At 41.2% G+C, this 53189-nt stretch overlaps 1 protein-coding gene across 3 annotated transcripts; it reads right to left on the bottom strand.

Moving 5' to 3' along the window:
- Positions 1-10904: 10904 nt before the first annotated feature.
- Cmtr2 (cap methyltransferase 2) lies at positions 10905-18033 on the bottom strand. Of its 3 annotated transcripts, none has more exons than XM_013012995.1 (3): positions 17800-18033; positions 14279-14358; positions 10905-14092 (listed from the first exon to the last, which is right to left on the bottom strand). In XM_013012995.1, exon 3 carries the CDS (start codon positions 14071-14073, stop codon positions 11770-11772), a length of 2304 nt encoding a protein of 767 aa, XP_012868449.1. In that variant the 5' UTR covers positions 14074-14092; positions 14279-14358; positions 17800-18033; the 3' UTR covers positions 10905-11769. The 3 variants fall into 3 exon arrangements, with proteins under 3 accessions (XP_012868449.1, XP_012868450.1, XP_012868451.1); XM_013012996.1 differs by having other exon boundaries at positions 17842-18033; XM_013012997.1 differs by lacking the exon at positions 17800-18033 and adding an exon at positions 17722-17753.
- Positions 18034-53189: the final 35156 nt, after the last annotated feature.

Genomic DNA, 53189 nt, shown 5'->3' with positions numbered 1-53189 from the left:
CCTTCCTTCCTTCCTTCCTTCCTTCCTTCCTTCCTTCCTTCCCTCCTTCCTTCCTCCCTCCCTCCCTCCCTTCCTTTCTTCCTGCCTGCCTTCCTTCCTTCCTTCCCTCCCACAGCAAAAGGTTATAGATTCACTGTCTCAAATCTGGGATAAATTTTGGGGTCTTGAAATATATAGAGAAGTGATTCCCTTCCAAGTTCTCTTCCAAATTCATTTATTTTGGAAAAACAAAATTCAGAAACCCTGTTTTCTCAACACCCTTGTTGAAGTTCATCCCTTCTCCCCTAGCTATGAATGCCTAAGAATGGCAAAACAAAAAAGAGCATACCTGGAAATCACACTGTTGGCATCTACTTCTCTGTGGGACGATACCGCAGCTAAGGTGGGGTGATCCTTTTATCAATTCCCGGAAACCAGGAATGATAGGAAATAATTGAATTTCATTTTCAATTTTTCTCATTCCAGGCACTGTGAGGCAGATCTCAGCTGAGGTGAGCTCCTTGTTTCATTTCCTTAGTGGAAACATTTACAAATAGTAAACAGGCCAATTTCCAGAATCTTCTTGTTTTAAAACTAGAGTTGGCCAATGTTGTATTGTTCATTCCAGCCTCCCAATGTTCAAGTATGATCTTCATTCTTTTGATGTGAGAATGGTTAATTAAAAAAAAAAAGAAAACATTCACTGCTGTTAAGGAAGAATTTATACATTGACTCATTTTGTCTTCTTATGGAGTACCTTCCATGGGGCCATATACTGTTCTTGGTATTAAAAACATAGCGATGAACTTAACAAGAGAAGCTCTTACTTTTGTGGTATTTACTTTGGGGAGAATTGATCATAGTAAGGCAAATAAATTGTAAAATGCAAGGAAAGGAAAAGTGTGGGGGGGGGGAATATACAGAGGAAAATAAAATTTTAAATAAAGGATTTCATGGTGGACCCACTGAGATGATGATGTTTGGGCTAATACTTGGAAAGACAGGGGTGAATGAGCCATGTGATTTTTGCCAGGGTGTAGCGTAGGTTTCTGACAGAGGAAATTATTTATTTGAATATCTTGATTACAAATGTGCTTTGAATGTTTGTGAAATCATAAAGAGGAAAGGGCCACAAGGGATGGAAGAAGGGCAGCTTCTGGAGCTGGTAAAGGCAAGGACATATTTAATGCCAGCATCATCAATTTATCGAAGACCTTTAAACTCAGAAAAATGCTTTGCAATTTGATAAAGAAGAGGTCTGAAGAATGAGTGTTTGGATATTTGAATACAAAGTCTGGGAAATGTGGAAGGCCCAGTAGAGACTATTGAAAAGCAGGATACACAATGTAGGTGCAAAACAGGAGAAAGTGGTATATTGGAAGATAAGTGAAGAATCTATGGCACGTACTGCTACAAGACCAGGTTCAGATCCTGAAACAAGACAGACAGACGAGGGGAGGTCACATGGGGTCAGGCTAGCTGACAGAGTGAACCCTGGCCCTTACTATTCAAGCTTTGTAAATATTTAGGTACTAAAGGATACCAGTGCAAAATGCTGGCTTTTTCTTTTCTTTTGTTTTTGTTGGTCATGGGGCTTGAACTCTGGTCCTGAGCACTGTCCTTCAGCTCTTCAGCTCAAGGTGAGCACTGTACCACTTGAGCTACAGTGCCACTTCTGGTTTTCTGGTGGTTTTTATTGGAGATAAGAGTTTCCCAGACTTTCCTGCCTGGGCTGGCTTTGAACCAAGATCCTCAGATCTCAGCCTCCTGAGTAGCTAGGATTACAGGCATGAGCCACCAGTGCCTGGTAATGCTGGCTTTTGCATACACAGGGATTCTGATCACCAGCAAACTTGGCCCAGCTAGTACTCTAGAATGCTTCTGATCAGACTGTGTGTTTCCCATGTGAAAGTCAAGAAGAAAGGCTAAAGGAAAAAGAACAGAAAGAGCTTTCAACTTTCTCTTACAGACCTACTGTCTTTTCTTTTGCCATCCAATATAGTCTTCGCCCTCCAAGGCCCTCACTTGTAAAATTATATGTAGCTAAGCCCAAGAGAGTTAATCTAATTTCTCAAGATCAGAAAATTCTCTTTCCTCAGAGAAGATATAATCTCATCAAAATTAAAATACATCACCTTCCACAACATGGCATTTCATATCAGTTAAAGTTTAACAACCTTTTTCTTCCTTCACCTCAAAACATGTGTTAGGTGATCATCTATAAACGATATATGAACTTGCGTGCCAGTAGCTCATACCTGTAATCCTAGTAACTCAGGAGGTTGAGATCTCAGGATCGTGGTTCAAAGCCAGCCTGGGCAAACAAAATCTAAGAAATGCTGATCTCCAAAAATCTGGAAATGGATCTGTGGTTCAAGTGGTAGAGCACCAGCCTTGAGCAAAATATCTGATAGTCCCCAGTCCCTGAGTTCAAGTCCCAGAACCAACACACAAATACACACACATGTATGCATGTGAGAAGGATTCTTGTGGCCTGAGCCAAATATAGCCCTTGCCACACAGCCTCCCATTGACTTACAGTTACTGATTTACCTGTCCATCTTCTCCACTAGATTTTTAAGTCCCCAAGAAGTGAGACTACCCTTTCATTTCTGAATTATAAGAACAATAATTCATGAATTTCCTATTCATTCAACTTCTCCTACACGTCAGGCACAGTACTGATTGCTTTCAGGCATTTAATCTTTATAGAACCCTACAAAATAGATAGGATTTGTTTTGTTTTGAAGATAAGAAGATTGAGGTTCAAAAGGTTAAGACATTTTATTCACTAGCCATGTAGAAAGCTGGTCCATTGCCCAGAACTGTGCTGAATTAGAGGCCAAATGACCACAACCTTGTCCCCAGAACCTGTGAATAAAACCTGGAAAATGGAAAATGGTCTCAGAAGATTTGGTGAAGAATTTTAAGGTAAGAAGATTATATTGGATTATCTAATGGGGAGGGTCAATGTGATCACCAGGATCCTTAAAAGAGGGAGTAGTCAGGAGATCACTTTGGGTTAGAGGAGATGTGACAGAAACAGCAAGAATGGAAATGACAGGGAGAGAGGCCCCAGCTAAGATTTGCATATGGTTTTTAAAGTCTAGAAAAGACAAGGAGACAGATGCTTCCTTCCAGGTTTCCAGAAACCAATACAGACAGCTTTACAAACCCCTTGGTCTTAGATCTCTGGCCTTCAGGATGTAAGACAACCCATTTGTGTGGCTTTGAGCTGAGCCATGGAGCCTGTGGGAATCTGGGGTAGCCATGACAGTGCTCTTTGCCTCTCTCCTTCTATGGTCTTTACATCTTACGCTCTTAAGGCAGTGATTTGACACAGAGCATTCAGGACATATTTGCTAAGTGAATTGCTAGAGGAGGAGATTTTCCTTTGAGGGTTTTCCTTCTTGCACCACTGAAAATTCTGGCCAAGAGAACATAGCCTTGCTCAGGAAATAGTTGGGCAGAAGCACCCCAGTATACTTGAAGCAAAAGTTAATTCCTTATTGCCACGTTAGGTGGATGAACTAGTTATTATCTGAAGTTTATTCTGGACTTCTGATTGTACCCCTAGAAAACACGCACACACACACACACACACACACACACACACACACACACACACACACACACACACACACTACAACCCTAACTTCTATCTGTGATTTAGAGCCTCAGGAACTTAAAGGAAGGAGAAAGAGAGAAACTGGCTTTTATGTCAACTTAGAATCTTTTTTCCATTCTTTACAGCAGTGCATTAAGCATTGCAAATGATCTCATTGAAATTACAAGCAACATTAGTTGAGATGAGCAGAGATCATATTTTACAATCTCATTCCTTTATTAAATGATTTCATGACCAATTGGAATAACAAATACACATATACAAAGTACAAATGCAGTTTCACATACCTTTCTTCTGAAACCACAATGGCCCATTCTTTAAATAAAGAAGATGACATTTTCTATATCAGTGTGTCAATAAAGAAAAACCTTTCCAAGTTAATAGAGTCAATACTTCATAGCTTAGCTGCTTAAAAAATGAAGTTTCACAATGGTTCATCATGCTTCAAGGATTGTTTCCCCTTTTAGTGTCCCAGTTTCTCTGGCCAGTTAAAATCCTTCCCTTAGAAATCAGAAGTCTCTAAAACAGCTTCCAATTTTTGTGTGTGTGTATGTGTGACAGTCCTGGGGCTTGAACTCAGAGCCTGGGCACCGTCCCTGAGATATTTTGCTCAAGGCTAGTGTTCTATCACCTGAGCTACAGCTCCACTTTTGTCTTTGTGTGATAACTTGGAGATAAAGGCTCTCACACAGACTTTTCTGCCCAGACTTGTTTTGAACCATACTCCTTAGATTTCAACCTCTTAAGTAGCTAGGATTACAGGCATAAGCCACCAGCACCTGACAAATTCTGATCTTTTATAACAAGTAGTACACAAGCAGAAAGATGGTCAAAACTCAATTGCAAACAGTTATTTAGAACTCAATCTCAAATTCATGCTTGTGGTGGTCATCTATTTGTAGTTGATCAAAAATAAATTACTGGTAGATCAAGACTAAGATCAGTCATCGTCCTCAGTCTAGACTTTCTGATTAGATTGACAAATCCTGGCCTTCTCAGTTTGCCTGGTTTGGCAGCCAAGGTTCACAGTGGTCGTGGTGGTTTTAGAATCTGAATAAATCACACATCCCAGACGTCTATTGAGACCACCAGAAACTCAATTTATTTGTGACCTGAGACAGGATTTTATTGCTTCCCAGATTAACAGTTTAAAATGTTTTGCTTTTTCTGCCTCCAGGGTATTAGTTTGATGTATGATGCAGAGAGATTATTAAATCTTCGCTGCCTCCCAAAGATGTAAATTAAACTACGGCACCTCCTTAGCCACCTTCCTGGTACAAGCTGGGGATTTATTATTAACCTGTCACTCTTGCATGGTCATCAAAACAAGTAGCACCATGATTAATTATGCCTGTCTACTTAAGGGTACTTGTCATCCCAACTTTGGGAAGACAGAATATTATAAAGTCTCTCAATTTCTTTGCAAAGTCCTATGAGGACTTTTAGAGGACCAATCATTTATATGTCTGCATTGGAAAGAAAGGTGGCATACATGTAATTCTACATTATTCTATCAACTTTGAATGAAGCTACATTTCCTTTGCCAGGTCACGGATATTACACTGGCTGATTCATTTGGACATCTTCCAAATGATCACACGTACTAAAATTCTTATCAGTTCTGTTATAGTTCAATGCAACAAAGACAGCGTTTGTTAGGTTCTTCCTACGTAGCAAGCAGGAAATATGAGTGCATTTATTTCTTCATGCAATATTTATTTAATGTCTTCTGTGGGCCAGTACTGGGTCTATTGTTCATGATCAAAACAGTAAACAATCCTTGCCCTCATTGGTTTTATAGTCTTGTTACTTCCAGAGCATTTCTCTCTCCATATTATGAACAAGGAGGAATGAAGAGACAATAAGAACCTGAATGCAAAATGGGCAGCGGTGTCTCCCTTTGAAGGAAAGTTTACTCAAAATAGACTCTTACTAAGCTAATTCAAGTTTAATGGGGAAGGGCTCCTTTCCTTATCCTGACCCAATATGGATTTACAGACAGCATTGCATTAAAGCCATGGCATTTCACTTTTTTTCCTGTTTACCTATCATATTCCAGGTCATCTTGTTTGTGGCATAATCACGGATGCAGGAAACTTTGAAATGAACTTTGTAGACATGGCTGCCCAGCCTCTGATCTGCCAAAGAAAATGTCACCTTACAGGATAATCATTTTTTAATCTATATATAGATTCCTTGTCATATTCTTATCTTTTAAAAAGTTTTCATTACAGAAATTGTCAAACCTACAAAAAAAGATGAAAAATGGAAAAAATAAAACCCCACATAATGATTCCCTTGCTTCAAGAATTGTGAGTACTTTGTTATTTTTTTAATCTATCATCTATCTCTTTAATCCTTTTTGTTTTAAAAATAACTCCTGCCACACCATTCACCTCTAAATAAATCAGAATGTATCTTTACTATAGATAACTATAGATATTACTGAATATCTATATATGTATGACTACAGTGTAATTACAGTACCTAAAGTAACAATAATTCTTTATCTTAAATTCTTTATCTTAAATGTTTCTACCAAATATATGGTCTAAAAATATTTCAGATTGAAAAAGAATTCAAAGTCTACACATTATATAGTTTGATGCGTCTTTCATTGACATCTTTTCTGCTTATGTCCTTTAATATCTCACCAAAATAATCACCAATATTTTTTATCTACAATAACTATCTGTCAAAACCTGACTTATAGTCCTGGTAAAAGTTCACTATGCAATATTTTCAAGATAAATGACCAATAGATAGATAGCAGAGAAGTCCTTGCGTGAAGTGGGTGCTCAATACTTGGGAACCAGGAAAATACTTACTGTATTGGTTGAAGATATTAAGGGTAAAAAGGATGAACCGTTTTCTGGATTCCACTTGAGAGGTATCATGCAGGAGAGAATGGCCTCTTACCTTTTCCACTGAAAAAACTTGAATCACAAGCCAACAAATTTTCTTGGATGCAGCAAAGAATTGAGGTTTGGAAAAAAAAATTAAAATTTGAAGATAAAGAGTACATGCAGGAAGATAGGAAATGAAAGCTCTTCTTTACTTGACGAAGTCGAACAACAACAGTAAAGACTCACCTAGAATTTAAAAAAATTAAAAATCGGTCAAGTGAATTCTGGATAGTGACATCACAAATATAGACTCTAAATACAGAGACTCACACCACCCTGACTTCTTTCTACAGACCCAATGGAACTCATTGCTTGAAGTGAGCAATATGGTTCCCATAAGATGATTTGCTCTTGCTCCAGGTTGCAGCCTTGTAATTATAAGCAAGTGTCTTCATTTAGGGTGGAGGTAGGTCCTATCCTGCTCTGTTTTTCATGGATGTATTGATATTTCCTTTTTTGGCAGGAGTGGGGGTGGGGGGTAGTGCAAGGGGTTGGGGGTGGGGGAAGAAGGGTACTGTATCTAAATATTTGGTATTTAGTTTGGATTCTGTCGGCCTTATTGCTACTCAATGGTCTGATCTGTCCCCTTTTAGTAGTGGTAGAGATCAAGGCCTCAAGAGGAGTCTGCTTACTTAGAAGACTCTAGTATAAAACCAGAAGATATCCATTCCAACAGATACATAAACACAAGAAATATGAAACAGCCATGCAATATGACTCCTCCACCAGGTTTTAACTCTTCATTTAAAAAAAACCCCAAATACCAGTGACTGAAATGCTGAAAAAAGGACTCAAGAAGTCTAATTTTAAACTGACCAATGACCTCAAGGGAGATACCAATAAACAGATGAATGAAGTAATGAGGTAAAGACAGATTATGAAAAAGAAATGGAAATCTTGGAAATAAAAAGCACACACATATACCATGCGTATACTCTCTCTCTCTCTCTCTCACACACACACACACACACAGTAGAATAGACTAAAGCAGAAGAAAGAATGGGAGTGAACATTATACTTAGATAGCAACAAGGGAAGAAGACAATCATGACCACAATTTTCAACAAGCACTAACCTTAAGCAAAAAAAAAAAAAAAAAACTAAACTAAAGGACAATGCCCAGGCCCTGAGATCAAATCCCCAAACCTGGAAAGAGACAAACAACAACACAGTGAAAGAGTAAAACTAAAAACTAAAAAATTGTTGGTGTAGACAAGGAGTTGAGATCAGACTAACAGTATATAAAATCTAACCAGTGAAATTATTGCAGAAATTTCCCCAAATCTAGGAAATTATATGGCTAGCAAAGTACAGGAGGAATTTAGAAACCCAAGTAGTGACAACCAGAAAAGAGTTCCATGTCATATTATAGTTAAAATGCCAATAGTACAGAAGAAAGAATGGAAGGTTGCAAGAGGAATTTGCCAAGTTATTTACAAAAGCACACCCACTAGAGTAACAGCAGACATCTCTATAGAGTCCCTAAGATACAGGAGATCATGGACTGATACATCCTAAATTCTCAAAGTAAATAATGGCCCAGTTAGACTACCATAGTCTAGTAGTTAGACTACTATAGTTATCCTTTAAAACTGATGGGGAATAGAGACTTTCCAAAATAAGCAAAGTAAATCAATGCATGACTACTAAAACAGTTCTGGAGAGGATGCTTAAAGGAATCCTACACAGAGAAGAGCAAGACAGAAACTCACAGCCACAAGAGTTCATGAAAGAATAAATCCCACTAAAATGACAGATCCTTTTTTATTTTTTTAATTTTTTAAAATTATTTTATTTTTTTGTGAACATACTGAACAGATCCTTTTTTAAAATGAGAATTAAGATCAAACATTATTAACTCAATAATCCAGCAAAATTCAAAGATAAATAGAGGAGAATGAAAAGAATGGAGTAAACAAATCAATCAGGGGATGAGAATAGGAATTAGCTTTGTGCTAATTTAAAATGAATCCTAAATGTAAATGGTCTTCACTCTCCAATTAACAGATGCAGACTGGCTAGTTGGATCCAATTGCTTGTTGTCTACAAGAAATTTGTCTCAACTGGTAAAGACATAGACTAAAAGGACAGAAAATAATATTCCAAGTAAAAAGAATCTCAAAGCAAGCTAGAATAGTTACACTCATCTGATAAAGCAAAATTAATCAGAAGAGATAAGGAAAAATTACTACATACTAATAAATGGAACAACTCTTTAAGAATTACTATAAATATGTCCTTGATGGAGTACTAAAATAATTTTTATGGCGTGTGTGTGTGTGTTGCTGAGAATCCCAGGGCTTTGTACATGAGGCCACTTTTCCTGAGCTCTGAGTAGGTGAAGGAATTGAGCAAGACTACATAAAATTCTGGCTTCATGCTGATATAGAAGGGTTGTCTCCAAGAGAAGCCTTTGTGTGATTGAGCTGAAAACTCAGGTTGTGCATTTTTTATAGAACATCTTTTTTACTTAAAAAAAACACCTGGCAGCAGATGCCAGTGGCCCACACCTGTAATCCTAACTACTCAGGAAGCTAAGATCTAAGGATGACAGTTTGAAGCCAGCCCAGGCAGGAAGGTTCATGAGGCTCCTCTCTCCAATTAGCCACCAAAAAGCCAGAAATGGAGCTGTGACTCAAGTGGCATAGCACTAACCTTTAGCAAAAAAAAAAAAAAAAGCTCAAGAATAGGGCCAAGGCTCTGAGTTTGAAGCCTCAGGACAGGCACAAAGAAAGAAATACACCACAAATGCTTTTCTTTGAAAAGTATCACAATTACAAATCTCAAGACCTATGGAAAAAATTAAAAATGGTAACTATCTTGATAAGAAATGCAAAACAGCTGGGCACTGGTGGCTCATGCCTTTAATCCTGGCTACTCAGGAGGTTAATATCTGAGGATCACAGTTCAAAGCCAGCCTGGGCAGGAAAGTCCATGAGACTCTTATCTCCAATTAACCACCAGGAAACTGGAAGTGGTGCTGTGGCTCAAGTGGTAGAGTGTTTGCCTTGAGCTTAATTGCTCAGGGACAGAGCTCAGGCCCAGAGTTCAAGCCCTATGACCGAAAAAAATAAAAGAAAAAAGAAAAAAAAAGAAATGCAAAACATACATCTCTCATAGTACCAGGAAATGAACCCAGTGCTAGGCAAGTATCTATCATTTGAGCCACCCTACCAGTCCTTCTGTTTTTGATTTTGAGATAAGCTACTTTTTGCCTGAGCTAGCCTCAAATTTTGATCCTTCTGATATGGCCTCTCCCAAGTAGATAGAATAATAGGTGTGTACCACATGTCCATGTTTTGTGTTTTTATAGCATTTAGCTTCTTTGGCAAGAGAAATTGCTTTAAATATTCGTACTTATCATCTCATCATCTCAGTTCAGTTTGAACCTTTCTCAAGTCCTACCTAAAGTAGTATGAATCCAAAATCCCAGATGGGACAGCAATTGATTCTAAAATATTTTGAAGTATATCCTATTATATTCCAGTGATACAGATTCTAACAGTGTCATGTTAAAACTACTAATCATTCAGTACTTCTTGAGGGGCTTAAAACAGTCCATAACAGCATTTGGATCCAGGCTTTCAAATTCAGCCGAATTAAATGGTTAAAATAAATCAAAGAAATTGACTTATTACCAATAAAGCATGAAGTCCATCCCATGCAAAACTGGTTTTTTTAATCAGTCTTCCACATAATACTAGTTTTGCTCCCAAAAAGTCCCTAGTAGAACATGAGCTTTTTTCCTCCACACTCCACTCTACTTCTTGTGAAGCTCTTCCATAAATATTATCACATTATGGAATAAATTTTAATTAATACAACCCAAAGGAAATGAAGGAACATTAACTCCCATTCAAACCTTCCTTAAGAGTGAGTTTCCAAGTTAGATTTTTAACCCCCATATGTTCCTTTTTAGAAGATGAGATGTGCCTGTTGAATTTATTTTTTGGGGGGGGGCCTGGTCGTGGGGCCTCAACTCTGGGCCTGGGCGCTATCCCTCAGCTCTTCAGCTCAAGGCTAGAGCTCTACCACTTGAGCCACAGCACCACTTCCAGCTTTTTCTGTTTATGTGGTGCTGAGGAATCAAACCCAGGGCCTCATTAATGCAAGGCAAGCACTCCACCACCTTCTCAGCCACATTCTCAGCCCCCTGCTGAAGATTTTATTCATGAATCTATAATGGAATTCAGAAATAGCAAAATATAAAAAAATTGATTATCAGCCAAATACATCAAAGATTTAGTGTATTTTTTATATAGCTATAAAAATACCTAAAATGCATTCTTTGCTTTGTGGAACTTGCCATTAAAGCTTCCTTGTATTATTAAATACATATGCAAAAGAAATCAAATGTGACTAATAAAAAATCTCACAGCTAACATTTTGGTAAAGTGCTTTATTTATACTGATAAAAAATTAAAGATTACAAAATTAACTGCTGAACCATCATTTTGAAAATATCAAATTTTTCAGTATTCACTATGTACATCAATCACATTTGTAATTGCCCCATATGAGATTATAAATTATATCTTAAAATCTAATAAAAATATTTTCATTCAGTAGTTGTTTTCTGGAAGTTAAAAATCACAACATTGCTAAATGAAGCTTTTCATGATACAGAAGTGTTACCAGATATAAATTTTCATTGTTTTAAACATGATCTTTGGTTTGAAATTGTCCTGTTATTAGTTGGATGGTTATAATTAGGAAAACCTTCACAAAAGAGCATACTAGTTTTATCTGAACCATACAAGTAAACTGGTCCAATGGTCTAAAGTAACAAATGGCACATCTTATCAAGAAACCTGGTACAAAGAGTTCCCTGAAAGCAATATGTGACATGCTGCATGCTCAAGTAAATTTCACTGCTAAGGAGTAACTCGCTTCCTTTTCATAAATGACCTCTTCCACTTAATTAACAGCATTAGTCAATGAGAGGAAATTTGTCAGGAAAAAACCCTAAGAGAAGGCACAAGGTGCAAATCTTAAACAGATAAATTCAACCAAAGAACATATGCAAGCATGGACCCACGCAAGCACACGGAGCCCTCATGTTTAAGGGCTGAATAGAGTCTGTCCCAGGAAGAACTTTTATGCCTATGAATGAGTGTATGCACCCTAGAGATCAGAATTAATGAAAAGCTGCAAAAGTCATCCTTTTTCCAGAATGAAAGGTATGAAACAAACAGAAAAGGTAACACTGAAAACTATTAAGTCATAAAACTGGTCTTAGAAAGGATATGTTCAATTTCATAACTGTACGTTGCTGATGAGTTCTCTCTCTACTTGGATAATCAAATGCAAATGTCTTTTAGCAATGGCAGCATTCAAATCCCACAAAAAATCAAGCAGTGCCCCCTTAAGTAGCACCTCCATTGGCACAAACTGTAGAACCTGTTGGGGCGCATTAGAGTTAAGCAAGGTGCTCAACAACTCATTCACATTCTGCAGATACTGAAAAACTGGATTTGGAAGATTCTGATAACCAACACATAGCAGAACAGCACAGGTCCTCAGGGGCCCAGAGTGTGTAGGACAAGAAAATGTGACAAATCTAAAACAACTGTGGAGTATAAAGATCAAGCCAGCCATAAATCTTGTTAAACAAGAAAGTATAGGCAAGATCAGACTATCCCCTGTATGAAGCTGCTGTAATGAATGCAGAAGGCAGTCTAAAAACAAATGCTGGTAGGATGGGTCTCCATCATGAAGCAACGAACAGCTGTAAGTCATGAGTTCAGCTGATTCCAAGAGCTGAACATCCAAAGGTACGTGCATTTTGACATCACAGAGAGTTGGTAAACCCACAAGCAGGCACTTTATTTGGTCACTGGGTTCTATAATCTGCTCTTCCTGAAGGCACTTGGTAAGGCTAAGCAACTCAGAAAATATCAGTTCTTCAGAAAAAATGTGACAGGAACAACAATACTGCTGTTTCGGCTTAAACTTGGAATTCACACTCAAAGCTTCTCCTAAGGACTTTTCAATTGCTTCATTAAGAGTCTTTAAAATTTCACCATCACAGAAAGGCGAACACATGACCTTTGGCAGTTTCTTTCCTTCTAAAATATGCCATAAGTGGCACTCAAGGTTAGACACTGTCCCTTCTAAAAGAGAGTTTTGCCCAGGAAGGTACACAGCATGTTCTTCAGCCCAACTATTAAAGTATCCTTTGGCTATTTTATCTTTCCATGAAAGCGTTTCCAGCATCTTCCTTTCATTATAGGTTTTAAAGTATTTGTTCCTTTGCCCAAACCATTTTGTATTTGTACTACAACCAATGTTAGATTTCTTTACTAACCAGTTATTTCTGCAAAGAGGCTTCAGTTGGAATTTTTGCATAAAGTATTGTACAGCACAATTTCTTAAGTTATTCAGTTTTGCTTGTTCCTCTTTGCCCATGCATTCAAATAGACGGATATTCTCAGAAATAGTCTCTAGCTGGTATTTATGAAAAAATGCACAACATTCTTCATGACTTTTAAGAAAAGATTCAGGAATCGCATGATGGGGAAAGAGAGCTTTTCTGGTCATTTCAGTTCCAAAATTCAGCACCATTCTAGATAAGAGAGGATGAATGGCTTCTCTCCCCTTGTAACAGAGACACACGACATAGACTTCTGAGTTTCCTGCCTTGCTAGTAGCAGGTTTGAAAACATGGACTTGTTCAAAGGAACAGTTTAGCAGGTACATCAGGTTTATGGAACAATGTTCAAACAAAGTAAACATCTTTAGGACAAAAGAACCGCCGTTTCCAAGAGTGGTCAGAGCAGTGACAACTTCACAGTAATGCAAAGAAGAAACTAAAGTTTCTTGTTCACCTGGATTTCCTTGGCAATCAAAACTCCCATCTGCGGTGATCAAGTGAATGGTGGCCATGTTGCTTAGGAAATCCTGAAGTCCAGTCAGGTATTTCAGGGTCATGATATCACCAGTGTTATCTGGACCAAAGTACCACCAGTGTAAGGTATTTGCAATAAGCCGGTCATCCATAATCATTATCAGATTGTCATTTGCTTCATGGTATGGATTCAGAGTGTTAGCTACCCAACTCCAATCACAAGGGAAATGATGTGACTTTAAATAGTGATTGAGACTAGCTATAAAAGCTCCAGGAGCCTCACAAAGATGTAGAGAATTCAGTTTTCCGGTATGAAAAGCTTCCTGTGGAATAAGTGGGAAGCTACACAAAATCTCATGGAATTTACACCATGCTTGAGTACAAAGTTCAGCATTCACAGACTTTCGTACATGAGAAATAATTTTTCCTGCTTTGTTAGTGAAAGCAGTGTGCTCGTGCCACTCATCTAGTTTCTTATCACTCAGGAGGTTTTTTACTTCATTTAGGGAATTCTTCAAATCAAGAAATGCATTAAATTCTGTGTGGTCACAGGTGAAAATCTCACTGGGGTCTGGTAACTGCCACTCATTATTAAGTGGCTTGCAGTAAGAAAAGTTCTTGGCAAAAAGTTCAAAAATGTCAGCAACAACATCTGGGCTAAAGGTTTCAGAACTTGATAACTGTTGAACTGGAGGCTTCTTGCACTTACTCATTTTCAAATCGATTGAAAACCTAGGGAAAGAAAATACAAAATAAAATGAGTCAACTTTATTGTAAGTAAATTATCATGCATAAATCTGATCATACTTATAACATCAAATAAAATGGGAAGCTAAGAGCACATTTCTATTATAAAATAAGGCAATATGTACTACAGAATGAATAAAGGCGGGTTTAAATTCCAGCTCTATTACTTACAGTTTAATAAATGGCCTGGGAAAATTACTTTATAGCCTAGGATTCTGTTCTTCTTATCAAATACACTGACATATTGCTTTCTGGAAGAAGAAAGAAAACATAAATAGCATATAAAAATCATATACAAAAGAGTATCAGTAAATGACAGCTCTTAACTTGTCACTGTAACTCAGAACTCAAAAGTTTTCTATCATATGGCCACACACACACACACACACACACACACACACACACACACACACGTGCGCGCGCGCACGCGCGTGCAAATCCCTGGACATGACCCTTAATCAAGCTATAACAAGTGAATCTGAGATGGTTTTAGTTCCCTTCAGGAGAGCATGCTCCACCTGAACAGGTTACTGCCCCTCCTTTGAAGCCTCTTTGCCATCAGCCCCTTATATTACTAGGACTGCTAAACATATCTTCTATCCAGATTTCACTGAGATGTGTATTTTGGTGGTACCAATCAGGTAAACAGGCCATCAAAGTACCATTCATTGCTACAGTTGGGTCTGAAATGTCCCAAAAGGCCTATGTGATAAAGATTTGGTCCCTGGATGGTACTGGCTATTGAGAGGGAGTGGAACCTTTAAGAAGTGGGAACTGTTAGAAAGAAGTTAAGTTACTGGTAGTATGACCTTGAAAGGGATACTGACAACCTGGCCATTTCCTTTCTGCTTCCTGGTGGCCATCAGGTGAACAATTCTCCTCCATATGCACTGTCTCACCACAGGACCATAGGCAATGGCCCAACTGGCCAGAAACTGAAATTATTTTTGTTCTTTCTTCTAACTAGTACGTATTTCCTAATTAATTTCCATGCATGTGCACAATATATTCCAATCAAGCTACTGTCCTCTATCATTCTTTTGTATCCTCTCAATGAACTGTGAGCCAATATAAAGTTTTCCTTCTTTTAAGTTGCATAACTTATACATTTTGTCACAGCAATGGGAAGCTAATACACTCATCAAAAACTGTAGCCTCCTCCTTCTTGATGCTGAAAAATTACCAATAGCTCCTTGTGGCATGTTTCTAAACTAGACTCCCGCCTCTCATGAGAGTTGTCAGACAACTCCATGCTTTTACTATAAAATCTTATTATTTCTTCTTGCCACTAAAACATACTTGAGCTCTAAATGGAAAAAATAACCTTACTGAATACAGCAACTGTCACTCTATGTTTTGTATTATAACACTGCCTAAGAAATAAATAATAGGCCAGGTGCCAGTGGCTCACACGTGTAACCCTAGCTACTCAGGAGACTGAGATCTGAGGATCACGGCTCAAAGCCAGCTTGGGAAGGAAAGTCTGTGAGACTCTTATCTCCAATAAACCACTAGAAAACCGGAAGTGGCACTATGGCTCAAATGGTAGAGTGCTCACCTTGAGCTGCAGAGTGCAGGGACAGCACCCAAGACCAGAGTTCAAGTCTCACAACCAACAAAAAAAAAAAAAAGAAAAGAAAGAAATAAAAAATATTTGTCTCCAGGAGAGGAAAAAGGCTGTAAGAGAAAGAAGCATGGTTTAATGGCATAGTATTGGAAAAGTTCTAAGTTCCAACACATATTCAATGCATTCTATATATTTTTTTAAAAATCTGAATTTGATAAATGTGAAAAAAAACTGACAATAGCCATCCCACAAAAAGCAAATTATAGGATTAAAATGGGGGAAAATGGTGTGCTACCACCATAATAAATACAATAATATCAAATGACTTCATCAGTAATTTAATATTATTCTTCTAGCACAATTTTTTCAACTTTTTTATGTTACATTTACAAGTTCACCTATTCTATCAGTCTATAATCTCCCTGAAGTTAACAGCTATCTTCTTATGTTCACTTCTGACTGCCAAAACATATTTACAAACTGCATGTAGATAGGTTAACAGTCAAAATTGTTTAAAAAAAATACCCATTAAAACACCCATTTCTAACCTTACTGGTAGAAAGTATATTTAGAAAATTTTCTGAAACTGGGGCTGGGGAAGGTGGCTCAGTGGTAGAGCGCTTGCCTTGCATGCCTGAGGCCATGAGTTCGATTCCTCAGCACCACATAAGCAAAAAGAAAAAAGCCAGAAGTGGCGCTGTGGCTCAAGTGGTAGAGCGCTGCCTTGAGCTGAAGAGCTGAGGGACAGTGCCCAGGCCCAGAGTTCAGGCCCCATGACCGGACCCAAAAAAAAAAAAAAAGAAAATTTTCTGAAACTTTTAGAAAATTTTATGCATTCACTGCACCCTAAATAAGGGAAAAGAAAAGCTTATTTTAACAATTTAAACTGTCTTGACTCAGTGCTTGCTGTAAACTATAATCATGTTTATGTCTCAAAATGTCTTCTATTTGGGAAAAGGTCTGGGTTTTAATCATTAAGTTCACATACTAGTTAATGGCTGTAGTTAACCTTACCTGAACTAAATAGGTAATTACCTTCATATGAGGACAATCGAAGGGATTCAAAACTACACTTTGGCTGTGTTGCCACCTAATTTTTATTATTACTCACCCTTACTCATTACCCACCAATCACACAAGCCTTCCTGTGGTTCACTGAAAACATCAGGCACATTCTAAGCCAAAATCCTTTACAGTGGGTGATCCTTCTATCTGAAATGATCTTCCCCAGGTATCTGCATAGCCAGTTCCCTCATCTTCTTCCAATAACTTACTCTGTGAAGCCTACCAGGATATACTTATTTACAATTGCACCTTATACTCCTTTCTTGTGCTTTCTTCTTTCTCAGCACCCATTTCCTTCTAAACTTATCCCTAACTTATTCATACTTCCTGTTTATTGTCCTCCAAACTAGAATATAAGCTCCATAGGGCAGGACTCTAGTTTTATTTACTTACCTATCACCTCCAAGAGGTTTGAGCAGTGCCTACTACACAATAAAGCACTTACTGAATAAATGGCTGGATACCACACTTAGCACAAGAATCAATTATCTGATCATGTTCTGAATAGGTCATAATTATGCCTTTCAACTTCAACACACTTCAAAGCAGGACTTAAAAAAAAAATAAAACAGCTTGTGGCTTACTGGTTGAATGGACCGACTGTTGACAGTCGGTCCCTTTTATTAAGCACTCCACGGAGTGTGGTATCATAATTCTGCTGGGTGGCCCGGTACCTAGTTAGTAGGTACTTTCCTGTCCAAAGCCACAGAGAGGGCATACTCTTGAACAAATCAGTGAGTTTCATACAAAATCCACAAGATCGCAACAAGTCGTTGCCTGTCCAGTTACCATACAGGAGTTTGGTGGTTTCTGCCAACTCCTTCTCCGAGGAACTGGGAAAACGAACGGTGTGAGTGCAGAGCTTACGGTGGCTGGGGGGGGGGGGGGGGCACTTCTCCTAGGGGTGCTAAGGCCCAAGCCCCCCACCCGCCCAGCCCTGGCTCCCAGCCCCCGCCTCTGCCCCGGGCCCTTCGCCCATCACCTCCTCTGAGGCCCAGGACCCCGGCCCGTCGCCCAACCCCTCCTCTGAGGCCCAGGCACCCGGCCAGTCTCCGATTACCTCCGGCCAGGGATACTCAACTCCGGGCAGGCCTCACTTCACCTGCTCCACTCCCACCTTCGCTGCGGGCAGCAGCTTCTTGGGGTGCTCACTCTTTCGGGTTCGCGATGGCCGCCAGCCGCAAAGGGCAAAGGAAGCACACTGAGAAGGGGGAGCCGGACGAGCCGGACCGTCCTCGCGGCGCTGGGACTCTCCTCTCCCCTCCAAGCCGCGCCCCGCAGAACGCCAGCTGACGGCGGCCATAGGACCCAGACACAGCGCGCACGCGCAGTCTAAGCTAGGCTGACGTCAGTACGTCAACGGTACGTACGACCGCTACTTTCCTCACCTTTACTCCGCGAGCTACTGGAACCGGGAAACGCCGACACCTCACCGCATCGCGGTCGCCATGGTAATAGAAGCTGCGCGCGCAGAGGCAGCTTCTTTTAGCCGCGCCTTGGAGAGCTGGAGTGGTTGTGGTGGGCGGAGCCTGCCCGTCTCTAACGCGCTGGCTCCGCCCACTTCGTCCTTGGAGTCAAGTGTTTTTCTAATGCAGCTGGACAGATGGTAGTTCCTATTGGAATAAGACCGGAGCTTCAAAGAGAACGTGAGTTTAAAAGCCAAACTAGGGAGATTGAGAAAACATTGTGAATGCATCTGTCAAGACAAACTTAGAAGACAAAACTTAGAAGAATAAAGATTCCACCAGGCAGTCAAAAACAAAACAAAACAAAAACAAAAAAAGGAAAAAGAATCAAATAGCCAATATCAAAATAAGCAAGAATCAGGTAGCCAATTATTTAGCCTCTTATTAAAACAAAAACAAAAACAGCTGGGGTTAGGGCATGGTGGCACAACCTGTAATCCATCATAGCACTCAGGAGACTGATGGAGGAGGTTTCCAAGTTCAAGGCCAGCCTGGGCTGCATATGGAGACCCTGTCTAAAAAGCAAAAAACAAAAAGGGAACCCAAAAGCCAGGCACCAGTGGCTCATGCCTGTAATCTTAGCTACTCAGGAGGCTGAGATCTGAGGATCGTGGTTGGCAGCCTGGAGGAAATGCTGGAAGCGGTGCAGTGGCTCAAGTGGTAGAGTACGCGCTTTGAGCAAAAGCATTTCAGGGATCACACACAGGCCCAGGGATCACACCCAGGCCCAGAGTTCAAACCCCAGGAACTAAAAGAAAATAGAGGATCTGAAGTGAAAACAAAGTTTTCCTTTTACCTAATTTAGAAGATATTAAAAAGACTGATTATGTCCATTGCTGGTGGGAATTCAGATAAAGACATTCATATGTAGAACAATTACTTTCCAGAAGGTAAAATACTCATGTACTTTCATCCAGCACTGTCAACTCCTGGCAATTTATCCTTAGGAAATCAACAACTGGCACTTGCTTTAGACAGATATTCATCTCCGCACTTTATTTATTTATTTATTTTGGCAGTGCTGATGTTTCAGGTCAGAGCCTCCATGCTTGCTAGGCAGATACTTTTGCCCCTTGAGTTTCTCTGCCAGCCCTCATTTCATCACTTTAGTAGCAATGATAAAAATGTCATTGTATTTCTGTTACTTTGAGTACAGTGAGATATCCAGATTACAAGTATTCAACCACTGTTTTTGGTGGTGCCCTGGCTTGGAATTCAAGACTTCAAGCACTCTTCAATTTGAACCACATCACCAGCCCTTTGTGCTTCAGGTATCTTTCAGATACTGTTGTACTTTTTCACCAGGAACAGGAAGCTTCTCTCTTCTATCCTCCTTCCTTTGCCTCCTGAATAGCTGGAATTGCAGGTGCATCCACTATACCCACCATGTTTGTTAAGATGCAGATCTCATCAACATTTCTCCCATATTAGCCTTGAATCTCCATACTTCCAATATGCCTTCTGGGTAGCAAGAAGTATAGGCATGCACTACCATGCCTGGCTATTCAACCACTTTTGACAGATTTTTCTTGAATATCCTAGAGAAGCTCTCTCCAGTGTTCCCAGACTCCTATCCTCAAGAACCAACCACAGATCTATTTTCCATCACCATTGTTTAGTTCTGTCTATTCTAAAACTTCACATAAAGTTAATCATTAGAGTTTATTCCTGTTGGGTTCTAGCCATTTTCCATTCAGTGTCACTTTTTGAATATTAATCTATGTTGTCTTATATATGTGTACATTCCTTTTTATTATGAAGTGATATATCATTATAAGGATGTGCATGCTTTTGTTAATGTAACCAGTGTGAGTCAAGGTGTGTTTTATGAGTTATGGATATCATTATAATCATGTTTTAAACAACCTTAAAATTAAATTTACACTATAGTTGATATTGTGCTAACCTCATATATATTTTAATCAAAATTTTTGTTATAGACTGAATTGTTTCCTTCCTGCTGCATATACATGTTAAAGCATTATCAGTGTGAGTATATTTGAAAATAGAGCCTTTATGGCAACAATTAAAGTAATCAAAGTAGGGCTCTAATCTGGCAGGACTGGTTTTCTTTTTCTTTTCTGGTTGTGGGGCTTGAACTCAGTGCCTGAGTGCTGTCCCGCAGCTCTTCAGCGCAAGGCTAGCGTTCTACCACTTGGGCTACACTGCCAATTCCAGGACTGGTTTTCTTATAAGAAGAATAGATACCAGAAATCTCTGTCTGCAAACAGAGAGGAACGTTCATCTGAGAACACAGTGAGATGCCAGGAGGAGGGGACTCATCAGAATCTAAGCCTGCCAATCTTGGACTTACTTCTATCCTCTAGAACTGTGAAATAAGGTTCTGCTGTTTAAGTGATTTCTCTTTGTTATTCTCTTCCATATAGAAAGGGACCAAATAGCTTAAAAACATTGTAAGGATTTAAAGGAGAAAGTAGAGTACTATAGTTGGCTCAGAACTTTATGGGGGGGGGGCAACAGGTCCTGTGGTTGACACCTATAATCCCGTCTACTTGATCTGAGTATCCTGGTACAAAGCCAGCCTAGGCAGGAAAGTCCAAAGATTCTTATCTCCAGTTCACTACCAAAATTCCAGAAGTGGAGGAGTTGTGGCTCCAGTAATAGAGTGTCAACCTTGAGTAAAGGGACAGTGCTCAGGCTCAGGTTCAAGCCCCAGTGCTAGTACACATAATGTGCACACATGTGCTTATGCATGCACACACACATACACAATGTTAGAAAAACCAATGTGTAGAATAAAGTACAAGGTATGGCCCATCCTTTGAAAATTAATCACATTATTGTCTATACAAGACATTTTAAAACAAACGACACTGTACAACTAAGTTCTATATTGTGTTATAGGAGTCCAAAGAAGATCCAATTGGTAGGAAAGATATGAGGAAGGATTATGGAAACTGATATTTTAACTTTTATCTTAAAGAGTACTAGCCTAGCACAAGAAAATAACAGGTGTGAAAAAAAACAGACAAGAGGAAGTCTAATATAGATTATACTCAAGGGACAAAAAAAAAACCCCAGTAAGATTAGAAATGCTGTGTAAGTAGTGTCTTAGGCTCCTATAACAAAACCCTCTGAAACATTTCATAAACAACAGAAACTTATTTTCTCACACTTTCAGGGGTGGGTAAGTGCAATATCAGAGCTCTCTTCCTGAGTTTTAGATGGCCATCCTTTTGATTGTTTTCAAGTGACAGAGAGAAAGCAAGCTCTCTGGTCTCTCCTTAGAAAGCCACTAACCCCAGTGTGAGGGCACCACTTTTTTTTTTTTTTTTGGTCCTGGGGCCTGAACTCTGGGCCTGGGCGCTGTCCCTCAGCTCTTCAGCTCAAGGCTAGCGCTCTACCACTTGAGCCACAGCATGACTTCTGGCTTTTTCTGCTTATGTGATGCTGAGGAATCGAACCCAGGGCCTCATGCATGCAAGGCAAGCGCTCTACCACGGAGCCACCTTCCCAGCCCAGGGCCCCACTTTTCTGAAGTCATCTAAGCCTAACTACCTTTCAAAGGCCTCATTTCTATATATCACATTGAAGGTGAGATCTTTGACATGTGGGTTTGATGATGGGGAGACAAAGTTCCACCCACAGCAGGGAGTAAGGAGCCAGGCTCTGGCCCCAAATCCAATGTAACAGGAAATGGTGAAGAGGGAAAGAAATGATTTTTAGTTTAGCTCTTAACAAACTTAGGGAGAGCAGTGAAATAGCCAAATGGAAATTTCCAGAAGGAGGGAATAAAAAAATCAAAGGTGACTAAAGCTCTAGCAGGAAGCACAGTAGCACTCAACCCTGTGAATTTTCAAGGAATTACATCATTATGATTTTCCCTAGGAACCATTATGGTACTTCATTTTGAATTGAAATCAATACTCAAGTTGTTAAAGCCTTAGCCCTGGGGGATACTCACTATTAAGAGCTCACTTGACCTTGTGGCCATAGGGATCGATATGGCTTCGCTTTATCAATGGTGAAGTGCACCCAGATTCTGGCACATGAACTTCACACCTTCTGTCTAGGTGACCTTGGGCAGAGAAAACCTCTTCAAGGTCATATTGCAGATTACTAGGAATGAATGAGTTTGGCACAAGGTCCTACATGTAGCTGATATATGATCAATGTTACTGGCTCCTGAAAATGTCTAATTTTTTTTTCTAGAAGCTAGGGTGCTGAATTCAACTTTTCATGCCGAGTTTTCTTTCTGCTGCTGTTTCTTTTTATAGCCAAGATCCTTAATAGAGCAGAAGAGGAAAAGAGAGAGGAAGGCAAAGAAGACAGAGGGAAAGAAAGACGATGACAGGGGCCAAATGATTTCATATCTGCAGCTGCAAAGATGACAGATGTATCTGTTCCCTGTTGTCCACAATTTGGGTTGGTTTCAAGAGTAGAAATGAGACAGGCTGCGAAATGAAAGAAAGCATGACCAGAACAGTGTAGAATGATAAAGGCAAGTTACAGGACAGTTTTATTTTGCCTTATGTGATGTTTGAAATATAACAAACAATTTTGCATAATGTGCATTGGTACAGGCAGAAAAAAAGTATAAACACATGGGTGAAAAAGATGGTTTCCTGTGGGAAGGCCCAGGGAACTAGGGGAAGGCACAAAGGACCCTATAATGTTTTTATCCTTTCTATGAAGTCCTAAAGCAACAGAAAAGTGTTGATACTTTTTAAATCTAGGTAGGGGGTGCATGAGTGTTACATTTGAATACTTGAAATACCTCCTAAAGTTTTTAAACATATAAAGGAGACTTACATGTTCTCTACCTAATTGTCAAACTGCCATACAGTTTAGAAATCCCTTATTTGCTCAGCTAAATCACATACATGAATGTTTTTCATGAATAAGCATGTACCCCAGATCCCATTTGAAAAGAGCAACATGAATTTATTAAAAATAGATCATGTTGAGATAGGCACAGTGGTTCATGCCTATAATCCTAGCTGCTCAGGAGGCTGAGATCTGTGAGACACTGATCTCCAATTAAGCACCTCCCCCAACCAAAAAAAAGTTGAAGTAGAGCTGTAGCTCAAGTGGTAAAGTGCTAGCCTTGAGCAAAAAAGCTCAGGGACAGTGCCCAGGCCCTTGGTTCAAGCCCTAGGCCAGGTATACACACACACACACACACACACACACACAAAAAAACTCATGGCCAATGGCTCATGCCTAACTACTCAAGAGGCTAAAAATCTAAGGATTGAGGTTCAAAGCCAGCCAGGGCAGAGAAATCCTTGAGACTCCTATCTGCAATTAACCAGAAAAAGCTAGATGTGGAGATGTGTCTCAAGTGGTAGAGCACTAGCCTTGAGCAAAGAAGCTCAGGAACAGCATGCTGGCCCTTAGTTCAAGCTCCAGTACCAGCACACATACATACAAGAATAGGTCATGTTTTTGTGTTTTATTCAACAAAATATAGTTAACAAACTGCTGGTATATATGTTAAGAAAGGGGATAACCAAGAGGTTTCATTTTGAGGCCCAACTGATAGATGGTAACTGCCCAGAGAACACTGGTAAGAGGGACTGTGAAATCATGTCTGGATACCAAAGGAGGGCAATGATTGACAACGGAGAGAGAGAGAGGGAAGGGTGTGAAGGGTAGGATGGTGGAGAGGCATCCTAATTGTCCTGGGGATATTCCCAACACTTTGCCTCTCTCATTGCTCCTTCCCCATCTCCCTTCACTCATTTCTTCTAACTTGGCACTTTCTAGAATGTTCCCTGCTTCATTCTCTTTGGTCTCATACCACAACATGGATTTTATAGCAACCCCGTGTACTGGTGAGTCCAGCCAGGTGTGACCCTAAATTGAAGCACATTTACATAAAATTTATCTCTAAATATTCTATTTGTTTCTCAATTTGTCCCTGCTAGTAAACTGTCAGCTTTGGAAGAACAGGGGAAATCATAGTGCTCTCTGTACCTCCAGGTGCCAGCACATAATAAGCCAGCCATAAAAGTTCAATGAAAGAATGAGTTAATGAATGGTGTCCTTCTTTCCCAGAAAAGGGAGCAAACTCAGAAGCTGGTATTTTTCTTAAGATTACCCTTCCTCCAAAATCATCCCATTTTCTTTCAAAACAGGGACAGACAAACATAACATTGATCCACTACCCCAGACAGCTCTACCCCACTTGGAAACTTTGTTCGTTCTTGCTCTTGGAATTCCTCTCCAGTTGTCTCTCAGAAAGTCCCTCCAGTCAAACCTTCAACTGTACAATTCTGCTGTCACCCAGGACTTCTGCAGTGGCCAGTCCTCAGGACTCATCTTACTTCCATCTTTCAGCCATGTTGCATATACCTGCTCTCTCGTCCTAGATATGGAATCCAGTGCGTGTCTTGGATTCCCAGATTCCAACTTTTCCTGGTTTTCCTACTCCCTCCTCACCATCTCTCTGTCTCAGTCTCTTTGGCTTGCTTCCTTTTCTCCTTGAGTTTTAATATTGAAGTGAACAAGGGCTCATTCATCTCTATATTACTCTGTAAGTGATCTTATCCAACTTCAAGCCTTAAGAAGTATGATCTATACATTTATAACCCCAAATATCTATCTTCAGCCCAGCTCCATCTTTCAACCTGTAGTCTCCTTTAGTATCCAATTTTCTACTCAACATCCCCAGTTGGATAACATCACAATCTATTCTGTGTTGACATAAGGGAATACCTTAAGACTGGGTCTCAGGCCAGGCCAGGCCAGGCATTGGCACCTGTTGGGCTTCTGGTGAGGAACTTGGGCTGATGGTGGTGGAAGCAAAGGGCAAAGTGGGAGCAAGGGGAAGACAGAGGGGAGTGACAAGCTCGCTTTGTTACAACCTGTTCTTACAATAACTCACATAGTCTCAAAAGAGCAAGAAGTAACTTTTGTTAGAAATGCATTGATCCATATGAGAGTTCCACCTCCATCACCCAAATACCACACACACACACACACACACACACACACACACACACACACACACACACACGCACGGTTCCACTTTCCAACACTGCTGTGTAGAGGAATCAAGGATCAATGTAAATTTTGGCCCTAGCAGCTGCCCCACAGTTATCTCAAACTGAGCTGAAATCAGATTCCAGTTGCACATACTTTCTTCAGCAGCCTCCCACTTGTCCACTACTTGGAACAGAAATGAGATGGCCATTCATTCTCCCAGCTGTGTCAGAGCAAACGTCGTTATCTCTAAGTAATCAGTTGATTCATTTGAGTCCCATTACTATGGTTCCCCCTTTGTGCTTGAAGATTTTGTTTCAAAAGGGCTCACAGCTACTTGAAAGGGAAAGGTAAGAGTAGCATAATCCAGGAACAGTCTGAGTAAAAGCTTAAGGGAAAAAAAGAACCAAGGCACGTGGCTCAAGTGGTAGAACACTTGCTTGCAAGCATGAGGTCCTGAATTCAAGCCTAAGTGCAGTCAATAATAATAATAATAGACAGAGGGGAGGGGGCACGGGATGTGGGGAGGAAGGGTAAGCAAATGTAGTCATTATATTCTATGTACATTAAGTATAAAATGAACTGTGTAAGCCAGGCACCAGTGGCTCACACCTGTAATCCTAGTTACTCAGGAGGCTGAGATCTGAGGATCACAATTCAAAACCAGCTGGGCAGGAAAATTTGTGAAACTCTTATCTCCAATTAGCCACCCGAAAACTGGAAGTGGTGCTCTGGCTCAAGTAGTAGAGTGCTTGCCTAGAGTTCAAACCCCACAACTGACCAAAAAAAAAATGAACTATGTAACTTTAGGGTAGAAACAGGAAGGGGAGAACACAGGAAAAAAGAGGTGACATTGACCAAAAACAACCATACCCATAATGTGACTTACAGAATTATAATTCCTTTGTACAACTACTTAATAAAGGAAATTACATGCCTATATAGTAAACATTAAAAACAATAATAAAACAAAAATAAATCCAAACAAACTTGGCTCATAGATGCCAAGTTTAAGCAAATGTAAAATATATTAATTTTTATGTTAAATATAATGACTATATTCCTCTACCCTTCCACTCTCCATTTATCTGTTCCCCCTCTCTCTGATCCTCCCCCCATCCTATTGACCTTTATTCTCAAGGTCTACTCTCTTCCCTTCATAAGTTTTGTTCCAGGATGACCTGGAATGAGTGTAGCTTTAGTCCTTAACCTCTTCATTCCCCCTTTGATTTGTTGAATTTCATCTCTGACATATTTTGGTTTTGCTTTGGTTTGGTTTTCATTTTGTCTCATTGAATTCAGGTGATTAGTAATTTTATCTGCTTGAAGCAATTGTAGGGCTTCTTCCCAGGTTTCCTGGGCTACTGCAATCTTTCATCTCTTTTATGTCGGTCATGCTCAATTAAGCCTTATCTTCCATTTTTGCTCCTATGCAGAATGCTGCTTGCTTGGTTGCTACACTGCTTCATTTCATCTTGCTCATGCTTCAACTAGACAGCCCAGCCCAGTTCTTCCTGCTTGGACAGAAAATAAGGTGGAATCTTATTAATACCTACCCATCCTTATCTAGGACCTTTATTTCTTTCCAGCTACTTCTTGAGACCTGAGGATTACTTTGTGCTCACTTTCATTATAACTTGAGGAAAGGAACTTGGAAAAGTTCAGCCAATCCTGAAGCCTTTGGTAGAAGACAAGCTCACTCTCTCCTCTAAGGTATTGTTAATGTCCAGTGTAAGATATTCTTCCTACTGTGTGTGTGTGTGTGTGTGTGTGTGTGTGTGTGTAGGGATAGGGGTTTCTTCAAATCAGTCCCCAGACTTAGCATGGAGCACTGGCAAATGATATCACTCATTGGTTTTCTTAGCTCAACTTTGATGTTGCCATTGTTTCCTTCCCTTGTATAACTTCTGGGGAAGAAGTGATAAGGTATGTACATTAGAATTTTTTCAGCCAAATGTTGATGGCTCACACCTGTAATCATAGCTAGTCAGAAAGCTGAGATCTGAGGATCAAGATTTGAAGCTAGCTGGAGCAGACAAATCTGAAAGATCCTTCTCTCTGTAGAATGGGAACTTCTTTGTACAACTACTTAAAGATAATAATAATAATATGTAAAAAAGACCCTTCTCTCGAATTAACCACAAAAAGCTGGCAGTGGACGTGTGGCTTAAATGATAGAGCAACAACCTTGAGAACAAAAGTCAAGTGAGAGCGTAAGGTCCAATACCAGCACAAAATCTATCAATCAATCAATCAACCAATTTCCCAGTTTACTTCATGAGGACCACCTCTTTCCTCCTTTGTTGTTGCTAATTTCTTTATCTAGTTTATTCCACTGAGGATTGGAGAACATGATTCTGGAAGCAAAAACAAATACACGTCCACATACAGGCATGTGCTACGAATAACCCTTCAGACAATGCTGGACCACATACATGATGATGGTCATGGGAGACTGTGTTGCCTAGCAACACTGCAGCTCTTTCCATTCAAGTAAATATGATGATGAATTGCTAATGATGCATTTGTCAGAATCTATGCCTGTTGTTAAGTGACATAGGGCTACAAACACATGCACGCGCGTGCGCGCGCACGCACACACACACCCACACACACACACAAATGGAGGAAACTGGCTATTTTCTTCTATCATCCTTTAGGGACTGGAGAGAAGTGGAAGAGATTGAGTGTAAGAGATTGAGTGGCCATAGTCCCTACTTAGAAAGCCTGGGAAAATTTTGTGCAGAATATCTGGCCACCCTATTTCTCTTGTATTATTTTTTGCTTCTCTTTTGTTTTTCTAGCAAGGAGTAGTGTCATCTTTAACAGACAGGGGCATTCTGTTGTACTTGATTTTGGACAGTCGAAGTGAAGGGGGCTCAGGACATTCAACGGTCTGAATGAATAGAGAAAAGGGCTCAAGGCTGAGCCCCTGGTACCTGTAATAAAGATAGCAATGCAGGTAGGAAATCTGGGCTTGAGCCTGGTCTTGGGAAGGAAAGGGGAAAAGACAGAGGTGAAGGAAGGGTGGGAAATCTGCAAATTGAACATCTCCCCAAGCCACACATAGCCACAGCTCCCAGTGGGAGACCAGCATCACAAGGAGGAATGCAAGTGAATTCACTGAGCGTCTGTGCTTGGAATTAATAAGAAATCCTCATCAAACCCGTGACCTCATAGGCTTTAGCTTCAGAAGGCAGAAAGCTTTCCAGTGCTGACGTGCACTCCTGTATGCTTCATCTTCAGGCTCTGTCTCTGTGATGGATTGCCATCTGCATCGTGCCCTGGCATTTTCACACACCAAGTAATTGATTGTGGAAGGTTGTGGGAGGTCTTTCTGTGGAAGGAAGCTATAACACACACACACACACACACACACACACACACACACACACATACACATACACTCACACACACACCACAAATCCCACTCTGTCAACTCAAATGTTTTGCTATTTTAAATCTATGTTGACTTCTTTATAGTGTGAAATTGCCCCTTATGAAAATAGTTCCATGTTTTGTAGTGAAATCATTATTTAATTTCAATAACTCTGTATGTGTGTGTGTATGCACATGCGCATGTGCGTGCATGCTTTTGCTGGGACTTGAACTCAGGACGTAGGTGCTATTCTTAGCTTTGGTTCAAGGCTTGTGCTTTACTGCTTGAGCCACACCACTTTCAATGTTTTCATGGTTAATAAGAGTCTCAGATTTGTCTACTTGGGTTGGATTTGAACTTCATTCCCCAGATCTCAGCATATCCTGAGTAGCTAGGATAACAGGTGTGAACCACTGGCATTCAGCTCAAGCACATATCTTGGTATTTTTACGTTCTTCTATCATTCTATAAGAGGCATCAAAGTTTCCAGATTTTTTTTTCTGAAGAAGAAATTGACTTCTAGGATGTTGGAGCAACCATTCCAGTGGGTCAGGTGCCTCTGCCAGTCACGCCCAGCGTCATCCCCAGGCTCCACTGGGGAGGGGTTCACTCCCTCTCTCTTCTAATAATGTTTAGCTCCTGTAGGCACTCAGCCAGATGCCACCATCAATCCTTTGCTACATGGACTTCACCATGGGGTGTGAACTTGCTATATCAGAGCAAGGAAAGAAGATGAATCAGAAAGGATTTGTGCAAGGTGGAAGACCCACCTTGTGTTTTGGAAGAGCACCTCATCCCTAGGCAATGTCTGCTCATTATGAATCAAGTCACTGTATCCAGGCCTTGCTAAGGGGAGGAAATGGCGCAGAGGTGAGCATGGAGGAGCTGGGATGGCTGCGGATCCTTTCAGAAGCTGCCTACCCCAGGGCCCGTCTCGAGTCACTCAGCGGGGCAGGTTAAACACTATGCTTGTGTGATGTGGCTGTGAGCCCCTGGTCACAGCTGGCTGGCCCAGAGATGGACACTGATCCACAGGAGGCCAATTAGACCTTCCCCCAGGAATTCTAAGTAGCAGTTCAGAGACACTGCTTTCTGCTAGAGGCTTGAAATGAAATGATATTAATTGGGAGGTATGGAGCACCCAGTCTTCTTCTTCTGTTCTGCTCTGATAAGCAGACAGAGGGTGTGTGCGTGTGTGTGTGTGTGTGTGTGTGTGTGTGTGTGTGTGTGTTTGTGAGAGAGACAGACAAACAGACAGAGACAGAGACAGATTGGCTCTTGTTCCTATTCTGAAGAGGGACAGGCAGACAGACAGAAACACACACACACACAGATTGCTGTGGTTGCTGTGGTTTCTCTGATTTGGAAAGGTACCATAAAAGCAATAAAACTCTGTCGCTTGCAACAGAGTCTTGTGACATTCACAATATTATACAACTAATAAGACCCAAACACCAGCCAATACAGTGGGAACACCCCATAAGCAACTAGAGTAGCCCCACTGTTGGATGCTGGATACCTACCAGCAGGTTGGTTTTTTTTTTTTCATAGAGAAAATAGTATGCATTTAACCTGAATATTTAAGGGAGGACCCAAGGTGAAGGTGCTTTTTACAAAGATAAAAGGTGAGACATGAGGGTGCAGAATAGAACGTGAGACCTGCAGAAATAGAACGCGGTCCCAGAGAAGAGGAAAATGGAAAGATGGAACATTCTACTCAGAACTTGGAGTATAGTTTTAGGGTGCTTAAACTCTTCCCTGGACCCTTGGGTGAAAAGCAGACAGCCCCTCACTCACAGTAATGCATTGGCTACAGTGCCCCCTGCTGTCTGTCTTGTGTAAAAGCACAGATGCTGACAAGTCAGGAAAAGAATGGGACTTACTGCTACCCAGTAGCAAGGTTATTAGACCTAGTTCAGCAACAACACCCCTCATACTTCTTTACTTTTTCCAGACGTTTCCAAGGAACTGGCATCTTTTTTCTTTCTCTCAGATACAGCTATTATCCATTCCATTCATTGTAACGGGGAACATTATCTTTCAAGCTTCTCCTCTTTCTAGAGACAAAGCTCAAGACCCTTATTTCTCCCAGAGTTTTATTAGTAGTCACCATAAGGACATGAGGAATGAGGGAAAGAGGCAATATGGCAAAAAATTTCAGTTACCTTACCAAAGTTTTGGAATCTCATGTCCTGGGATCTTAGTCTGTCTAGGCCTCTGGCTCACCCTGAAATATTACCTGAAAGTGGAAGACTTTTAGGACTTCCCCCCTCTACTTTTATTCCTGGGGGAGGGTGCTCCTCAAGACACCCCTTCCTCACCCCTTGGTGTTTAGCCCATTCTACCAGGACTCACTTCCTTTTCCTAAGCACTTTCGTTGATTATACAAATGCAGTAGATTCAGGTGTCCTCTGGGTATAGCAGAGCTTCCAAGGAGAGAATGTCGAAGCACTGGGAACTCCTGGCTGAGAGGGATCCCTTTGGGAACTTCCAGTTCATTTGGAATCCGAATGAGTAAGACATGCACCTGGCTTCAAGCCAACTATAACTTCTAGCAAACTTCATGTGTATCCCCTGCTCTGGCATTTCATTGCACAAATAGAAAAAGAAGAAGAAGCCCTCTGTCTTGGCCTTATAGTCCAGAATGTGGCTCCCGTTCACATGGTATGAATAAATAATAATGATGATGATGATGATGATGAGTGCTTTCCTTCCTGCCAAGCCCTCTTTGAAATACTGCACATGCAGCATCAGTAACACTACCAATTAAAATCTGTTGCCATTATTATTCTCAGTTTACAGATGAAGAAACGGAGGCAATGAGGAGTTAGGGAACTGACTTGCCCCAAGTCAAGTGAACTGGAATTTGAATACAGGTTTCAACACCCTCCTACCTAACCTCTGAGCTGATCTGCCTCTCCTTATTAGTAATGAGCTAGAGCTTTGTGATTTATGGGTTCTAGGAGTTGGACTGTTACTCTGCTATCTGTAGAAATATACTTCAAGTCTTACAGCTTCAATGTGCTCATCTGTCAGATAGGAAAAATAAGAGCATCTACTTCAGATAGTAAACTGATGCCTATCAATCTATATAGTTCAGAGCCAGGAAGACACTAAGCATAAATAAATGACTATTATTCTTTTATGCATATATTTTTTAACTGTACTGAATCCAATTCAGTGGGAAGGAACTTGGTTTTTTTCTCTTTTTTTACCCCGGGAGCTGACAGAACTCACTACATGATTGAGGAATTATTGTTCATTTTTTAGCCACATTTCCTGCTTCTCCCTTGTGCAATTTTCCTTAGATAGCTAGATACACACACACACACACACACACACACACACACACACACACACACATTACTTTGTTTTCCTATTTAAATATTTTCAGTGGCTTTCTATTGCACCAAAAATAAAATCCAAAATACTTCCAATGACTTGCAAAACAGCTCAATATATACTGTAGAGTTCTCCTTTTCGTTTCTCCTATTCCTCACCTCCCTCATTGTGATCCAGCCATTGGCCTTCTATTACTACTACAGCTACTATTACTATTTAACCTAAGTAGTTGTACACAGAGGTTTCAATTCAACATGTCAGTTTTTGTAAGCTCAATGCATCTTGTTCAACCACACCCCTTTCTCTCCCTGACCTCCTCCTGTTCATGAATATAAGTTCATATCTGTATCTCATGATATCTGCTAGAGATGCAGCTAGAAAGTTCTTCACCTTGAACTTAGCAAGCCTAGCTCCCTATCAGAGTCCAATTCAAGAGAGAGAGAGAGAGAGAGAGAGAGGGAGAGAAAGAGGGAGGGGGAGGGAGAGAGAGAGAGAGAGAGAGTGCCGGTTCTGGGGCTTGGACTCAGGGCCTAGGCAATGTTCCTGAGTCTTTTGTTTGTTTGTTTGTTTGTTGTTGTTGTTGCTCAAGACTCTACCACTTGAACCATAGCTCTACTTCCAACATTTTGATGGATTATTGGAGATAGAAGTCTCACAGACTTTCTTGACTAGACTGGCTTTGAACCTCAATCTGCAGATCTCAGCCTCCTGAATAGTTAGGATTACAGGTGTAAGCCATTAGTACTTAGCTCAAATATCACTCTTTAAGAAGCATATTTCCTAATTCTTGGAGCCAACCTCTCTCCCAGGCACTGTCATATTGTAACAGGACTCACCTGATATTGCTATCCAACAAATGTCTTTTTGAGCTCAGTTTCAGAAAAATTAAAGACAGCTCTCAGCCCAGAAATCCAAGCATATGACACAGAAGAACATCAACATTTGGCTCTGAGAACTTCCAGCTCTGGGAACTGAGGCCCACAGGTAAATCCACTTTACATAAATCTACATATGTATATTTCCTGGCATTTGTTCCATCCTTTCTATAAGTTATACTACTGTTACAGAGAAGGGAAAGACTAATAATGGTACTTTCCCTAGCTCTGGTCGAAACGATGAATACATCTACTTTTCTATTTTAAATATGTGTGTGTGTGTGTGTGTGTGTGTGTGTGTGTGTGTGTGTGTTGTCTTTTCCTCTTAATGTCGGCTAGTAGTTGGACCCATGGACAGGACTGATGGCAGGGGATTCCAGGATCAATGTTACATTGTTTTCTCTTCTTCAAGGTATTCACCATTCCCCCAAAGCCATTTTGCTTACTCACCTTCTGGGCCAGACCACCAGAAAGCAAACTACGAAAGAGCCAAAAGTGTAGTGAGGAACACCATGCATCCTGTTAGAGTTGCCCTGTAAATACAGTGCCTGACACCCATAGGTCTTCTTTACATAGACCTTGAATGAATGAATTCCATTAGTCCAAGCAGTGTTGGATTTGGTGGTATCAACATTTTTTCCAGCTCTAAAATTCTAAGATTCTTTGTACATCTTGGAGTCCTGAGTCAAGAGAGAAAGAGAGGTGGGGGGGAGGAAAAAAAGAGGAAAAGTAGGAGGAAGAAGAGGAAAAGGAGGAAAGGGATATCTACATTGTGAAAATTCGAATATTTTACTTATAGTTATTATTTGTCAAATCTGAGAACAAGGATAAAATCATCCTCCATGTAACTAAAAAAATTATACTTTGCCCACATGTCCATACTTCTTCCACCGTGACATTTTTTTGCCAGTCCTGGGGCTTGAACTCAGGGCCTGGGCACTGTCTTGAGCTTCTTTTGCTCAAGGCTAGTACTCTTCCACTTAAGCTACAGCACTACTTCTGGCTTTTTCTGTTTTATGTGATACTGAGGAATCAAACCCAGGGCTTCATGCATGCTAGGCAAGAACTCTACCGCTAAGCCACCTTCCCAACCCCACTGTAACATTTACAACCTTTTTCAGGTTTAGTTTTCCCTGTGACAGGAAGATAAAGATAGTAGACCAGGTATGGTGGCATGCACCTTTAATCCCAGTTACTGAAAGGGTGGAAGTAGAAGGATCACAGTCCAAAGCACCAGGAAAAAGCACCAGACCCTAACTGAAAAGCAAATGAAAGCAAAGGGCTGTGGCTTAAATGGTAGATCACTTACATAGCAAGCATAAGTCCTTAAGTTCAACCTAGTACCAAAAATAATAAATGAATGAATGAATAAACAAAGATTAATGTTGAACACCTGCTAATGTGACTTTGCCCTTGATCCAGAGATGCAGGTTGACTCTCAGAGATCTCCTAACAATTTTCTTTTGAGAATATTCTATCTTAGGAGCAGCACCTAGGAACACACCTAGGAACAGCAAAAGATCTCTATACAGGGCCTGGGAATGTGCTAACTATGAGCAAAAGCAGCTCAGGCACAGTGCCCAGGCCCTGAGCTCAAGTCCCAGGATTGGGGAAAAAAAAGATATCCAGATAGACTTGAGGATCATTTTCAGCATCTTGGCCCTAAGATTATCATTTAGGAATTTATCCACACATTTTCTAAATTAACCAATTCCACAAACATGTCTTTGACTATCAGCAGGGAAAGGATAATCAAAAGAGATGTCAATACTTACACTGAGGGAATGTCCACCAATGAAGCACCAAAAATGACGTGTGACTTGTAAATTATAATTTTAAAAATAGCAACATATTCTTAGGGAAAATGCATAGGTGGTTTTCCCGTGTAGTAGATAAAAGATGGGGGTGGGTGGGAGGCATACGCACAGCATGAAACGTACTGATGGGGAATAAAGGGTAAGAAAGATCAGTAACAACATACATGGGCACAGAATAGATTTCTGCCTTCATCCTGCTGGCCTCCACCCTCTTCTGAGCTTTTTCTTGTTTACAAGATTCTAATTAGCATGTGTGGCTAGGAGTCAAGGAACCACATGGGGAACTGAGCCTATCATTTCTACACAGAGAAAATGGGCTTCCTTAAAAATCCTGGTGCCACCATATGCCAATCTCCAATATACACATTAATTTGTATATATTCCCTGGGGAGAGCAAGGAGGAGCTTTCAGAAAGAGAGGAACAGAAAGAGACAATGACACCTTGAACTACACACAAAGCCCTGTAATAGGCAGTTCTAAAAGAGAGGCGGTTACATCAGCTTCAAGAGCAGGTGAGCCTTGTCTTATTTTTCTTTCTGCCTATAACCAGGTACTCCATAAATGTCAGATGGACGATGAGAAGAAGTAAACATGTTATTAGGAAAGCAAAAGGGGCCACGGAGTTCCTGTCAGTTGTCTGGGTTGTAAAATATCGTAGTGTCCAGGCGACCTTGAAAGGCCAGCCCTGGGATATCAACTACTTAGGTAGATATATTAAACTCCAGCGTAAGCCAAAGTGTGTATTTATGGAGCTCGCCAGTACAGGTGTTCTCGGAATGTGTTCCCTTGAGTTGACTATGTTCTCTTTGCTTGGATTTGTTCTGAGTCAACCCATCAGCATGAGGATGGTGTGTTTGCAGCTATGGCGGATCTGCTGTGTTTAGCAATCCCTCACAACCCAAGAGAAGCCTTTCTCCAGATGGTGGGGCCCTCGGGGTTCCGAGGAATATGTTTTTGGCTGTCAGCAAAGCTTAGTCATCAGTGTTGGCCAGTCACCCGCGCCGAGCATCACATGAGGCTGTGCACTGTGACATCCCACAAAAAGCCCTGGGCCCAAAAATTAAGACTTTCTGTGAGAAAGTAAAAAAGTGTGCTCTGGAGTGGATTTGATTATTCAGTTATCAGACTTAATCATCTTCGAGAGAAGAGGTCTGGATATAAATGTCAACTCCACTCCTATATAACTTGTGTGACCTTGAATAAGTTATACAATCTTCTTGGTTAGCAGATAATTTATTGAGAAAGTGGGCGTGAACGGGAGGCATGGCTCAAGTAGTAGAGCTCCTACTTGATGAACACAAGGTCCTGAGTTCAAACTCCAATACTGTCAAAGATAAATGTAGAGATAAGAGTTCTAGAGATGGAGAGGATAAGAAAAAAGAGTTGTAGAGATGGTATAGCACTTACCTAGATATTTCAAGGCCCAGAGCTCATATATCCACACCACCACAAATAAAGAAATGGGGATAAGAATGTTCCTTGTCTTTTATGAGTAAAGTTATAATCAAGCTTAAAAAGAAACTAAATCTACAAAGTGCTCAGGTTATTGGCTAATTGCTAGTAAGAGCTACTGTGGCTGCACACATTTCTGCAGTGATACATCCAACAATATAACCAGAAAATAGTTTGCAGAGTGGAAAAGAAGAAAGCAGGTATCACAATGCACCTTCTGGTAGGAGATGCAAGAGACCTTAGGATGTCTTTTCTTTGTGTACGTGGTCAATTTTGCTGACCAAAAAAAATCAGTACTGTGGACAGTTCCACACACAGAAATGATGGCTGAAGGTACAGGCTTTGAATCTGAACAATACTACAGGCAGTGTTTCAAAACTATAGATCTATGTGAAATCAATACTAGTAAAAGAAGTAAATGAAGTAAAAATGCAGAATATAATTTCACATAGTAGGGTGAGTATTGTTTCAGGAACTTGTGTGTGTGTGTGTGTGTGTGTGTGTGTGTGTGTGTGTGTGTGTGTGTGTGTGTCATATCAGTACATCCCATATGGCCAGAAGTTGGAAAACCACTGATCCATTAGAACATTTTTCTCTAGATAAAACAATTTTCTTCACTGACTATTGGCATCTCCTTCTCATTAAAGTTGCACATGCTCTTTTTGTCTAGCTTTACCACAAGAAATAGAATATGCTCAATGGGCTAGAAAGTCACAATCTCTGGGAGCTAAGATGAATCACCAAAATGCCAAAATTACTAGATAACAAATTTGATGTATTCAATGGCAAGTAATCTACTCAAATATTTCTCTCTGCAAAAAATAGCAAATTGGGGAGTCCTACTTTGTTGGCTAAATTCTAGACATCTTTTGGATTGCTTATCAATTGAGCAGGCAGCTACAGAGCTATCTTCTACCTTAGAATACTCATTTGGATAACCACCATTCCAGAAGAGATATGAGGAAGTTTGCATAGGCTTCAGACCATAGAAAAGGTTCCTAGAAAGCATGTCACCAAATATCTTATGAGTTACTCAGTGATAGGACTGGGACTCAGAGACAAGTACTTTTGCCATTAAATCTCACAACTCGGTACCCCCCCATGAGTGTGTGTGTGTGCGTGTGTGCGTGTGTGTGTGTGTGTGTGTGTGTGTGTGTGTCTTATATTAAGGTCAAAGTTGAACACAAGGGTAAATTGAAAATCTTTCTTTCCAAACACAATGATCCTTTTCACTAAACATAGAAACTTTGTTGTTAAACTATATAATGTAGAGATTTTTTTAAGGAAAGGACACTTTTTCTCTTTCTTTTTTTCCTTTGGTGCCATTGTGGATTGAACTCAGGGCCTCATACTTGCTAGGCAAGTGCTCTAACACTTGAACCACATCCCAGGACTTTTGCTTTCCATTTTTTAGACAGGGTCTCACACTTTTGCCTGGGAAATCTCAGACCACAATCTTTCTTTCTCCTCAGTAATTAGGATTACATGTACACCCCACCATGCCCAGCCTCCCTTCATGAATGGCTAGAGGGGAATATTGTCAACTTGATTGCTTATACAATACTCAACTTCATCCCATCCTATAAGTACCTTTATTAATCAGTAAAGTACCAAGATATTTCTCCTCAAGGCAATCATTCTGAATATTTGTTGTCTTTTGTCTCTCCTGTCTTCTAAAAGTATCCTCTTTTCTTTTGAGAGCTTTCCTTTTCTCTTTGGGATACAATAATCTGGAGCTTGCCCTTGGCCAATCAAAGCATGTCAAGCATCCTTCTGTGAAGTTTTATTTATGGGCAGAGGGCCAGAGACTGCAGTGGGTCCATTCCTGACAGGCATCATCCTGTGCTTCTGACCTGCAATAATTGCCCTTGGCATTGCCCTTAGTCCTTCAGTGTCCAAAGCCTTTCGGCTCCCCTTCCTTCCATAGCATACATCTTAGCAAAAGCTAATTAGATTCTCTTTCTACTACCTGCCACTAAGGGTGCTGATCAAAATATTTAACAAGCAATCATCAGAATCAATCAGGGCAGGTGTCAGCCATGGAACTGGTATGACTGTTCTGGTGAGTTTGGCTAAAGGTCTGCCTAGTTGACTGCCAAAGAGCCACAGCAGAGACCCAGGCCAAAACACTCCAGCCTTTCCACCCACAGATGTAATATCAGAAGAAATCCCAGGGATGGAAACTTTTGCCTAATTCAGAATAGGGATTTGAACCATTTCAAGTTGATGAATGAATGGATAAGCAGCTTCTCAGAAAAAAAAACTGATACAGAAGAATGATCAGCTTGCCCTGTTATAAAGTATAATTGCTAGCCAAGTGCCAGCGGCTCACACCTGTAATCCTAGCTGCTCAGGAAGCTGAGGTCTAAGGATCAAGGTCAAGCCAGCCCTGGTGGAAAGTCCATGAGACTCTTCTCTCTATTTAGCCACCAAAAAGCTGAAGCAGAGCTGCATGCAGCTCAAGTGGCTAGCCTTGAGTGAAAAAGCTAAGGGAGAGTGCCCAGGCCTTGAGTTCAAGCCCGATATTGGTGTACAGGCGTGTGCATACACACACACCGTGTAATTATAGACAAGTAACTGTAGACAAATTAGTATTTCTGCTCTGCTTCCCTCATAGGATTTAGGCCTAAATATATTCCAATAATGGAATTCAAGATACACCTGATTCATACTTGGATGTTGATTAAACTATACCAGTTATATAACTTATTATCACACCTTACGGTTACTTTCTATTGTATGGCAAGCACTATTATTTTCATTAATGATAAGAAGATAGACTTTCCTTATATCTAAAAGTAAATAAGCGGGGCGCTGGTGGCTCATGCCTGTAATCCTAGCTACTCAGGAGACTGAGATCTGAGGATCACAGTTCAAAGCCAGCCAGAGCAGAAAAGGCTGAGAGACTCTTATCTCCATTAGCCATGAGAAAATTGGAAGTGGTGCTGTGGCTCAAAGGGGTAGAGTGCTACCCTTGAGGAAAAAAAAGCCTGGGAACAACACCCAGGCCCTGAGTTCAAGTGCCACAACCAACAACAAAAATAAAAACAATTAAGTAGATTATGAGTTGCCTTTGAATACTGTGTAAATAAGAGAACAGTTGTGTAAATGTGTGGTAAGAACCATCCTAGTGACATAGGAACCCCAGGCATTTAGGAAACACTGTGTTACACACCGTAAACAACGAATCTAAACCCAAGGTAGATACTTCCATCTTGACTTGTTCTTGGCCCGTCTACACACAGCTTTCTCTCTCTTCATCTCTACATCCAGCACCCAGGGAATGACAAGGCTAACAATGTTCACATAATTGATATAAAAGGCAACACCAAAGTGTGGCCACAAAGAGGTAGAGAAAACCCAACCCTGACAGCAAATGAAGCTCCCGAGTCCTTTGGAGCATGGTCCACCAAGCAGCTGTTCATGCTTACACATCGCAGACAATTTTGCCCTGGGCTGGCTTCAATTCAGTGACCTAGACATGAAGCACTGTGTGCGGCCCAGTTCCAGGCTTCTGAGTTGTGTGTCCTGTCCTTCTGCTCTTACGTCCACACCCAAATGGACTCCACAAGACAAGGGTTTTCCTACATTTCTTTCTTTCTTTCTTTTTCTTAAGCATGGTGGCTTAAAAAAATTAAGTGAGCATTTAAAAGTGAACATGCACAGAGCTAAAGGTAGATGAATGCATACATTTTCCAGGAATATGTCAGTAATCTTATCAGCCAGAAAGCATAATTTAGAGAAATCGTTTTAAAGAGTTGATACTCATGAGACTAAAGTTCTGATCTTGAATTTTGTAAGAGCGACAGGGATAAACTTCTATCTCTTAATAATATATAAAGCAAAAATTTTCTAACTTGACACTTCATAGATTCAAGCAGACTTATAAATATGGGAAGAGCAATGTAGGAAATTAGGTAGGATAAATCTGTTAAAATTAATTGCTCAAATGTTAAAATTGGGAATTCTCACATTAGAGTATTCCCTTTTTTGAGCTGGTACTGGGTGGCTTGAACTCAGGACCAGCGAAGTCTCTCTTAGATCTTTCACTCAAGGCTGGTGCTCTACCATTTGAACCACACCTCCACTTCTAGATCTTTTTTATGCTGGTCCTGGATGTGAACTCTGGACATAGGCACTGTCCTTGAGCTCTTTTGCTTAAGCTAACTTTCTACCACTTGAGCCATAGTGCCACTTCTGGCTTTTTCTATGATTAATTGGAGATAAAGAGTCTCACGGACTTTCTTTCCCAGGCTGGCTTCAAACTGTGCTCCTCAGATCTCAGCCTCTTGAGTGGCTAGAAATACAGATGTGAGCCACTGGTGCCCAGCTGACTTCCAGCTTTTTACTGCTTGATTGGAGATGAGATTTTCATGAACTTTCCTGCCTGGGTTGGCTTAAACTTCAGTTCTCAGATCTCAGCTTCCTGAGTAGTGAGGATTACAAGCATGAGCCACTACCCAGCTTCTATTTTCTTCTGATATAGTGCAATTACTTAACAACAGAATCCTTTTTAATTTGAGAAGTGACTATCCCCTCAATTGACCATTGCTTTCTGCTTACTAGGAAGTCTCTTTGGTCTTAGAACTTTATTCCTATTTCTCAAGTGTCTGTCTCCAGCCCAGACCCCTCCCTGAGCTCTAGGCATCTATACGGATTGGCCACCTATGTAGAGGTCTACTAACATAGCAAATGAACTTATTACCAACACTGGACTTCTGGAAGCCATGCCATCCCACTAGCATTAAGCACATCTGACATCCAGGGCTCCTTGGAGAAATGACTACTTCTAGGGCCAGGGAGAAGAAAGCATGTAAGTAAGGAGACATAATGCCAGAAAGTAAGAGTTAATCAAACATACTATACTCCTCGTCTATCCATGGAAACTATTCTTCCTGTTTCTGAGGTCAAAAATCTTAGAGACATCATTGACTCTGTTCTATTTTTTTCACCTTGCCTAAGCCAGCATCCAAGCACAGTTTCACCTCAGAATTCCTCGCCTGGAATTCTGAGGATCATACAGCCTCTTTCTGACATCTTTCAGGTCTCTGTTCAAATGTCAGTTTTAGCAGTGAAGCCTACTCTGGCCATATTTATGTATGCTCTAACTGTCATACACATCCTCACAAAATGATTCACCATGAGAAAGAAGCAAACATTCCCTGGCGACCAAGAGCCAGCCTGTCACCCTCAGCTCAGCTGCCAGAAACATATCACAGAACAAAAATGTCAGGCAAAGCCACTCTGCATCTGTAGTAGATCAAGACAAAACAAGACCCTGCCCTATAATTAGGCTTTAAACATGGACAAAACACCATTGCCTAAAACATAACAATGAGCGCACACATCCTATCTTCTGGTTAATATAAGTGACGGCTGTTGTTTTACAGGTTGAAGCTTAGAGCCAGCTGCTCTGTTTTCCTTGCCTTCTAGGTAAGAGCTGTTGAGATCCTATGTTAGACAAAAATAAGCTCCTTCTCCATCTCCAAGATGTCCAATCCCTAAAACTTGGGAATATGTCACTTTACATAGCAAAAGAAAATGCGTTGATGTGATTAATTTGACTTCTAGATGTTTATATCCAGGGAGGCATAAACACAATCATCCTAGCAACAAAAACAGTAAGGGAGATAGGAAACATTGTGCTGTTGGCTTTGAAGATTAAGGAAGGGACCACAAGCCATGTGGGGAAGAAGACAGATTCTACTCCCTGGAGAAACCAAGGGAGGCAGCCTTTGACTGAGCAGGAAAAACTGACTTTATATTTCTTCCCCCCAAGGACTGTAGTAACTTGGGTTGTTTTCAACCACTATGTGTATGGTCATTTGTTATAGCAGCAATAAGAAACTAATACAGATACTTGAGAACACAATGACCCCTTCCAGGTGGCAGCGTTCAAGCTGGAGCAATGTTGCTCTTCCTTGACCCTTGTCCCATGGTCCTTCATTGGAGAAAATATGTTAATGCTGTGTAAAGCCCATAGCTTATGGTCATTTGTGACCGCACCAAGAGTACCAAGCACACTCACATGCATTAAATCCACCCTGCAAATACTTTGTATCAGATAAAAGTATTGCCTCATGCTGCTGCTGAAAAAGATGTGAATGATTAAGCCTGAGTTCAAACAAGTGGCAGAACATAGATTTAACCTGAATCTGCCAAGTGTTAAAAACTCATTCTCTTGAGAACTAGTTTGGCACAACTGGAATCCAAGAATCCACCTACAGTGGGACAGTGACTTAGATCCCAGGTGAGTGCTTAGGAGGGAATGTTCTGGATGCATGGAGGTGCTACTGGCTTGAATTCAGTTGTCCTCTACTTCTGTAGAGCTGATGATTAAACGAGAATTGTTAGAGATCCCTGCAGAACTCGCCAACTCTGACATCATTATTTACAGAAACAGTGTATACATTCATCCATTCAATGCTTACTCCTCCTTCCTCTTTTTCTTTTCTTCTTCTCAACTAGAAAATACGCCTGGCACCTCTTCTTTGCACTCCGTCTGGAGATCCAAGAGTGGATAAAATGATGACACTCCCTTCTAGGTTTAGGCCTTGTGCTCCTGGAACCATTCAGGTGGCCAGTGAATGTCTGCCCTGTTGTTCCACTGTAATTTCTGATCAGTGACCAGCAGGAGAGGTGAGAAGCTATGAGATTACATTGCAGCTTGCAGCTTGCCAATGTCTGGCTGGCCAGTACTCAGCCTTGAATGAGGCTGAAGATTCTTGAAATAACCCCCACAGTGTTCCCTGTGGAGTCTCTAGGCTGCTTTGATGGGGTCTAGTTGACATTTGCTATAAAGACTTATTAAATCCAGGCCTTTCTCACACAGCTGAGACTCCAGGATAGTGGTTCATGCCAAACAGTAGGGAAAAGCTATTGAAATCAGTCAAGGCTACACCAGCAAACAAAAATCATCTGTCTGGCACTCGCAGAAGGAAAATTCTACATGCTGCCTGCATTTCCTCAGGGGTCGCTGCAGGAGCTGCCTGGAGAGAACCACAGTGCTGCAGGACGGCCCCAGGTTCAAGAGCGACTGCACAGGGCATGGCGGGGAAAGACTTTACTGGGTCTAACCAATTTACTTCTATTGATTTTCAGATCAAAGGGGTTCAGCTCACAAATCAAAAGATGCTTCATGTTCTCTCCTGCTAAGCCTGCAGCTTCTCCCAGGCACCTCATGAATCTGCCTTTCGTCTTCATTAGCCTGGTGCCTTCAGGTTGGAAACTGTGGAGAGGCAGAAATCTAAACGTATCTAGGGCACATCAGGTAGCTTGGCATATGTATGCATAGAGGTGGATCACACAGCTCAGAGATCAGTAGCCTAAGAGCCTGGATTGGAGGCTAGTCTAACCACTGTAGTCCATCCACTACATACTGTAGTATGTAAGTTGCATACTACCTAGGGTATCTTTTGCTAAATTCCTACCCAAGGTTGACACCTTCTAGAATGATCCACACTAGAAGGTTGGCAGTGGGTACTTTGAGATGGAACAATCGTAAGAGGTTTTATGTGTTTGTACCTTGTACTATTTTGTAATTTTTTTCTCCCCATTTTTCTACAAAGTATATGATCTTTATATTTCTATGGTGAAATATATAGCGCATTTAGTAAGATACATTTAGCCAGGTACCAGTGGCTCACACCTATAATCCTAACTCAGGAGGCTGAGATCTGAGACTCTCAATTTGAAACCAGTTCAGGTGGGAAAAAAATCCATCTCTTATCTCTAATAAACCAGCAAAAAGCCAGAAGGAGAGATGTGGCTCAAATGGAAGAGCGCCAGCTGAGCAAGAACATGAAGAATTCAAGCCCCAGCACCAGCACATATACACAAAAGACATGCTTAAAACATAAATTTGTGTTGCCAGACACTGGTGGCTCATGGCTGTAATCCAACCTACTCAGGAGGTTAAGATGTTTGGATCATGATTTGAAGCCAGCTGGGGCAGTAAAGTCCATGAGACTCTTATCTCCAGTTAACCATCAGAAAACCAGAAGTGGCACTGTGGCTCAAAGTGGTAGAGTGCTAGGCTTAAGTAAAACAAACAAAAAAAAAACTCAGCACCTAGGTGCTGAGTTCAAGCCTCAGGATTAACAAACACCAAGCCACAAATTTGTGGTTCAGTAAACTGTAGGATAAGCACCATGTAACAATACAGAGGTCTCCCCAGAGCCTGATTCAGTGAATTCATTCCCGGTTAGCCCCTTCTGAACAGAATTGACCCACTTTAAAAAGAAAGATGTGTACTCTAAAGGGTCATCCATGGCTGGTCCACTTCCTTGTTCTGTCCACCTGTCAGAGGTTTGCACCTGCTCTTCCACCAGGCCAACTCAGCCAGCTGCCTCTAAATGGATTATCCAATTCACTGCCATTTTTCCAAATCACTGCCTGGGTTCCAAATCGTGTTTCTCTGCCCAGTGGGCACTGTGCCCTCCAGGGCAGCAGGAAGTGACCCTGCCCCTTAGCGCTTCCTGGGCTGTTTAATTTGTGCAGAGTCTTTGAATCCTTCCACTTGGGAGCTCTATAGAATTTTGCTGCTCTTCTCACTTTCCTGTTTTCACCCCGCCTCTGTTTCTTTCCATCCTACTATTTAAAAACTCAACTTACGTTTTCAAACATATCCTAAAATAAAGAAAATAGTATCATGAACTCCATAAGACCCTTATCTGGCTTTAACAATGACCAACAACACATAGCTAGCTTTTTACTTCTATGTCCCTCGCAGTTTTTCCCATTCCTACTGGGTTATTTTGAATTAAATCCAAAATTCATCATAATAATGCAATATGTATCTTAAAATATATATGGTATCTTTCCAAAAGCATAGTTTACCAGATAAAGAGCTAACCTTCAAATTTCCTCCTTTATCTCATATTTCTTTACAGTTGTTTGTCCAAGCCAAGACCAAAACGAGAGCCATATGTTTTGTTTTGTGGAACTGTCTCCTTTTGTGGGGAATAGTAGGAAGGAATGATAAACTAAACTCTGGGCTCCTTGTTGCTCTGGAGTTGGTCCTGTCTTCTAGTACTCTAGGCTTTTTTGAACTTACAAGAAATACAACATGTGCGCATGTGTGTGTATGTTTGTGAGCATATGTTTATGTGTATGCATGTATGTGTGTTTAAAAGATGCTCATAAGTATAAATGTATACTTCCAATTCAAAATTTAAATTACAAAATTTTTACTTAAAATCTTTAATTTTGTATTTATGTTTTGGTTTATAATAGCACCACAAAATTATCATATAATGAAAATCTTAGTTTATAATAACATTATTTGTTTGCTTTATTTTACTGTATGTATGTGTAATACTTGGGGAAAATTATACTGTTATGGCTAGGCACTAGTGGCTCATGCCTAGCAATGCAATGCTGAGATCTGAGGAACATGGTTCAAAGCCAGCCCAGGTAGAAAAGTTCACAAGACTCCAGCTCCAAGGAAGAAGGAAGGAAGGAAGGAAGTTAGGGAGGAAGGAAGGAAGTTAGGAAGGAAGGAAGGAAGGAAGAAAAGAAAGAAAGAAAAGAAAAAGAAAGAAAGAAGAAAGAAAACAAAGCAACAGTAGGAACCAGGCTCTAGTGGCTCACGCCTGTAATCCTAGCTACTCAGAAAGCTGAGATCTGAGGATCATGGTTTGAAAGCAACCTACCACGAAAATCCCTGAGACTCTTGTCTCCAATTAACCAGAAAAAGACAGAAATTGAGCTGTTCTTCAAGTGGTAGAATGCCTACCTTGAGCAGAAAAAAAAGGGAAAATGGGAGGCTCTAAGTTCAAGCCCCAGGACCAGCACAAAAGAAAAGTCAGCAACAGGGCTGGAAGGATGGTACAAGTGATAAAGCACCAGCTTAGCAATCAAACTGAACCAACATAAAACCCTGAGTTCAAACCCTATTAGTGACAGAAATAAATAAGTAAAATAAATAATGCTATGATTTGGATGTGGTTTGTACCCAAAAGTTGTACCCAAATAGGTTGGAAGTTGAGTTTCCAGAGTAGAGGCTGATGGCACTCTACTTAGAAAGCTTATGAATTTATAAATGCCAGCATTATTTCCAAGGATATTATTTTTTACTGAAAACATTTTAGTCTTCTGGCCTCAAGATATATTCCATTGCATGTGTACAAATACATTACTACATTTTCCCCATCATTTGAAATATTTTTTCTTTGAGTGCCTCCAACATGACATACAATTGGGTTCATTGTTTCATATACATTTCTTCCTGGTGTTAGGGATGGATTTGTTCAGTGAATTATGCTTTATAATAATGTAAAAAACATTTATACTCTTGCAAAGTCAAATCTGTAGAAAATACATATTCTGAAAATCCCCGTTTCTATCCCTGTCCATCCTCTTATAAATATCTAATATTTAAAATTTGTTGTTATTATTACTTCATTTGTTAATAGCTAAAAATATGACAAATACAAGCAAAGCATTAAAAGTAACACATTTGGGCTGGGAAGGTGGCTCAGTGGTAGAGCACTTGCCTTGCATGCCTGAGGCCCTGGGTTCGATTCCTCAGTACCACATAAGCAAAAAGAAAAAAGCCAGAAGTGGTGCTGTGATTCAAGTGGTAGAGCGCTAGCCTTGAGCTGAAGAGCTGAGGGACAGCGCCCAGGCCCACAGTTCAGGCCCCACTACCGGACCCCCCCCCAAAAATAAAAGTAACACATTTAAACTTCATTTCTAAGTGGTAACAAAAGCCTTTCCCTCTTAAACAACAATCACAGGGTGGGGCCTCTTGGGTGAACTACATTGCTCAATTTTTCTTCCTTGATTGATAAGAAGGGAGGTAATTTACTCATTTAATACAGAAAGGAATAAGAAAGGAGGAAGACATTTCCCTCAAGAGCACAAAATGAATTTGGCTGAGGTTTCAAAGGGCCATTAGGTAGGCCTTTGTTATGGTTTGAGTCGTCAACACCTCCCCAAAACCATGTGCTAAGCATTGGACCCTAGCTCATGGTGCTATTAGAATTGGTGTGAACTTTAGGAGATGGCCTAGTTGGAGGAAGTAGGTCATTGAGAGAGCACCTTTGAAGGGTGTATTGGGACCCTGGCACTTTGCCCCGCCTCCCTGCTTCCTGGTCACCATGAGGTAGCCATGCTCTTCTGCCATGATGCTCTGCCTCACTGCAGGCCCAAAGTGACAGGGCCAAGTACTTGGTCATGGGTTGAAGCCTCTGAAATCTTGAGCTAAAATTAAGCTTTTCTCCTTTTAAGATTATTTTTCTTAAGTATTTTGTCACAGTGATAGAAAGCTCACTAACACTTCCCTGGCCCATCCAACAGACAGCACAGGGCAAGTCCACCCTGAAAACACTGATTTTTTTTCACCTCTGAGAATCTGGGACCTAAACATAGAGGATTTTGCAAAACTCTCTGGGGACAGTAGGTAGCTCTGGTGGATAAACCATGCACATACACCTGTAATACATATTCAGGCTTCTTTTTGAGAATTTCAAAGCAATTTATTGTGGAAATAAATCTTGCATCCAAGACACAGGACTGCAAGAAACATGACCTTCTTTTCTTTAAATACAACTTAATCTCTACTCTGACCCCTCCCACTCCAGAGAACAGATGTTAAAACTTGGCCGAATTGAGGATGCCTAATTCCACACACATACATGTAAATCCCCAAGAACATCAAGGGGTAGGGGCTTCTTGCTGTCCCCTGTGCCCTCCAGCTTCTTAGGAATCAGCCATCACTCTGCCTTTCCTCCTCATTGCTGATTTTAGCAGAAGGCTGCTAAGCCAAGGCTTGTTCTGGCCATTGGATCATTCAAGCTCAGCAGCTCCTGGCTGGCTCTGGTCCGCAGCACCAAAATCATTCTGCCTTCCTGAGTCCCTGTGACTTTTGATTCTGCAAACCTGACATCTTTTGCCACAAACCTGTCCTTCCTCAGACTTGATCCAAGGGAACAGAATACAATGGATCACTACCTTATATGTGTTTGCTGCTTTTCCTTCTAATAGCTGAGGAATATTTCTTTCTTTAGCTTAAATTGAGTAATCCTTATTCTTGGGGGGGTGGGGGGACTGCACACGCACGCACGCTCGCGCACGCGCGCGCACACACACACACACACACACACACATCCTGGGCCTTGAATTAAGGGCCTAAGTGCTCTCTCTTAGCTTTTTTTCTCAAGGCTAATAGTCTACCACTTGAGCCACAGCTCCAGTTTTGGTCTTTTTTTGCTGATTAACTGGAGTTAAGAGTCTCACAGACTTTCCAGTCTAGGCTAGCTTCAAACCACAATCATCAGATTTCAGCTTTCTGAATAGCTAGGATTACAAACTGAGCCACAAACAGACTTCTTATTCTCTTTGTGGTTATAGGGCTTGAACTCAGAGCCTGGGCACTGTCTCTGAGCTCTTTTACTCAAGGCTAGTGCTCTACCACGTTGAGCCACAGCACCACTTCCAGAGAACAGTCTCATGAGGACTTTCCTGCCCAGGTTGGCTTCAAACCATGATCCTCAGATCTCAGCACCCCGAGTCACTAGGATTACAGGTGTGAGTCACCAGCAGCCGGCAGGCTTCTTGTTCTTTTTTTTTTAATGTTTTGTTATTGTGAAAATACTATACAGAGGGGTTACAATCACATAAGCAAGGTCATGAGTACATTTCTTATGAAGCATTGGTGCCGCCTCCTTTGTTTTTCCCCTACCATCCCTTCCCTCCCATTTCTACAACTACATTCCCCCAGGCTTCTTATTCTTAACTCTCTAGTGTTCTCTCCTTCTTTCTGGCTCTATTATAAATACCTTTTCTTTTCCTAAAGCCAAGGTTTTGGAATGTAAAATCCTGGGAGCATTATTCTCTCCCTGTGTTGTTATATGTCTTGCCATGGGATTGTTACACACCATGCACAGAAAGCATATGGCCATGCGCAACCTGAACAGCTGTATGTATGTGAACACACAGTCTGCAGGGACAGAGGGATGCCAGAGGGGAAATCACACTAACTAGTGCTTCCTGAAACAACAACAACATTGTCTTGCCACTTAATAAAGCTCCAGAGGGTGAACCTGGGCGATTACTTGGAAGTTTGAATGAGAAATAATATGAAAAGTGAACAAGGTTTATGTCCTCTCTCTTAGCTTTAGACTATCCATCCCCTATTGAACTTGTCACTTTGGTCTCCCGAAGACAATCTCAGTCTGCCTCCTAGGAGCCCCAAAATACCAAGGATCCAAGAAGAGAAGCTGAAGCTATCCCAAAGACAAGCCCTGGAGATTCTGCTCTCCATCGGGGTGTGCTGAATGCTGGTATCAGGAAATACTTGAGCTTCCAAACCCCAGCATGATTTTAAAAAGAAAAAGAAAAAAAGCCTCTGAAAAGTTTACCTTAGTCTCTGGCCTGTTCCCCAGTCCCTGAGTTCTAAAGTTCATCTAGTTGCCATGGCAGCTGCTGCCCAATAGAAACGTTTCCCTTCATAGCAACTGCTGAAAGCAGTCCAATCTGATAGGGGCTGTCCACAGGGAGGACGTTGCATCCTCAGACACAAAGGATGCTCTGTTCCAAAACCATCACTAGATAGCACTTGGCCTAAGCGATGGAGCCCAGATAGTGGTACTGAGACCTCAAGTGATGGAGTGCCTGATTCATCACCATCGGTTTACTCAACAACATCAATACCTTTTTCATGCTGAATTAGGCTGCCAAGTCCCTGCGGCCACCAAAGCAGTGAGTTGGGGAAGCCAAGAAAGAGAATTAGAAGGCAGTATAAGAAAAGAAGAAAGTGATGGTGATGAGAGAAGATGTGTGAGGGTTGCCGAGACACCAGTCCTGGGAGGGAAGGACATAGATACTGTCCATAGAGCTAAGTGGAGTCGAGTGTGAAGCTGGGTACTTCACAGACAAAAAGTCATCCGTTGCAACACTTACATGTGTACCAGCATACTATATATTTATTTTTGCCAATCCTAAGAATTGAACTCAGGGCCTGGGCACTGCCTTTCCATCTGTTTGTGCTCAAGGGGAGCCCTCTACCACTTGTGCCACATCCAGCTTTTTCTGAGTAGTTTATTAGAATGAAGAGTCTCATAGACTTTCCTACCCAGGCTGGTTTCAAACCACAATCCTCAGATACCAGACTCCTTCTGAGTAGCAAGGATTACACTGGTGAGCCACTGGTACCCAGCTTATCATACTATTATGCTAACGGAATACTACTGTTATCACATTACAGAGTTTAGGCAATAAATGTTCAGTGTCCCATATTTCTCTAAGCCAAATGGGGATTCAATCCCAGTCACTGAATCTTCAATACATGTCCTCTTACTTGCTCTTTTTCAGTGTTTGTCAAGGAGCTGTAGAACTTAGAAGAGACCACACACAGACACACACACACCCCAAAATCTAACTTTTCCAACTTTATTCCAAGTTCTAACAATTACACACTGAAAAATATGAATGAATCCTTAAGGAATAGAGCAAAGAATTAGCTGCTCTATTTGAGAAGAACTGGTGACAAAGCTGGGCATGTTGGTACATACCTGTAATCCCAGCACCTGTGAGTATAACTTCAACCCAGACTACACATGAAACACTAACTTAAAAATGCGGCGGGGGTGGGGTGAGGTAAGGGACTGAAAACAACAGCTTTCCCTGGTAATAACAATTGGCAAATAAAGAAATTCTAAAACAAGGGATGTTCTGGTTTGTCAAAACGACATCGTAGAGGAAAGTGCAGTGACATGGAAAAGTGGTCAAAATATGTCACTGAACTCAAGCAATTTGCACAGTAGAGTCCCATTTTTGTAATAAACATAAAATATGCAAATATATGCAGAGGCAAAACACTGGAAGGAGACAAGCCAAAATGTTAGTAGTGACTAACTCAAAGGGTGAAGTTGTGGGTAGATTTTGTTCTTTTTGTATGGCAGTGTTTACTACAACAAAGAAAGATTTTGCCAAGACAATGTGTGGGTGCACGTGCATGTGCGTGCACACACGCACACACAGAGCTAGCCAGAAAACTTCCCAGGTTGGCCATTGGGTGTACAGGCCCTGAGTTTCTCTTGTTCTTTACTCCATTCCCCAACAAGCAAAGGGAGGTCTGGCCTGCAGATCCTGTGTTTAGTTCAGTCCTGTTCCTCTAAAATGAAGCAGCCCCCTGGCCCCAGTTAGAATGTTTGAAGCATTGCTGGCAGCCTTGCTTTCCTTCTCAACAGACTTCAGGACACAAAGCTAGGAGTGGTGGCGGGGACCCACTGCTGAAGCAGCAAGCCAAGTCGGCCAGGGTGCCAAAGCATCAGAGTAATTAGCACTCCACTTGTCAAAGGGCCTAGTGCTATTTTTAAAAATCTTCCAAACACATTGGCTTCACAAAGGATTCCAGGAGTCCTTTGCAGTCCAACCAGTGCTTTGAGAAGGCAAATGAACCAATTAATATCTTAGCAGCAATCACTCTGCACTGGGAACAGATTACACCGCCCCCCATCCATTCCTTCTGCAGATGAGGGGTCGATCCAACCAGAACTTTATCAATTCTTTCCACATGTCTCAAGACTCCTGGACTACTTCATTGGCCTGAGCTGACTATAGCCAAACTGCAGCAGACAGATGGGTGAGTTCAGCACCAGCCTGCTGGCCCTGCCACTCTCTAGCCCCTGCCTTTCCCATACCTGTGTTCTCATTTGTAAAACTAGGAGTGCTTTGGAGCACCTGTCTTCCAGGGGAGACTTTCAGCAAACTATGGCCCATGCCCCATTTCTATAAATAAAGTTTTATTGGAACACAGTTGTGCACATTCATTTGCATATCATCTGTGATGGTCTTTGGGCTACAGAGGCAGAGTTAAACCATTGAAACAGAGACTATGTGATCCACAAAGCCTACAATATTACTAACTGACCCTTTGCAGAAAGTTTTCTGATCCCACCTGAGGTCAGATTTTTTCGTTTAAAAATTTTTTTACCATCTTTACATAGTTGTACAAAGAAGTTTCAACTCAGCATATCAATTTATGAATATGACGCATCAATCTATATCATTCTATCATTCTCCACCTCAGGTTAGACTTTTCTAAAAGCAAAACCAGAGGACTTAAGAAAAACCAATAAGGGAGTGGGGGAAACAGAACAGGGAAAGAAAGACAGCCAAGCAAGGACGTGATGTCACAGTCCCCAGACAGGTCCCAGGAGAACAGGGCCAGATCCCACGAGGTGAGGAGGCTCGAGCATCCCAGTGGAAGGTAGCAGGGGTGAACTTGTAGAAACAAAGTCCACAGAAGCTGCCCAGGACCTGGGACAGGGATCCAAGAGACCTGGTGGAGCTCTGACAGGTTTTTGCCCTGGATGTTCAAAGCTGCTGCCACGTTTCAAGCTGTCTCAGGCAGCATAGAGTAAAGGCAGAGACAGGGGAGACCAAAAGGGTAGAAAGTATGGTAGAATAGATGAAGACCCTAGAAGAGAGGCCCTAGATGAAGACATACCAATGGAGTGGTCGGCCTGACATATCGGAAAGCCTGCCCTGGTTTTGCTCAGAGCATTACTTGGAGGGGACCAGAGAAGGGAGATGGGAGAAAAATGATTGTAGCTGGCTAGCCAGTCAGAGCCCAAGATGCCAGTAGCTGCTGTGAAAACTTAAGACACTGAGTAGCCATGTCCAGGTTGAGCTGGCCCCTCTCCACTGTGACTGACGCTTGTACCCAGGCAGCAGAGAGAACGGGAAGATAGGTAGAGTTGTTGGACAAAGGCAAACAGAGCCCAGAGCCATAGTGGCCTGCAGGGAAAGCATGGAGGCCCACAAAGGCACAAAGCCAGCTGTCACCAGTCCTCTGGACCAGGCAAAGGGGATTTGGCCTTGGGGTCACAGCCTTGGGAGACTCTGATTTGCTTACAGACCCTCCACCATCCCTGCGCTATGCACTACTGATTATTCCAAAGGACTGTGTACAAAAGGCTAGAGTTCACAACAGGAAGGAGGAAGCCTCCTCCACACTGTCCTCCATGATTTATTTCCCCAAAGGTCTTGTTTTTCTAGATCCTTTGGTCCTGGGTTCTAGAAGCATCCACCTTTGCAACTATCAAACTCTGACTCTCTTTTTGACTCCCTGTCCCTGTCTGTCTGTCTATCTCTCCCTCTCTCTCTCTCTCTCTCTCTCTCTCTCTCACACACACACACACACACACACACGCACACACACA

Source organism: Dipodomys ordii, unplaced genomic scaffold, assembly GCF_000151885.1.
Source record: "Dipodomys ordii isolate 6190 unplaced genomic scaffold, Dord_2.0 Scaffold18, whole genome shotgun sequence".
Classification (NCBI taxonomy): domain Eukaryota; kingdom Metazoa; phylum Chordata; class Mammalia; order Rodentia; family Heteromyidae; genus Dipodomys; species Dipodomys ordii.
Note: the sequence above shows the minus strand (reverse complement) of the source record. Positions and strands in the feature narration are given on the sequence as shown.

Coding starts and splice junctions, on each gene's coding strand:
- Cmtr2 (XM_013012995.1), bottom strand. CDS start 14,073: ATGAGTAAGTGCAAGAAGCCTCCAGTTCAACAGTTATCAAGTTCTGAA.